Source organism: Vidua macroura, chromosome 3 (assembly GCF_024509145.1).
Source record: "Vidua macroura isolate BioBank_ID:100142 chromosome 3, ASM2450914v1, whole genome shotgun sequence".
Lineage (NCBI taxonomy): Eukaryota > Metazoa > Chordata > Aves > Passeriformes > Viduidae > Vidua > Vidua macroura.
Window position 1 is genome coordinate 49,835,197 of NC_071573.1, and position 72,089 is coordinate 49,907,285.

General features: G+C 38.7%; 1 protein-coding gene across 1 annotated transcript; it reads left to right on the forward strand.

Annotated features, from left to right (window-relative positions):
* Positions 1-10,486: 10,486 nt before the first annotated feature.
* On the forward strand, positions 10,487-47,026 carry EPM2A (EPM2A glucan phosphatase, laforin). Its single transcript, XM_053974441.1, has 4 exons — positions 10,487-11,836; positions 23,498-23,672; positions 44,453-44,694; positions 46,115-47,026. The coding sequence occupies exons 1-4, from the start codon at positions 11,575-11,577 to the stop codon at positions 46,393-46,395; spliced, it is 960 nt and encodes a 319-aa protein (XP_053830416.1). The 5' UTR covers positions 10,487-11,574; the 3' UTR covers positions 46,396-47,026.
* Positions 47,027-72,089: the final 25,063 nt, after the last annotated feature.

The following is a 72,089-nucleotide window of genomic DNA, read 5'->3' on the forward strand; positions in this document are numbered from 1 at the left end:
ACTGCAAAATATAGCAAAGCTAGAATTTCATTAGGGCTAGATTTGTACAGTGGATCAGGAAAATGTGATTTCTGCCTTGAGGCTATTTCAGTATTCTGGTTCTTAGTTTCGTCCTAAACTGGGCTGACATTTAGATATTTATCTAAATCATAAAATGAACAAGCTGCAGGAAAACAGTAGTAGGAAAAGATGAAATGACCTCACAAAATTGTTTCAGTTTCATAGTATCATAATGTTGTATTAACCGAGACTTTTAAAAGATTTTAAAGAAAGGAACAGAAAAAATAGATTGATACATGTTTTCATTTAACATTTGCCTTTTTTTTTCATCCTAATCTATGTTTTCAAGTATGTAATAGCCGAGCTACCTTCAAGTTTATTGTGATTTAAAAAGAGGCAATTGTGCTAGTAAAATGAAAGTTGGGTTGCATTAGCATTCATAGCACAGGGGTAGGCTGCAGGACAAAACTAATCTCATTATGTGACTGGTTAACAAATGAACAATCAACAACCTGGTATGGACCTACATTGGACTTTGTTCAGAAGTGTTAATGTTTGATTGTTATGTGTTGTGTAATCATCTGAATATTGTTTTCTCTTTAGTATTTTAATTATATAGTTGTGTTCCATGTGTGATTCTGGAGGCCTTTGCAGTAAACAGGAAACAGTATGCTGCTTACAGAGATTTGAACCTTGGTTAAGGTAAGGTATTAGTGCTGTGAACTGTGACAGTTGTTTATGAGCATCAGCTGTCCGGAGTTTCACATCATTGTGTATTTGAAGAGAAGGGATGGCCGGATGCTGTGTTGCCTAAGCAAGGTGGCTTTACTTACAAGCAAGATGTTTATAAGGTACAGCACAGGGCATGTGTTTTTTAATATACAGATGGGTAGCATATTCTTGAATTAACAATGCAGTAAGACTACTGAGTAGATGGGATTGCATACAACAAAAATTGCTTCCATATTTTGTGATAAAACAGATAAAACCTGCATCTTTGGCATCAGTTAAATGGAGTTTTAACTTGTAATCATATTTTTCAGCTGATGGCGTTTTGGATACACACAGAAGTCTTTATATTAAAGGTTAGAACCAACCAACCAAGAAGAAGACCCCACACCAAAAAGAAACCTACCCCAACAACTGGAAAAATCCTCAGTGATATATTTTTTTAATGTATAAACAGTGTTGATTAATGGTTGTTAGGAGAACCTGGGAAGTAAATAGAAAATTCACTTTCTATATTTTGTTCAAATAAAATCTCCTGCACACAGATAAGCAAGTGCATCTTTTTAGTGAAAAACAAAGCCAAACCAAAACACATTTACAAAAGCTGTATGATTGGCAATATGACTCTTCTACTGTTCTTTTGATTTTCAGGTGAAACTTCAATGATCCCAAATTTGCTAATTTTACCATCCAGAGGGAGGAAGCTCTTTGAGAAGAGACTGTGAAAAACACTTTGTAGCAGCTGTGAGAGAAGAGTGACAAAAACGTGAGAGAAACAGCCCTGCAGACACAAAGGGTTAGGGGCAGGAGATCCCTGGTGCGGGAACAGAGATTTTCCTGCAACCTTTGGAAAAGACCATGGTAACTCAGGTCATTCCTCTAGCCCATGGAGGACTGCAGAGAAACAGGTATCAGCTCTGCAGCCAGTGACGGACCAGTGGGGTGTAGGTGGATCTACTTTGAGGGGAGCTGCAGTCTGTGGAAAGCTTCCACAGGATATGGCTTCTGGCAGGAGATGTCATCCATGGAAGAGAGTCTATGCAGGAGCAGGTTTTATGGCTACTACATTAACTAGTCCCAGAATAGCACACAGAAACCTGTGTAAATTAGTTACCTTGTGTAGAGGTGTGGTAAATAAGGTTGGCCAGAACATCCATAGATGAAATAAAATGTATGTAAGAAATCATTGAAATAAGTGGAGAATATGGAGTAATTTATGGTTTTGACAGTTAAGGTAAATCATAACTGCTCTTTAATGTTGCTCTGACCACACATATGCTCTCAGCAAAAGTGAATTTAAAAACCACTGCTCTAAAGGTAGGGCACAGCCTGCCTTTGGAACATTCTGTTTGAACTTTAAGCCACTCTTGGTTGACAGCAATTGAACAACTTACTGTTAACTATGGTACTTAGTGAGAACACACAAAGTGAATGAGTATTCCCTGGCAGCTGTGGTGACCTAGCAGAGCTTGGGGAAAGCTTAACAAGTGGCCAACTGATGCATGCCATGTGACATCAGATCTCAAGCAAAGTACCTGATGGTTGTATGAAGATCATATGAGCATGTTTTTATTCCATATTTTGACCAGGTAGAGTGACTACTTGCATCCATAGTGGTAAAGTTTTGAAGTTGTGCTCAAGCTGAAATTATCTGGGGACTCGCCCATAGTAAGGGTTATCAGCCCCCAGACACATGTGACCACACAGCTTGTAATTGCAATTGTTCTCATGAACTTATCCATAATGCAACTTGTAAGGAAAAAAAGTCACTATTTATTGCTATATGGATCATATAGATCTAATCACATTTAAATTAAGTGAGATACTAAAGCTATGACTATAGTAATTCTTCGAAGTCCACGTAGAGTTAATTTTATGCTTAGTTGGATCAATGTGTCAAATGAATTGGTTTCTGTCTCCTTGAATGTATGCAGGTAGTAATGTTTGAACAAATATGTGGTACAGCAAAGCAAATATTAATAAATGCAAAATAAAACCACTCATTCTCTCGTGGTATAGACATAAACCTTACCAGAACTTAGGAAAGACTTACCAGTAACTACCAGATGGATTTACTATATACATGACAACTTCTCATAGATTTTGAGTGGTTTTGGTTTCAGTAGAACAATCTGAATATTGTTAGCTTATGTGTTACACATATTCATGGCATAGACATTTGTACATGTTCACATTCTGTGATATGACAACACTGTTACTAAATTCACGTAAAGAGGTGTTTGTGGGAAAATGAGTGGATTCATTTGACTCCCATGCAATTTTCAGGCTGTTCTAATCTAGGACACATGAGTTGCTGCTTAAAATATATCTCAGTTCTAAACCAAAGTACTAACTCTCCAGGTCTGAAATAACCCCTTCTAGGTAATAGTGTGCCATTCATCCATCACTCTCTGGTCCATTGCTATGAAACAATTCAGTAGCTTTCCCTTTCTTTAGGTCTCTAGTTGATGACTTGTCCCTAAAGAAAAGGCTGTTGTATTTGCAAGCATTTCTGAGTGGCAGAGAATTGCAGTTTTCAAAAAAAATGTATATAGTACCCAAATCAGTTGCTGAAGTTTAATAGTCCCCTTTACATTTTGAGCTGATTGTTTGTGAGCTTTAATGAAATCCACAGAGCTTCGCAAATAACACAGCTGAGGGAAGCAGTAGAAAAAGGATCAGTCTCTCTTGGTGTCTGTGTCGTTCAGACAGGGAAGAGCTTCTTTGCAATATTTCCCTTTTCCTTAATTTCTCTAGTTTTCTTGGCATTGTTCAAAAAAGAATAATATCCCACTGGCTGTTCCTACTGAGACACTTAATCCACAGTCATACCAGTGTAAATTATGTATCTAAAAGACCATTTTGCATAGCTTTATACACAGCAGTTTTATTTTCATAAAGTCTTAAGTTAAAACTTCCACCTATGTTAAATACCCATGGCTTAAAATAGGTGGTCTGAAAGCACAGAAAATGAAATATATGTTTCCAGAGGTATATAATCCTTTATGTGGTAATAAAGTCAAAGGAGGGTGTGGATTTATCTGTTACCTCTCAAAAAGTCTTAGCTTTTGACTTCCAAAAAAAGAATGGTTTTGCTAGAGTCACTTTGAATCTTTCTGCTAGCAAATGAAGGCACTGACAGTCAGTGCTTTTTTTTTCATGCTTTTTAAATACGAAGAGAGGAAAACCTACCTTGTGAGGTTTAGTGTTTAACACAGTTAGAGAACCTAATTTGAGTAAGATTAGTTTAACTTTCCCAACAAAGACATGGAGACCAAAATGATAGGAATACTGGTTTGTCTCTCTCTTTAAAAATATAAAAAGGAAAAGCATTAGAAGGTAGATATAATTGAGTTGCTACAACACATTGTGCCACCTTGGCTCAGTTACTTTTGGAGGCCATTAACGATGGGCTCAGCTCTTGCTGTGTTAGATCTAAAAAAGTCTAAGTCTCATGCTTGTTTGGCATAGGATCCTTCTGGAATCAAATACTGATGTTGCTATGCTGCAGATGGTTGTTTAGTACAGATGTGGATCAGTCTGTGATTGCCACCTCTCCTGCAGTACTTGGCTTTGAGCATGCTGTAGCAAGGATTGTTCCACTGGTCACACATGGCAACAGGCTTGATTTTTTTTTTTCATTGATGCTAATAACTTGCCAGACTGTTAACTTCCAACCCACAGGAGGATGGCTGATAGAGACAAACAAGTATCTGCAGTGACTAAAGGAGCATGGAGATCAACATGCAAATACTCAATGTGTCTTTTGTGTTCATAATCACTCTTCAGAAATAGTGTTGAAGAAAGCGCTGTCAATTAGTTTAGCTTATTATTTTATAGATAGAATTTATGTACTTTGAAAGCAGTGCTGTACTTCCAAGGCTGTTGTAATACTGTTGATTAAGATGATGGATCTGGTTTTGGACTGATCTTCAAAATCCATTATTCTTTCAAACAGGTGAAGGAAAAAAAAAGTGATCAGCTGCTGACTTAGGAATCAGGTACAGCTCAGCTGTTGTTTCTGTGGCATTACCTTGAAGGATGGCTGTGCTAATGAGGAGGCATCTGTGTGAGAAATTGAGCTCAAGTGGAAACAGGTTACTATGGTACACAGCAACATACACATACCAAATTAAGTAGCAGGAGTCCCCTGTCTATGATCTAGTCTGCAAAGTATGTCATACACATCTCCTGGTTCTTGGCTGCAAGCTGTTGCCATGGCCGGTGGAAGGTTGCTAAGTTGCAGGCTGTTTACACTCTCTTTCTAGACTGCAATTCCTATTTCCAAGAGTTTCTTTATATCTGGATGAAAGTAGTGTTTGTTTCTTAGCAAGGATTATTTGTGTGCCAGGTACGTGAATTTAGGGAACCTTGCCAAAACAGCCAAAATAAAGATTCTTTAAAATAAAGAGATGTGCAGTGGAAAATTTGGTAAACACATGAAACCAGAAAGATAAGCAGCAATATGTTGTATTGATGCAATGATACAGCAACAGATTCCTATATGGAAAGAAGATAAGAGAGTAAGATACTCTATGTGCTGTTATATACACTTGAGCATTAAATCTCTGTTTTATTTGATTTACTGGTGATATAACTGCTTCCTTTTATTTGTATGTTATGGAACTGTTGGGTAGGGAGCAGGGTGCTCTTTTTTTTTTTTTTTTTTTTTTATTATTTCTGCTGGCACTTTTCCTAGACCATAAAAATCATGTGTTGATATAAAGATAACTTCTGGATTTGTTTTTTGATCCAGTTTCAGTCTAAGGAAAAGGCTTTGTTTTTACTTTTTAATATAAATGGAAAAATAAATTGATTGGTAGGGTCAGTCACCAGTAAGTTTGATTTGTTGTACTATGTGGAGCATATAATAACCACTGAGAATTGTATACTTAAATGAATAATCATTTCTGTTCCCTTTTGTGATATAGGTCCATGGTCCATGGCTTCAAGGATAATATCCTTCAGTTTGCTTAATTTTTTAAAAAACAAGTAAAGGGAAACCTTTACCGTTCCAAACAGCTTTTGTTCCAAAGCTGTTTAATCATTATGCAGTAAAATGCACAGTAACTTAATTAATAGTAACTGAAGTAATTAGTAACTTACCTAAAATCTAGTCAGACTTGTTAGCAAGACTTCCATTTTTTAGGCTGTTTATTAAATTCCAATCAGTTTTGGAGCTAGATGCCTATTGCTTAAGCACATATGGAGAAGGAAGTTCTCTTGTCAAACTTCCTTTCCCACGGTTGCTTTTCTCACCTTTTACTCCACATCTAATGCTGTGTGTGACTTCCTGAAATGTTGCTGGTCAAACATAAAACAATTGCAATTAAAAGGTCTGCATAATGAAAAGTAAGCAATTAAAGTTTTCTTAAAATGGCCCCAGGAACTTTCTATCAATCAGTAATTTGCTGGGGATCCCAAGAACACCGAAACCCTGCACAGGTACAGAGGGTGCACTAGACTGGAGCGCAGTTATTAGGATCTGTGAGCATTGGCTTTTGAAAGTGGAAGGATTATTTAAGTCTCCCCAGAAAAAAGGCAGGCACATTCTTCTACTTAAAACTTAATGTCATATTTTAGCACATAAGTTTTGGGTCAGATTGCATTCTCCTAACTAATGAAATAAAGTTTTGCTATTCCGTACAGTCAAGTATTTGCTTTTACACTGTCTTGTTTCCAAACAGCCAAAACACTTTTTTCCCTTAAGTAGGCATTTTAATTAGAAACCTGATAGAACATTGGTGGTAACAGGCTGGTATCAAAAATGAAGCTTACAATGAGTTAATATTGTAATGATTACTGCTACATACTGTTTTTCACTCAAGAAGCTCCAGGTACTTTGATCTCCAAGTAAGCACTTGGCCTCTCTCATCCCTTTGTGCCAGGCAGAAAAGCCATGTTCCTGCTAGGGCTACCAGAACTTTGGGCTGGTTTGGGTCACAGCATCCCAGTGCAAATGCACCACAGATGACGTGGAGCATCCCTCCAAAAACTGTGTAGCTCATTCTGGGCAGGAAAAGAGCCATGTGCTGGACTAGTCTGCAATATTCGTTCATTTCTGGACATTGGTGAGGCTGATAGGACATCCTAAAAGGGCCTCATGCTGAAATATGTTGGGACTTTTTCCAGCTCCTAAGGCATATGAGGCTGGGGAGGATGCAGACAGCTTAACTGGATGTTGAAAAAAGAAACCTACCAGATCAGTTATTCCTGTATGTATTTCTGTAGTGTTTCCTGTAATGTTATTGCATATTTATACTGCCAAGTTACTTCTAAAACCAACAAGCGTTTTAAAAAATATGCTACACAAACCCCCATGCAAAAGTGGAAACCATCTCCTTTAGTGTCCTATCTATTGTTGCAGAATAATTTTCCAAAACAATTCCTGAAATGGTCAGTCCTGACAGAACTTCTGTAGCTTAGTCTGCATAAAAGGTTGCTCCTAGCAATAAGCAGCTAAAATGGTTCATGCAGTTATCAGTGCTCTGACACAGCTCAAAACTAAAAATTATGGATAGCAGTGCTTATCTGTTAACAAGTTCTTTAATTCTTAGTCTCTCTTCAGTCTATAAAGGTATTTCTTAGCTGCTGTATCATCAAATTAGAAGTATTGGTGAGAGCAGTAGGTCATAGTTCTATCAGAATTGATATGAGAGGAACAGTTAGAATTCAATTAGAAGGTCTGGGTCTGTAGATTGATTAGTTTAGAATAATCAACTTTTACTTAAACCAGTAGTCTTAAATTATTTGCACTAGAATAGGGTTTCTTTTATATTTAGCTCAATCTCTTTGAAGAAATACAGGCTGTCTAAATTTTTCAGCAATGAACATTTTACCCAAATCATTAATACATCTAAATCAGCTTATCACATAATATAAATGTTTGCCTTTTTACAAGCAAGACTGCGTACCATGTGCTCCCTTTCTCTTTTCTATAATTAGCAGAAATATTTGGGAATTGCAACAACACTTTCTCTGTATCTTTACAAGAAAGAAAATGACCTAAAAAGGGAAGAAAGGCAAGTCTAGGAAGGAGCACTGCTAATCTAAACATCATCCACAACTTGCAATCAGGGACACTCCCTCCCTTCTCCAACCAAATATTTCTGTATTTGTGTTTAGTTTGTTATTCAAACTCTCTCTCTTCACTACAGATTTCCCTACTTGGAAATATTATCATCTTAGATCACTGTACAGCAATAACAGATAAAGCTGTTCCAAGCTGCAACTGGGCTATGGGGTAAAAGTTTGGAATCACTAAAGAACATGTATACTGCAGACACAGGCTACCCCAACGTGGAACTATTAAGTTCAACTGTCATTTTAGTAGTGTTCACATTGATCAGATAACTGTGTGCTGTCCCTATACCTAGTACACACTTTTCAGATAAGAAAATGGTGAAGAAAAATATGACTTTCCACTTGGAAAGCTGAATTTTGAACTGCTGTATACTGTCAAACTTCTTAACTACTGTCTTCACTAAAATTTGAGCCAGCAATACTTTGCACAATTTTCTTGGCATGAAACAAATGGTTTAAAACTCTTGGGTTCACAAAAATACCATGACAATTTTATCTCTGCAAGAGACACCATAAGAAATTAGACTTCTGCAGAATGTTAGAACTGTGATTCTGCAAAAGTTTAGTGCACAGCAAGTGAAAATGCCTTTAAATGTGTTTTACATGTCTGCAAATAAAGTCACATTTCTGGACATTCAGACTTCTCCCTAGAATCCTTTCAGATACAGCCATTAGGCAGAAACCTGAAGGCATAACTAATGTTTGGTTGATGTTAAGTTGTTACATGGCCTCGGTGAGTCCTCCTGTGAGATCCCCACCACCTGCACAAATTTTGGATAATAAACCAGCTAATTAGCTAGAAATTACATAAGGCTACTACGTATCAGTACAATTTAGGTGAAATCCACAAAGCTAGTGATTCTTGCAGAAACTGATCTCTCGAATCCCTTCTTGCACACTAATGCTGTGTAAAAATACAGTCTTTTTTTTCATACAATTCTTCCCTTTTTGCCAGTTAGAAACAACGTTAGCAAATGCCTGGGATGGTAGCAGAAACAATAAACTGAAGGCTTTAAAATAAACTTGGCACTAAGCCTCACTGTGTTGTAAGTTCACTGTTCGATTTGAGGTCAATCGAGGCTTCCAGTCAGCAAGTGGCTGCTGTAAGTTAAGTATGCTGAGAGATCCTAAACAGCTGTGAGGGACACAAATGCACAGCATTTATTATTGCAATGCAGACAGACCACTAAGATGGCAGCTTGTTCCCACAGGAATCAACAATTGACAGTAGTTTTTGTGACAGTTAAAAACAACTTGACTATTAGGGGTTTGCCCCTTTGTGCCAGAGCTTTTTGATGGGAACTGTAAGGCTTGCCAAGTTGGAATGAAGACTTACTATAGTGGAAAAAAAAATAAAGGAAATAGTCATGTTTAATTTGTGGTTGTAAAAGATGACTGGATTATCGTGAAAGCTTTTAGGTTTCAGAATAGTGTTGAGGACTGTAGTGGAAGAGCACTGGCCAGGCAGTACTAGAATAACAGGTCATTTTGGCAAAGGAAACTATTGTTAATTCCTTAAGAGGCTTAGGGTGACACTTGAAACTAAATTTAGGGTTATGGCAGTGGCTCAACTGTGGAAGTACTTCATCAACTCCTTCAATCCCAAATACTAACAATAAGTGGAACTCCTCCCCACCTCCCTTGCCTTTACTCCAGCTGAAATTCCAGTTTGGAAGATGACAAATCAATAGACCATGCAAATCTAACGGGGGAAAAAAACCATACATTTGCCTTTGTTTCTTGACCTTAAAACCAAACCTTACAGTACCTTTAGCCCCTCAGTCTCAGATCTAATGCTAATGAATTTTATCCTGCCTACAGCCCCCATTCAGCCTGCAATTTCACCAATATAAACTGCTCTTCTGTTCCCAGAAGAACAGCCATATACTATGGCCATGGGATAGTATACCCAGCCATGGGATGTCCCAAGCCAATCTATATTTCTAGTTTTTATCTCAGTCTTGCAGGATCCATCAGTAGATCCAGTTTTTCAGCCCTTCCTGTTGATCTCTCAACCTCACCCTTATCTGCACTAGGGCTTTTGAGGAAACCTCAGCAAATCAAGCTGGCCACTTTCTGTCACCTTTAACCTTAATCTAACACACAATATTGAGTGGCACAAAATGGATTAAGTCAGATCCTGGAGAAGAAATGGACTAAATTATTTTTAAAGATACTACTTGGCACATCTACAGAACAATTTTTTGTTGTTCCTCAAGGCTTACAGGTATAAGATGAGATATTTACAGGCATAAAGCAGTTCAGATTTGTCCAAAGATGGATGTTGCTGGTCTCCCTTTACACTGGGGCTTAGAGAACAGCCAGGAACTAAACTGTCAATCAGATGCCCTATTGGATCCTGCAGCCTTTAAGCTGAGACTGTGACTGGAATGAGCAGAAGCATATGGTTTTATGTAGACACAATATGCTGGGGTGGTTTTAGGACTCCTGTCATGCTTGAGCTTTAGGATAAAAATCCCAAAATAGTTACATTCTGTCTTGTCTGTGCTGCTAAAATGAAGGTGTATGGTAAAGAGTTAGATATTTGAAAGACAATTACGAGACAGGGTATGGGTAGCTCGACTGTAAGGTTGAGGAAAAAAAAAGAAAAAAAATATACTGCACTGTAAATATACTGTTAGCAGTGCTACAGTAAAGCCAGCAGAAAGAGGACAGCAAGAATTTAATTTGATTTGGTTATGTCTGGAAAAGTGGTGGAATATCACTTACACAAGTTCAATGAGTATCAGTGAAAACTGACTAAAGCACTCTTAAAAATAAATTTGGCAGCACATACACTTCAGTGTCATCACCCCTGAATAAAGGAAACAAACAGCCATCTCTTGAGGCAGGATTTCTTTTGACTCATTGAAAGGCCTTCAGCCTGTTCCCAGAACTTGACCTAAATAAAGTTACCACTCCTCTGTTTCTGTCCTTAAAAGCTTCTGAAATGGGTGTATTCAAGTAAGGACCGCCCATTAAATGGTCGGATTGCATCCTCTTCCTCAGTCTTTTTAAGTCCTGAGTATTGCTACACGTAGGAGTTGCCAAATTTTCCCCTTCTGGCTGTAAACAGAACTCGTGCAGCAAATTCCAGATTTCTTTTAAAAGCTTTCTAACCTCCCTCAGCATTTCACATTTCTTTTCTCACCACGACTGGCTGGCTGTCAGCGGGGAAGACATAAACATCATGAACACTACAGCGTTATTTGCAGCCAGTCCTTGTTTGTAGCTGCAAGTATGGCAATTTTCAATGATGTTTTTACTGCGCTAAATTAAGCCTGGGCTTTTGGGAGTAATTGCAATGGCTTCCTTTAATGCAGCAATAATCCTTGTTAAACACCATACGTGCCGCGTAGCCTTTGGCAACCAGGACAGCCAGTGTTTAGCTGCGGAGGGGATTTTCCATCCCTACTTTAGGAGGCGATCGAGGGTCGGTGTTGTTTGAACTTCCAGCCGCTACTTTCGGAAGGGAAGTTCCCTCGGCTACGTGCGTGCGGCAGCCGAGCGCCCGAAACAACCGCACCGGGACCAGTCCCCACCGAAGGAGCCACCGCTCGGGATCCGCAAGGGGCAGGGGCGGTGTCCGGCGCAGGGGCAGCGTCGGGGACACGGGCAGTGTCCGGGGCAGGGGCGGTGTCCGACCCCCAACCCCGGCGGAAGGGCGGGCCCGGGCGGCCTCCCAGCGACAGCTCCGCTGCCGGCCGTGCTGCAGCAATAGCAGAGCTCCTCATTAAACCCCATTCTTTGTGCAGCAGTAAAATGCTGTTCCGCTTCGGCGTGGTGCTGCCCGCCCGGGTGACGGAGGGCGGCGCGGAGCTGCTGGTGGCCGGGTCGCGGCCGGAGCTGGGCGAGTGGGACCCGCGGCGCGCCGTGCCCATGAGGCGGGCGCGGCCGAGCGCCCCGCTGCCCGCCCAGGAGCCCGCGCTGTGGCTGGCGGAGGTGGCGCTGCCGGACGAGGACGCCGCCAGCCCCTTCTGGTACAAGTTCCTGCGGCGGGAGGGCGGCCACTTCCTCTGGGAAGGTAACGGAGGGGACCCCCTCGCCGTCCCTCACACGCCTGGCGCTGCCCGGCCGCAAGGACGCGGCCGCCCGCCGGCCCTGGCGGGAGGGGCGGTGCGAGCTCTCCTGAGCAATGGCTCTGGCCGCTGTCCGCCGCGGCAGCCCCGCCCGCTTCCTGCCGCGGCCGGCAGGCTGTCCCGGTCGGCCGGGCCGTGCCTGAGCCGGAGCTGCCGATGCCCCGGCACGGCGGTGGCCGGAGCTGTGCTTGCAGGTAGAGCCGCCCAGGCTGTCGTGGCGTGACGTGAGTTCTCGCAAACAAAAATGTTTTTTGACTCTGTGATAGAGGCGGGTGAATGCAGAAGGAGGTTGTCTTTCTAGGTTGGTAAAAGTTATTTGAAACAGTTTCATTTTTCCCTCCTTACTTTAGGCATCCATTGTCATGATGTTTTGTTTTGTTTCTTTTCTTTCCCCAGAAGTGAAGAATTTAGGATCTCCTAGTATGCATTATGGTTGTTACTTTATTTCGCTAAGGTGAAATGTCATGATGGCATTTTCAGGCTGCCAAATGTTGCTATTTTGATTTCTTAAAGAAAAACACAGGGAGAAGTTCAGTTGCGGCTTTTCCAGTCTTCCTGCTGTTTCAGTAGTACTTCCACCGTGTTTTCCTCCTGCTATGTGTTTTCAAATGTTGAATAACTGGCCAGTTTCCATGTGCTGTTCTAGTATATTGAAATATCTTAAATCCAAGAGAACACTCAGACAATCGTCTGCTGAGTCAAATAAAACTCTAAATATACCTTCTGTAACTGAGGAATGATCTGATCTAGTGAAAGGAAAACAGATCACTTGGTAATTTTTGAGGGTATTTTTTTAAGTCATAGCATAATAATCCATGTACCAAAATAACACATTGTAGAGCAGTTGCTCTTCACCCTGTTTTAAGAATACACACCACACTTCTGAACTGCCTTTCTGTCATGTAGACTAAAACATGCATGTTGTCATAACTGTTGCATTTGTTTTGACTTTGTGTTAATGCTACATTCACAGAAGTTTACATCATAAAGGACTATGTACATCGTACCATAGTAATTGTTTTGTTTAGCAGCTAAAACAAATAGTATATTCTGCCTGTTTTAACCATGTTTTTCTTTTCCAGAATTGCAGGAAAAGTGAATTTATGGAATAAAAATCTTTACATCTGTCCAAGGAAGCAGAATTGGGTCTCTTTGAAGGTGCCAAGTTGTACATAATATGACAGTGATACTGGTATATAAAGCAGTCCTCACTATACAGATTCTAGAAATAACAGTAGAATTAGAAATAATTAGAATTTCATAGAAATAATAGAGAATAATTACAGAGAATCAGCAATTTTAAGGTTGATGGTTTGGAAGTAGTGGTAGCTCAAATTGTTGTCTATTCCAGGGAGCACGTTTAGGAAATGTAGTCAGAGTAATAAACATACTTTGTTTTGGCAGATTTGCAGTTTTAGGATTAACCTGGCTGGCATTTTGTTCTTGTCATTGTGAATGCTCAGGAGTTTGAGCTCAGTGCTTAGCAGGAATGATAGAAAGCAAGTGCGCATATCCTCTAAATGCAGAAGAATTTTTTAATTAGTCATTAATATCAACAGTTTTTTCCTCAATTGATATTTACAGGAAAGCACAAATTTGCTAACACCTTGAAATTTATTGTTCTTGCTGTATTGCATGAAGGGAGCCTAGGGATGTTTTCTTATCCAATAACTGAGCAATCTTGCCGTTCTTTTTAATCTGTTTTAATGTTTTTTGGGTTTTGGGGTTTTTTTCAACTGTTGATCAATGAAAATTTGGCTGTCATCTGTTTATTCTTATAAAAATCACAACTTGAAAAGACAACTCTCTTCTTAAAGAAAAGAACAGGTGTTTTTTTGTGCTAAACAAATGCTGTGCATTGTCTCTTTAGTATCCTGCATGTTTAGAATTAAAATGGGCTTTGGGAAACACTTAGCACTTGCAGAACATCTGCAGTTTTGAAGACATGTTTGTGACGGATAGAGGAAAGTGCAGAATGATACTTGCTCTAAGTTTATGAATTGAGGCATCCATCTGTAACCAGAGAAACTGTAGTCCATGGAGGTCAGTCTAGTTATGGATGTCAGATGTTTACATATATTGGATGTTGAAATCACGTGCTGTTTTTAAGAAAATTACTTCAGCTTTTTTTACTAAGACACGTATGTGTGTGAGAATTCCACTGGCAGTGCATACTGTTTTTATGATAGTATGATACCTACTGTATCATGTATTTTGAGTACAAATTTCAGCCATTCCAATACAGTGGGGAAGACTGAAAGATAAAAGTGAGGGTAGTTATTTATGTGGGCTAGAAGAGTCAAAGTCACAGGCCAGCGTTCTATGGCTTTTGGTAGGAAGCTTTCAGGCAAGGCTTGGCCTGTGCAAGATTCACTGTGTTGTTGCATGTAGCTTGAGGGAACAAGTTCCCCTCCCTAGGAGGATGAAGTGGGAGGTGAGACTCCCCTGTGCCCCTGAAGGATCAGATACTTTCTCCTGCTGTCCCAGGGAGATGTTGCTGGTCTGCACGCAGGACCTGTCACTTAAAGCCATTGAGTGTTTCTGGCTCAGGTCACATGAGCTGTGTGGGGTTTCTTCAGGGTTGGTACTTGCTTACCTACTGTGAAAGCTGCAGCTTGCTATCCAGGAGTGTTTGTGATATGCTAAGGTATCTGTGGAAACAGGTTGCTTATGCTGAGCTTTAGAATCTGGGAATAGGTTCGAAAAAAAGCTAAATTAATTTATGTACCTTTTTCTCCCCCAGCTGCAGCTGTTTCTGTCTGTGTACTTTGTTTTTGACGTTGATTCTTGAAAACTGGACTTAACATCTCTCAGCTTGGAAACTAAAACTATTTTGTGCCTGCTGTCAAAACCAAATAAATACAAGGTGAAACTTATGCTTGAGTTTGTTTTTCTGAGTTTATGATGGAAGAGTCTTCTGTGCCTTTATCCCCTTACTTTCATCTAAATAAACTGTAGGTACTAATAAAGAAACATGCTGCATAAAAGGACAGGGAATTTGCTAGAGGTATGCCCCAAACTGTATTTTGAGATGATGGAATACAATCTGCTGACACTTTGTATTTTTGGGAAGGGGAAAAATAAATTATATAAAAAACCTACGTAAGCTTGTAGTACATACACAAGCTTGTATTGTAAAATATTGGCCCTCTGATGCCCAGAGGAACTGTGGATGCCCCTTCCTTGAAGTGTTGAAGGCCAGGTTGAATGGGGCCCTGAGCAACCTGGTCTACTGAAACGTGTCTCTGCCTGGGGAACTGGATGATCTTTAAGGCCCCTTCCAACCCAAACCATTTTGTTATTCTGTGATTTTCATGTAGCTCTTTATTTAGATGGTGTAGATGAAGCTTGCCAGATACAGTATCACCAGTGAAAGCTCCAAAGTACGGTCAGCCTATATTCTAGTAATTTGTTCAGGTGAGCAGAGCCTTAATCCTTCCAAAAAAACTCCATCTCTAGTTTTGGGGAGGGAGGAAGAGAGAAAAGGAGATGTCTTGTTTACCATACAAAACAAATGATACAATACAGAGCAATTTAGAAAAAATTATGTTACTCCACCTGCGGTATGTTGGCCTTCCAACGTTTCCAGTTCACACTTCCGTGAGCCTATTTGTATAAACCAAAAGATTGGTTCATTTATGGAGTAATAAAGGTTTTCACATCACTGTAATACAACCAGTGAAAATATCAGAAATAAATTCTAGTCATAGGTGTCAAGGGTTGAGCACCTGATTAGTTGAAAACATCGGTGATAGTTAAGCACATTAAAATTTCACTTTTAAAGTGTGTTGAAACTTAAAGCAATCTGACTTTTTGTCTCAGCTCTTTGAATGAAAAAGGTGTAATTTCTTCATTAAAAGGAGGGGATTCTTCTGAGGCTGTATGAGAAGGTAAGATTTAGTTGCCATTTGCAATGGAGAGATTGTAATGGAATGAAAAATACTTGGGGCTAAGCCTTAGCAGGATATGCAAAATAAAAAATAAAAAAATTGAGGTGATTCTGAGAAGTATGGTTGGATACAATGTTAATTTCTGTAACTGAGATCCATGGGTTTTTTCCTTTTTTTTTCCTCCAAAGCTAATCTACAGATCCCCAAAATAGGTAGCAGTCCCATGATTAAAACCAACCAAACAAAACTAAATCAAACAAAAAAAACCCAGCGAACCCTGAAGAGTTACATTTCTTCATGGCTCTTTTAATGCAGATGTTTCATGTAGTGCTCTTCCCACTGGGTGGTGCCATATTCCCTGTGTATAGCCAGCGCCTGCCTAGCGTCTTGCAGCTACTTGCATGTTTCATTAGTATTTAGTGTAATCTGTTATGCTCTTGAAAATAATCCAGAATTTTACTTGTTTTCCCAAATCCCAGTTCTGAAGTAGGTGGTGACTAGAAATGAACATAAAGCACAAGTTGTGTGATAGTTGAATAATTGTGCATCATAGGCATTTTGTTCCTGGAAAGCTGTTGTCTGGACAGCACTAGATACCTTAACACCTTTCAGATGTGACAAAACTTAACGAGTGGATAACTTTGAATTCTTCAACCCAATACTTCTTTAAGGAATGAAAAAAGGCTTTGGTTACAATGTGCAATAATAGCTCATTGTGTTTTGTTCTTCAACCCCCTCAAGTCTTATACATAGCATGCATTTTGGTTCAATTAAATGGCATCAAGATTCTCATTACTTTCTATCTGCTTATCAGCATTAGCCAGCTTATACTGAGCTGACAACCAGACATCAGTAAGACAATGTAGAATGGCCATGTGAAACTGCAAAATTACAAGAATAAAAGTAGACACATATACTTGCATTCCTCTGTGTTTGGCAGACATGGATCTTTTCCTACCCACAGAGATAATCAGAGGCCAGTTCTGATTTCTGTGTGAGCCTAATTAAAGTCTTTGTGGTTATAATGGCAAATTTACAATGAATGCATTGTTTATGCAAATCCTATATTTACCATTTTCCCTGTCCCTCACTTCCAAGTGGTGGTAGCGTTCAATAGGGCTCAACAACTTATTTTGAATGGCAGGAAACACTGAAAAGTGATAAGTAACTGGGATGATACTTTGGTCAAAGTATTGCCATGGTTGCTATTTTGATGTAGCTCATTTCCTGCCTATTCTTCTGGTATGGTAGAAAATAGCCATCAGTAGTAGACAGTACAGTAAACAGTGTCAAAGCAAATGGGAAGATTGATATTAGATTATACATTTTGTTGCTATTAACCATTATTCTCTCATCTGTATTTCCTGTAGTGTTATTTCTACCATCTGTCAGAAAAGAAACTGTCTTATAAATAAGGAAAATTTCCTTTTAGATGCTTTTCTCTGACTTCATCATTAAACCAGGCCTTTGATTAAAATCTCTTCATACAATAGAAGCACCCACTGAAAAACACCTGGGCCTGAGCAGACCTACAGAGAGAAATAAAATACGTTTTTGAAAGTTGCCTTTGAAAATTCTTATTTTCTTATATCTGGTTAAAAAAAGAAAAAGAAAGAAAAAAAGCCGTGGTGATGAACAGCATTAAGAATGGCTCTCTTGTAAACCATTTAGTTTTAATTCAGGCATAATTTCAAAATGTAATTCCATCAAATAATTTTCTTAGGATATATAAGTAGACTAAAATGTCTTAAATTCTGCCTGGATTTTAATAGAATTAGAACTTGTTTCCATGGTTCTGTGTAGCAGCTCTACCAAAAAGGAAGTTGAAACAGTCTGCTTTAAGTCTGGTAGAATACAAACATGTGGTGTATGATGCACATGGTTTTCTTCTTTTTGGGTATCTCTTCTTGGCTTGCAAATGCAAGGAAACATTTCTGAAAATCAGACCAGTTAAGAAGGAGTTACTTAACTAGGTATGGCAAATTAAAAATTTTGTCTTACATTAATACTAGGTATTTAAGTAATACAATAAATTCATCTGCCACTTACAGAATCTAAGGGGAAGATGGTTTGCTGGCAGCAGAAAAAAGTAGCATTAAAAATCAAAGCATGCTTTTCTCAGGCATATGGGTAAGGCTTCATACATGGCATACAGAATTGGAGCTATTTGTCAGAGCTCTTAAAACAAAGGGCTACTACTGAGGACTTTGCTGAGACTTGAGGAAGGTGGGACTCCAGAGCCTGTGGCAGACTCAAACTCTCAAAAACTTGACCTTGCTCAGTTTCAAAGAGAGGAATTCAGCCCCCTCCATCTCTGTTTTTTTAACAATCAGTAGCAATTCAGTCTTGGCAAAATTGAGACAGATCCTATTTCAAAACATCAGAGATTGAATTTTGTTACAGGCAGCAGGGGGACTTTTCTGATAGAATCTGGTGTGAAGGGTAAGTAAATTTGGATATTGTGAGTGTACTGAAGGAAGTTCAGTTAGAGTGATGTGTGATAACAAGACTGTGCAGTAGCACATTCAGATAACTGAAAATTGTATCCAAAATATGACTTGAGACTTTTCTTCATTGTTATTTTGGTATAAAAGGTAAGGAAGCTAGTAAAAAGTTATTCTTTTAAATATTTTTGAGATTTTTTTCGTACGTTTTCTTTACTTTCTGTTCTACTACTATTTTTTTTTTTTTTTTGTAAAATATCTTTTATTCCTTGATGCCTCCCTGTTTATCTACCCCCAGAGTGCTTATAACTCTTCCAGGGGAATTTCTAAGCATGAATTTAAGATACTCATTTGCCTTGTTAAAGGACCTCATTTGATACAAATGGAATGACTTAAAATATTTAGACATAGTTAAAATTTTGAATTGACACTTAAAGTGTGCTGGTTCATGCAAAATTATGACAAAGATTATAGGAGTTAGTCTGTCCTCCTACTGATTTGTGAGTAGGTGATCTGAAAATTGCCTGGTTGCTTGTGGTTTGGGTGGGTTAGTTAGTTAATGTGTTTCAGGTTGTCTAAGTAGCCCTGTGGTTTTTAAAGAGGTAGAAGTGAACTGAGAAACACCCTCACCTTATTGGGGTTTGGAAGTTGCATATCTGTGTTTTAGGGTCAGGCTAAGGCAGGGATGAAATACCCAGCACCTTTATGTTTGCTGTTGTGCCCTGTAGTTCCTGCATACCTTCCCTTATACAACACAGAACAGAAAAAATTAAAACTTGGAGCAAGGTGTGCAACAAGCCGGTAACTGGGAAAGCAGTGGTTGAGCAGAGCCTTTGCTGCAAAGAGCTCTGCAGAGACAGCGGGAGAGGCAATCTTATTTTTTTCATTTATTGATGTGTTTTTTGTTCACCACTCTTAATGGTGATAAGAAATTTCATTGACCCATATTTTGTTTATCTTTTAAGATCAAGCTAGTAATTTCTTCACTTTAACTCTTCTGTGCAATCTGTGTGCAGTTATTTTCTGTGTCAAGATAAGTCTGTGCTGTTGGCAGACTTTGAATTATACTTCTTTCATGCCTGCAGTACAGCTGTAATAAAATAGTAACTGCAGGTTTTTGTGTTTCGTGGTTGTGCCTCATTAGATTGAATTTCAGAATATCCTCTTCTAGTCTCTGCTTACCTTTTTCAGTTCTAGATCTTTGCACATCTTGTATCACTTCATATATCTGCTTCTGGTTTTCACAGAATCACAGAATTAATCAGCTTGCAAGGGACCACAGTGGGTCATCTGGTCCAACTTCTCTGCTCAAGGAGGATCAAAACCAAAGTTTTCCTCTGCTTCATTCTGGTCTCCTTTCATTCTGGTCTCCTCCTTTTACCAGCACCATTTATCAGTTATATGGAGATCTTTGGTTTTATTCTTTTGTTTAGTTATTTGTACAGCCACTTCTTATGCTCCTTTGATCATCCTTCATATGCATTAAAGAAGGAGCCATAAACTGCAGCCGTGCAGATTTTGAAAGAGCCCTCTGTGAGGCTTGAGCTGTAAGTGGGGCTACTTTGTTGCTGTGCTCTCCAGCAATTCCCTAAGTCAGTAGATTCTGCGCAAAACCATCTGCAGTACAGAGCAACCGGTGCAAAAGCAATGAAAAACTTTATAATTTAATGCCTAGAAACTTATTTTAATCTTTCTCTTTCAGATAAGCATTTTGCTGTGAAGACTCACAAAGATGAGTTTTAAATTTAAAAAAAATGGACCTTATTAAAGGAAATAAAATGCTATCCTAGAACCTATATCTAGGACCTGTATATTCTAATAAACTCTTCCTGAATGCTTTTCTTCTTTACTTAGGAAAGCAAATATGACCAATTAATGGGAAGATCAGTACTATTCAAATACTTAATGTATCCCTTTTTATGGTTGGATTTTCAGATGATTGTGTATTTGCTTCCCAATGATAAATAATTAAACCTGTGTTTTGCCACTTGGAATATGAATAAAAACAAGATGAAGAAAAATAATGATATAGAAATGGGTTTAGCTGTAAAACCATGTGTTTGCTGTTGTGTGAGCCCTTTCTCAAAGGACATTTGTGTTTATTTTCCTTTTCTTCAAAGATGAACAGGTGAATGTTGTCTTATGGCATCCAAAATATGGCGTATTTCCTGAGACAGATTGTGCTAGCAGAAGCATGATGTTGACTGAGAAAATAATTTTTTTCTCATTTTGAAACTTCCTAGTTAAATGCATATTGTGAAGCAAACTGTGGTGAGAAGCACTTGTGTAATTGTGTGGATATTACCTGGGTAGTGAAACCTGATCATTTTTGGAAATTGCAGATTTTCATAATTCCCTTAAGAAGTATAGTGAATTCAGCTTTCTGAACACAGTCATAGTGAACACTTTGATCATACTGTTCCCTAAATTAGTATTTATTGAAGACGGTAGCACTCTTTCCTTCCTGTATGAAGCTATATTGTGTGTGAATACATATGTACATGTTGAAAATATGTTGATGTACATTCTGCTGCACAGATGTCTTATTTCAGTAGGAAAGCTGTTAATTCATAGATCAGTATCTAACATAAGGAGTAGTAAAGAACTAGGCAATTCTCATAAAATATGAGTGTAATCTGCTACTGTTTACCTGATTATTAAAGGCAAACCAGAACCATGCCTTTTGAAATTCAGGTCTGACTGTAGGCCACAGTGGGAAGGCTGAGGCTCAGTGGTGCACAAAAATCAACAGCAATAAATATTCATTACAGAAGACAGTGTTTCAGAATGAGATTTGACCAAAACTGTTTGAGGGAACAAATAAAATAAACATCTCATGCCAACTTACTCTTAGCCCCATTTCCATATGTAGTTTTAGGCTATTTAAGGGAATTAATGATGGTGAAGGTGGTAAGGTTACAAGGCATGGAGGTTGCAGGACTTAAGAAGGCAGAGAGAAGGAGGAAGGTCATAGAGAAGGAAGGAAGGAAGGCAAAAAAGGGACAAGAATTAAAGCTGGAGAAGGAGAAGGATGATGAACTGTAAAACTGGCAGGTGGCAGAAATGCACACTCCTCAAGCAGCAGAAATTGGAAATGGAGCAATAGGAAGCACATGGTGGGTACCTGTGTACAAGGAAGCACAGGGCTGGGAGTAGCAAAAAAGCCAGAGATCCTGAGAACATGGTTCAAAACTGCCATGGTACAGTGAGGGCTGGCAACTCCCTGGGGACTGCAGGGACACCCCATGGGACTGGCAGGCAGGAGCAGGCAGCTAGGGGCATGAGGGCAGTCCCAGCCCCAAGCATCAGGCATCTCCCTGGGGACAGGGAGGCTGGGACAGGACATGGGCCTGTGGGCATGTGGTGGTCAGGATCAGACACAGCCTCATGATGGCAGGACATGGCCATGGTGATGTGCATTGCTACAAACTGTTGTTGGACAGTAGAATAGGGAAGTCAAGATGTGGTGTTTGTGGCTGTATTTTGCTGAATGCATGAAGTCATTAATTAAATGTCATAAACATCCAAAGATTTTGTTACATTGTTGTATTTGTTGATGTATGCTGTTGTCTTCTTGTATTGTTTAAAAATGGTAAGAATATGTAAACAATTATAAATGTGAGATAAAAATATAGTGGTGTGATTTGTAGCTTCTGAAACTGCATTGATCTTGTTTACCTTATTTATAATCAAAATAATCAAAACCTGTGTGATGCATAATTGCTCAGCAATGTGAAAAAGAAAATAGTTTTCTGCCTCATATTTTATTTTTCATTTTGATAAATAATAATATTTCAAAATTATGATAAAATGGCCTGCATGTCATCTGGAAATAAGGAGATGGTTTGAGCTTTCCTCTTAAATGTTATTCTTGCTCTCTAATCATTGCATTAATACATCTCCCAAAATGCTCTTGCTCTAGCAAATTTCCCTAACTGTAGTGATTGAACACTGGTCATGCATTTACGTGCAGTGGGAAATTGAAGATATTCCTTTGGGCATAATTTTTCTCAGAAATATTTTAACATCATTAATATGTATAAGTGTAACAGGCTTAAGCAAGCCATAGACTAGGTCACTTCTGATCTGCACGATAATTATTCCTACATGGCAATTAGTATTGCAATAAGTATGTAAAAATGGTGCTGGGGGGAGAATGTACATGTACTGTATTTTTGGAGGCTGGATAACTTTTTGATTGATGATACGACCCATTTCAATTCAAGTTGTTTACTCTGTCATGGTATTAAAATCAGGTTTTCTGACTAAAGCTCACACTATTGCTGTAAGAGAAGAAGAAGGGGTAATAAATATTAGTGGAAAATCGTAAGAAAAAGAATCTTACTTTAAACTAGGCTGTTTAAGGTAGTTGTGGTCATTCACCATTGCAATTGTGACTGTCTCTCTGTGGGTCACTTTGGGCAGCTTCTACTGTGTATGAACAGACTCTCAAAGCGAGACGTGCATTTGAAGACAACAAAGTGAGTGTTTATTGGTCCGCAAACATAAAAGACAGAGATCAATGAACTCCTTGGCTAGATATTCAAATGTGTCTGGTCTGCAACAGGAATCTGATGAGTCTTTGCTGGCCAGGCAGCTGTGAATGAGGTGGAAGAGGGCCACCCTTCTTTCCCCCTTTAAACAAGTCTGCCTTGTTTCTACATTGTTGTCTGCCACCTTCTTTGGGCTTTGATGCCTTTACACATTGATGATTTTCCTCTTGAATCCTTAAGCTGGTAGTTTAAGCTGGTAGCTTTTTTGTGTTTTTACCTTTCTGAGCATGCATGGCTGTCCTCTGAACTTTCTCTGAGGTCTTTTCCATATCTTGGCAACTTCCTTAGAAGTCAGCCTGAGCCAAGGTCAGGCTGCCATGGCATGTCTGAGACACAGCAAGATTGATACCCTAGGGAGAGATCACTGAGCAAGAATCTGAGGTCACATACTATGAGACATAAAATGAGGAACTTAGATGAAATTAATTATTCCTTATATTGTAAGTGATTTAGGAATTTTTAATATTGTGGAGGTTTTAAAATAACCAATATATTAAAATACATTTTAAAAATAATCAACAAAATTTTGTTTTGATGCTGAACATTTGCTTTGTGGCAGTGCTTCTGTTGCCACTATTTCAGTTGTTAATAATGCAGTTTGAAGAAGCAGGAAGAACCACTCCTGGCCTTGAATGCTCAGTTCAAATCTCCCTGCAGTTGGTTTTTTTTTTAAGATTATCCAGATACACAGCCTACAACTGTCCTTTCTTCTGTTCTAGGCAGTGGGCCCCATCATGATCGAAGTTGTGTTTACAACCAGAGCAATATAGTAGATGGAGTTTACTGCCTCCCAATAGCACACTGGATTGAAGTCTCTGGGCATACTGATGAGATGAAACACACAACTGATTTCTATTTTAATATCGCAGGACATCAAGCTATCCATTACTCCAGGTAAAAGAAATGTGCAGAGCTTGGCTGCAAATGTTACAAACAGAAAATCTGAACAGGCATATCTGAAAACTGCATTTGAAGTAAGGAATGTTTGTATGTATGTAACAGTAAACTTTAACAAAGATTCAGCACCTCTTTGCAATTAAATGTCTGTTTAGCAGATCCTAAGTTCAAGGATACCTGTACCCTGTATGGGTCTATTACATTGCATCACATCTGAAAAAGTTTTGTGGCAATTTTTGGGTAGTTATTTTCAAATGCTTGTTTATATACCCTTGTAAAATTGCATGTATGTTATGTGTTTGGTTTGGGATGATTTTACTGAAGAACATGTCCTAGGAAACAAAAGTGATATAATCCAGCACCAGAATTTACTGGTGACATGTTGTCGCTCTTGTGTGGCAGCCACTGCAATTAGTGACAGCTGCTTTTGATGACTTCCACTTTCTGGACATGTATTTAACAAATTACTAAAACTTAGACGAGCCTTAAAATGTTTGTATTTCATAGTGTTCACTTGAGTCCACTGTCCCACTGGTGAAGCATCCTGGCTTGAATAAGGAGACAGTAAAGGTCGAGGAGGGCACCCACCCTTTAGGGCTGCAGGTGAAGCACAGGCTGTATTTAGAGCAACAGGCTGAGCCCTGGAGGTTAACAAAGTGGCACTGAGGAATTTGGGATGCTGTGTACCTTTTTTCCCCATTTCCATTCCATTGATCCAGCAGGAAGTTTGTGGATTGATAATAGTTGTGTGAATGCTGGCAGTCCTGATATGCCACATGCATTACAGAACATTTAGTTATCCCAAAGATGTCACCCTGATCTTTTAAGATTTTCTAAAGCTTTCTGAGTTTACATTCTTGTAGCAAACTTTCTCACACACTTTCTGTACATATTGTTTTTGCATTCCTTTATAGAGGCAGAGAATTTTGATGGACTGGTAGTTTGTCCAGTGTTGTTGGAGAGGTGGCACTTTCACCCTCCAATCCACTGGCACCTTTGGAAAATTATAAATGCTGGAGTCAGCAAATAAACTTGCCTTTTTTACCTTTACAATAGCAGCGGCTCGCATCGTGCTTTCTTGTGTCCTATAGTGACACAAAGTGATATGTATTTTTTTAAGAAATCAAACCACCTTGTACTTTCTTTAGGCCCTAGCACTGTTTTGTGTGAATTTCTCCAGATCACTTTATCAGCTACACCAACCTCACCATCGTGTCTCCTCTTTGTGCTCTTTATCTCCACCCTCTCACAGGGTAGGAAGAAGATTTGTCTTTTCCTCATTAGGCTTGCAGTGTGAGAGGGAAAGCTTTCTTCCCCTTGGTATCTTTTGGAATAGCAGGGATTCATAAACACTTTCAGGTACATTGTAGGTATTTGTGGGACCTTTTCCCTGAGACCCCCCCCCAAGTTATATAGCACGCCTGATAGACTATAGTGTTATGTGGATCTTAAACATCTGTTTCCAATATCCTATCAGAGTAAAGATCTTGTTTATTCCAAAGCACAGGCTTGTCAATTCCAAACAATCTTTGCTTGGCAGAGACATTTTTTTGAAAAAGAACAACAGCTGTCAGAAAGTGAATATCTAAGTACCAAAGGCTAACTTATCTTCCTTTCCAGAGGCAGCAGTGATCCATTTAATGCCACCTTATCTGCATGACTATATGTTTCAAAGATTAGGTAAAAAGCTGCAGATTCTGCCAGAGGATATTTGCAGAAAATTTCCTGGGCTGTGTAGTCTTTTGCAGATGAGGGTCTTCTCCTTCATTCCCTTCTCGCACACACATACCTTCATTGAAAGGCAACCTTATATGTACATCTTAGTAACTCTTATCTCATTTCTTCGAGCTATATTAAGTAAGTGTATGCTGTAACAGTCCTGTCACATAATTATTTCTAATACTTTGAAGATAAGCAGCCTTAAATGTTTTTTAATTACTAACAGTTGGGGGCAGGTTCACCATTCTGCTGGTTATAATAAAGCAGACCAAAAATACTTTAGATTTTTTTGTTGTTGTTGTTTGCAGAGCAGCTGAAGTGAGCTGATGAAAATGCCTTTAATTTGCAATGGATTTATTGATTCAGAAGAGTACTATGAAGATTAATCTAATAATTTTTTTTAATACCCCATATACCCCCCCATATCCCCAAAGCAAAACCAAAACTCAAACAGAAGCAAAAAGCTAGTCCTTCTGCCTGTACAGGTAAATTTCATAGTATGATTAAATCATGGTTTTCCAGCTAACGTTACCTTTTTCCATGCTGTACTAAAGGCAGCAGTGCTGCAGGGAGCTTTATGACCACAAATTCTGAGTCCTGTCACCACTTGTAGGATCTTTACAGTGGTGGAGGCTGGAAAGAAGTGATTTATCAATGAAAACTTTTGATGTGAGCTCATCCACTATGTTACTCCACTTAATAGGGCTGCCATGTGTGAATTAATGAGAAAGGAAGGTTTTCCTCTGTCAAAGGAGGTTCCCGCATGAGCCCTGGGACTGATTTTATTTTTCCCTGTTGAATCACAATTAGACACAGTTGCTCTGAGCTTTGTTGCCATCTTGCTTCTTCATAAAACATGAGCTTCTGCTTTATCTGGGCTGCAGCAGGATGAGAAGAGCCTGCCTCTGGCTGGGACCAAAACCAATTTTGCACTATGCTGAGGCTGACAACAATGCTCTGAGGAATCAGATTTTTCTTATTCGATGTAGATGTATCACTCTTAATTTAGTGAACTTACATTTAAACTTACATTTAGAGAACTCATTTTGTGTTGGCCATTCAGGTGGGAGAGTATATAATGTGGTTTTTAAGCACAGCAGGATTAGAACTAATTTCATGTAAATATGAAGTGGAGCTTTCCCACAGCTAAGAGTCATGACTGATACCTTCATGGCATTAATATTCACTTGGTTTGGAGATGTAATGACACCTTTAACCAAAATCTGATTCAGGAAAAATAATCCAAAACAAAACAATCAGTTTCTTTTTTGTACTAGATAAGATTTTTTTTTTGTACTGCAATAAGATGCCTTCAAATTGCAGGAAAGTTCACTTAGGATGAAGTAATTTTCCAAAGTAAATTTGAGTTATTGTAATATTTTCTGAGAGAAGATGACTTCAGAAAATTTGTGAATCTGGGCCATATTATCTCTGTTTCAGTTCCATGTGTGAAAGGCAGAAGTTCCTAATTTTTAGATGTAGTATACCTTATTATTTATATAAAAACATCTGCATTTCTCAGAAGAAAGGCATTACATAAGAGCAAGAGAGGGAATGATGCCTGAAATTACAAAATACTTAAATAATATGTTGAAGACAATGATGCTTGATGGCAGAATTAGGTGCTATGGAAATGAATATCTCTGATAGAAACAGCCATCTCGTTATTTGTTTCCTATTTCCAGACTGATTTTAGGTGTGTGCTTTTTGTGAGTCATATTTCTTAAATCTGACAAAGAAAAATAATTTTTACATGCCTTGCATGTAGAATGCAGATAAACTAGAATGTGTAAGTGAATTCCTTAGACAACAGCCTCCGTAACAGTGGTATTGTATGGCTGTTAAACATTTTGGAGGAAAATATACAATTAGGAGTCCACAATCAGGGGAGTCACTACATGAGAGTAGCCATGGGTCCTGACAACAGTTTTTTGAGGTACAAGTTTCTTTAGTATCTTTTTTGCATTTTATATATATATATGCCATTAAATACTAATATCTCATGTTCATGTTTTTGGAGTGATTGGGAAGCTGACAAATGTGTTGCTATCATCAGTGGGGTTTTTCCCTAAGACAAAATTAAGGTAATGATAAAATAAAATGTACTCCCATGCTTGGAAATATTATTTTTGTTTCTCAATGGTTGCAAATGAAACACAATTTATGATGTAGTATTTACAAATGTTTTGTGGCTTGTTGGTGAGACAGTTTCCTACAACACTGTCAGTAATATAGGTTATAACCTAAGTTAGGTGTTGAGTGGGAATGATCAGGAGAGTCACATAAGATGTGTGTTCCTGCTTTGTAGTAAATGTTAATGTAGATATGTGGGTGAATGAAGAATGATCCAGGGCAAAATGGAGATGCTTCTTGTTTACCTTGTGGAGGTACTAGAGCAATATTTTGCTCATGGAGCACAGAATTTCTTTCTATGGGAAAAATGAGCATTTGCTTGATTGATATGCATCTTTAATTAGGTGGCAAACAAGAACTTGGTTGAATATATTTGGTTTGGTATGAAATTAGAATTACCTTTGAAAAAGATACAAGAGAGAGCACTTTTTTTTTTAGTCTTTAAATTCTCTTTTTACTGGTTGTAACTCATTCACAAAATAAAATGCCTTTCTGTTTTAAATATAATTCTTACCTACTTTTTTATTACTAAATTGTAAAAAAGGCTTTTAAGAGTAAGCTGTCACAAAAACCCCCTACAGAGTAGTGACATGTGCTACCGTAATAGAAAGCTGCACTGATATTTTATGCCTACATTATGAATTAGGAGAAGAGGTGATGATGTCTACAGAGATTACCATGATTAACATTAAAAGCTGAGAGCTAACTGTCCCCTGTGCCTAAAGAATGCTTGTGATTGTAGAGAAAAGAATAAGAAATAATGAGCTCTGGAACAAAATTCATTGATTGTGTTCTAGTAAAATAGTCCTGATCAAAAAGGACTTAACATCAATAAGAGTTCATCCTTTGATTTCAGTACTTGGGTCTCTAACTGTGAAGTTATCTGGTCATTTTATACATTAAGTAATGAAAATATTCTAAGGCACATTTTTTAATCTGTTTATCCCATAAACTAGGATATCTGACTACTGCTTTGAATTGTTTCATTGTACTGAGCTATAGTCTGAAACTAATATAAATTGGAACCATTGTTTAGTTACCAATGGGAATCACCTTTTATAGAATGGTTCAAAGGTTAATTCTATTTTTTGTCCTTTGTGTATCTTCATTTTTTTCTACGTCACCCCCAGCTGGAGCTGGGAAATGCTTTTACTAGCCTCTGTTGTGAAGAAAATGGGTTTCAAATCAGTGTAAGAAGTGACATTTAAGCAATTTTTTATTTAAGTTCTTGAAAGTGAAGAGGGAGTGTGAGGCAACAGGAGCAAGAGTGAGAAGACAAATTATGAGGCTAGAATTCTATTTGGTTTTAGTCCTTATTTGTTTTCATGTATTTAATTTGGGTGATCTCTGTATTGGGTAACAAATGCATTTTTCTTCCACATTTGTTGTCCATCCAAACAGAAAGCTTCTCCTTTTGTGAACTCCCCACACTGTGCCCTACACATTAATGGCTAAAACCAGGAAAAATTATTCTATTTTTCCAAGTTTTGTCATCTTGCTTAGGCAGGATGGCACTTAGCTGGGGTAGCCCAAGCCAGGCTACTGCTGAGTTAGCTACAGATCTCAGTCTTGTGAACTGTGAACAGAAATAGGGTTAGGATGTGCCAGCAGTGCAGTCACATGCCATGAAGTCGAATACTGTGGATGAACTAGATGGTAGGAACTCTCTTTTCAGTTATTTTGATTTTTTGAGTATTAGCAAATGGCTGCTGCCAGCACAGCTCTGGGTCTCTTGCTGTTACCTACTGCCTGAGCACCCAAAAGGAACTTGACATGGAAACCCTGGACGTCACTCATTTCTAATTGCATTTCTTGTGAGTGCTGGGTAGCAAAGGAAATATACCTTTAGAAAAGGTAATTTTGCCAGAAGAAAAAAAAAAGTCACACAGCTTCTAGATTAAAGATTTTTACATGACTGTCATCAGCATTTGAAGTCCCAGTATTACTTCTACCTACAGTGACTGGTCTGTTAAACCTGATGAATTGCTATTAGCTAGCAGGCTGCCAGATTTGTTACCTCCTGCAGTGGCTGAGGGACACAAATTTTTGGCTAGGCTTTGGGATGTAGTTGAAGTAATGTCTGATGAACAGTACACTACCTATGTGAATAAGCTAAAGGAAATCTTAGCATGGTGTCTGGTTAGTCTTGTGAGTGTTTTATGGAGTTTTTTTTCTGTAGTCTTCTTTACCATCCTGCCATTCATATGTGGTTTTGGCAATGGCTGTTTGAGAATTTTTTATTTAGAAGGATGATTATTCTGGAATGAGTATTTCATTAGTAAAATGGCAGCAAGCAGAGTCTGGCTGTTGATGAGAAGATGAGACCTTTAATCAGTTGGCCAGTAACAGGTAATATTTACTTAAAAACATTGTTGCTCTTTAAAATGGATCTTTTCATAGGTGTGCCTCTGCACAAAAATTATTTCCTTACTTCTTAAGAAAAAGTTACAATTCTGTGTCTTTCTGGGAGAAAAAAACAGAAGGAAGATTGGGAACCCTCCATGGAAAAACCTGGAGGAGTAAACGTAGTTCTGTTTTTCTCTGTGGGATATAACAGAAAAATGTTGCTAGTCCGGTAAGTATGAATTTTATGTGGGGTATCACTGTTAGGGAGCAGAAACTATTGTTGCTTCTAATTTCTCTGTGTGTTTTACTGTGTCTCCCTGCCGCTTGTCCATATTTCTTCTGGGGGTTTTCAGCCCTTTTTCCTGCCTCTTTACTCTTTAACATTCAGGCTGTCAGCGAGGGAGTAGAGTTCTGTCTCCATTGGAAAGCAATTTGCTGGTATTGCCGGCTGTGAATGAAATTGACTGAGATTGTGAAATCCTGGGCAATTTAGCTCACAGCTGGGATGACAAGGAAGGGGCAGCATCACTCTCTCTCTGAAGATGATGTTCCAGTTTTCTTCCAGATATTTATTTCCTCCTAGCTTTTACATGCATTTATTAGGTGCCAGGTAATTGCTGGCATTTCTTAATGCAGTTTATCCAAAGATAGCAGAACTCTTTCTGAAAAGCAGAGATTGTTTACACATCCTAATTGCTATTTAGCCTACCAGGAGGGACTAAACTCAGATTTCTGTTTGTTGTTGGAAAAACTTCACTAACACAACTCCATAAGTTACACCTGGTGAACCTGTTGAACCAGGGATGTGTGTTTGCAGAGTAAACTTACTCTGCCTCCCCTTCCAGTGATTTTTTGCAGGCACAGCTCCCAGGGCAGATTGGCCCAGCCAGCCTGAGGCTGACTCTTACAGAAAAAAAGTCTCAGAGCAAGAGAGTTTTTGCTCCCCAAATGTGAAAAGTGATGCCATCAGGTGTTTTATTACCACCAGCTGGTTTGGTGTTTACTTACTTGCTCAGTGTATACTATATTTCTGAAAGAGGTGATCTGAAAGTAAAAAAAATCTGAAATAAACATCTGCATAGTTATTTTAAATTAAATGGGAAAAACATTAAAGATACTTCATTTGAAACAGTAGCAAGCCATAGCTATTAAGTTATGAATTCTACCTCTATCTTGAATAATTTTTGTAAATGCTGAGATAGAAATGCAAGTTTTCATGCTTAAATGCTCTAGATATTTACAAGATAATTAAAAAAATGAACCTCCATATGAAAATATGGAGAATCCTACTTAAAGGATAAAACATTTTTTATTAGAAAGTAAACTGGAATATAGCTCTAGTTCCTTTGAAGCGTGTCTCACAAACATAAATATTTTATTTCTCAAGACTAAATAGAGATTATCCAGTTGTTGCTGTATTTTCCCATATATAATTTTCTCTGTATAAGGAAAAAAAAAGCAACAAAGAAATGAACTGCATTTGTCTTCCCAGGGAACATATTAAGAGGCTGAACTGAAAATCTCTTGTTCCCTCCTTTAATGCTTGTACTTTGGGAAATTTAATTTCAGGGAGTCAGGTAGATAATCCCTGCTGTTGTTCAGAAGTTTAATGTGTGTCCTCCCATGAACTGTGATAAAAATTGAGACAAATGTCATAGACATTGCCAAGCTTTAAGAAATGTGTATTTCTTCTTTGGTTCAGTAGACAGCATGGTTTATAAGTTTAAATGAAATGTCTTTTTTCTTTGATGTGAAAAACCTAGTAATAGATTTTAAGCATCAAGAAGAGGATAAAGGCAAAATATGCATTTCAGTTTTATACAGACACAAGAAAATGTGGAATATATAAAAAAAATAGTATTTGAATAGGTGGTTGCTTACTTTCTCCCTTTCTTCTCTTTCCTTCCCTCCTCTTCCCTCCCATCCATCAGCTGTGGGTCAGCAATGAGGATCTCTATGACTGTCATTTAGTTCAGGGGCTGGATGCTGGGCAGTAGTACAAGGGGATGGATGTTGATGTGCTTCTAGAGCCTTTTCTTTTTTAATTATTCTTTTTTAGTTTAACTAACTTCTCCAGGACTGCCTTTTAAAAGCACTTCAGAACAGTTCTATCCAGTGCCATCATTTTCCCAAGGTGATGATCTGATAAGGAGGATATGCAGCTTCCCTAACAAGACAATTTCTTTAATTTTCCTTCTTTCTGTGGTCCAGCTGCCAGCTTGAAGGGTTGGCTGTGTGCAGACCAGTCCTAAAGAATGTTAAATACTGCTTTCACTGCAGAAGACTGAATTTCTCAGCTTCCTTGTAGTAATGAGTTGCTTCAATCTGGTGAGATAAAAGGAGGAAAAAGCTTCTCAAATATATCTCTAGTCTTGGTAATAAGGTTTTCCAGTGTGTTTAACAAATGTATAAAGTCAAGCTTCAGCTGATAATGTAAACACATTTAAACAAACTTTAATAACAGTAGGTCACTTTGAAATATTTGTTCAAATGCTTGAAATTCAAATTTCCAATCAGGTTCAATGATACTGCTAGGAAAATAAAGAAATCTGAAAGGAAAAAAAAAGAGACATTTAAAAAAAATAGAGAACCCCTGGTAATTCATGTCAGTCTTTGCTCTCCAATAAAAACTGCAGCATTGATTGTTCATAAATTTAACTGTCATGATTTTTTCCCATTTTGTCATCCAAGACTTCTTCAAGACATTCCACTATACTTTGTAGTTTTGTGTCAAAAAGGTACACATAGGTTCTTCTGGGGCCTCTTAGCAGCTCCATTACCATCCCAGCCTCAACCTTTGATGTTGGCTACTCATCCACCAGGATTATTAATCTTATGTTTAGAATCCAGAAACCAAGTACATTATCTAAAATGAAGTTTTCTGACAATTTTTTTTGTGGTAGCACTATACACATGTTCCTTTGTTTTGACTTTGCTGTGAGGACACCTTATTTTAGATGTTTATGTAACTGATGTGGTGAGGTTAATCCCCTTTTTCTCCATATTTCTAAGGTGTTTCCCTCAGCCTATGCTGTTCTGTCAGCATGTATCTGTCTGTCTTTAAAATTCAAATAAATGAACTGATGTGTGTTTAGAAATTCTGGATAAATTGGAATGAACATGGATACAGAGCTCATCAAGGCTGTTTTCAGATGGTATTACAGGGGATGAATGTACATCTTTCTTTGACTGTTGGAGTTCTGAGAGATTCCATTATTTTGTACATGTGCATATGGTGCCATGTGGATCACAAGGCCACCTAGCAATAATCTGTGCTTTGCAATTATGCAATTTTCATTAATATGTACTTGTTTCTGAACTATTGGAATGTATTTTCATTAGATCTGGAATGCTACATTTTGAAAACTGGATTAATCTTCTATTGTTTTCCCAGTCTAGATTCCTAAGCAGCTGCTAATAGGTAAACTCTCAAAGAAGACTAAATATATTTTTACCAATGATTCCCAAATCTTCTCAGGCACCAACCTAAAGTTCATTTGTAGCAGTTTAAGTCAATTTTGTTGAGATGATTTAATGTATAGGTGCCAGCAGTGGCATCATTCCCATTGCTAAGCATTACTGTTAGAAATTCTCATTTCTAATGCCAAGAGATTCATGGTTTATTGCGGTTTGGCTGAGTTTAGCAGCCTGTTGTTCTTGTGTTTCCGGGTAGTTGTTCTAATTCAAAACAAATGGAAATGTTGGCAATCTAACGGAGACATATGTAGGAAGTAACCATTGGCAACCATGGTTGCATGAGACAAGATTCTTTAATTGGAGCATTTAGGCATTAATGCTCACAAGCCAATGGAGGAGTCCTTTCCAAGTTGTTCAGTACAAGCCTTGGAACCTGATTCTCTTCTCAGGCTGTATTTTTGTAACTGCTTTCAGAGAATGTTTATAAAATGAAAGTGCAAGAAGAGTCATTCCTTACAAAGGCAAATCTTGCTTTCTGCTGCCTACAGTGTGCTCCCTAGGTGTGGCAGCAGCTCTCTGGCTACAGACAGTGGCAGCACAACTTTCCCAGGCATTGTCCTGGGGAAGGCTGTGAGAAGATCAGAGAAAAGCATGAGAAACAATTCTTATCTTCACTTGCTGCACCTGTTGTGAACATGTGGAATGTGTTATGGAGGTTTGTTTTCCAAAGGGTGGTTTCTTAATTGGCCAATGGTGATGGTGTTTTAATTGAAGGACCAATTGGGTAAAACTGTATTGGACTGTCTGTAAGGGGAATGGGTTTCTTAATAAGTATAGTGTAATAAAGTGATTGATTCCTTCTGAGAATCATGGAGTCAATGCTAATTATTACCTCGCCAGGGACACCCTGCTACCACACTTAGGCATCCATTGAAACCTTGTGTGGACTTAGGCATCCATTGAAACCTTGTGTGGACTTAGGCATCCATTGAAACCTTGTGTGGATGTTTGAAAACAAATTCTGGCAAAGTCCTGTAAGGCTAGATCTGGACACCCTGTTCTCCAAGGCATTGGTGTGCTTGTGAATAATTTCTTTCTTATCTTCACAGTAGAAATACATAGAAAAATGTGACATAAAATATTTCACTTTGAATACAGGGAGAATAACACTTAATCTTCCATATTTCAGTTTTGGCTATGTGGGTAAAGTCTTATGTGGCCACATTACTTTAAATCATATCTAGACTAGAGACAAAATAGATTAGAAAAATGTATAAGAGATAAATTAATTTGCTTTAAGCTTTTTAATGGAATGAAGTGAAGAAGAAGGGAGAAGAGTTTATGTTGTGGGTCTTTTCACTGTATAGATTTGAATGTACTGTGAGGTTGATAACAGCAATTCCACTGAACTTACTGGAGTATGTGAGCTTACTTTAGAGACAAAATTAGATAAATTTAATCTATTATTGTGTCTGCAGAACAAATATGCAATGAATGACAGTGGTTTCCACAGGATATGTAAACTTTTATGCCTCTGGAGTTGAAGCAAAATAAATTGGCTTGAAAGGAACTCTGTGCTACCATAGTTTGACTACTTCTGGTGTCTGGGATAAACAGCGTAGTTTAATGAAGACTAAGAAAGAGGATCTATTACTATTTGTAAAAGACATTCAGGAATTACTAAAAAGGGGGAAGAAGAATTATTGAAATTGAACCTTCTTTAAGATCAAATGGATATTAATTGCTTCTGAATGAATTTAGAGTGTAAATTAGAACAAGGTTTCTGTCATCAAAGGAATGATGTCTGAATTCTGGCATGACCTTTCAAATAGGGCAGGAAGGACAAGGAACCTAAATTATTTCAAGATGGAGTTTGATAAATGAATATAGGTAGTGCTTCCAGAAATGGAAATTAAGGTTTATGATTATAGTATCATAGATCATAGGCTCAAAGAGACCTCAGAAAGTATCCAGTCCATTTCCTTGCCCCAACTTAATCTCAATTACATTTAAATCATTTCAGGTTTATCCAGCCTGATCTAAAATATGATCTTATCTTAGTGATGAGACTCTATAGGCCTGTTAGTTGCCCATTCAATTACCTCACTATTCCAACCATTAAAAAGCTTTACTAATCTCAATTTAAGTCTTCCTAATGCAATTCAAGTTAATTTCTTCTTGTTCTCTCCACAGAAGACATGGAGAACAAATTAGTATCCTGCCCCTCTATAGCCCTTTAATATATGCTTGGAAACGATTTTTTTCTCAGAATCAGAGTAGTTGACTTTGGAATATCTCACTGTATTTATATTGATATTAGTCCTTGGATCTTTCTGTCTTTTCTCTGAAAACTTGTCTTCTAGAACTCTGTTTGTTCTGGCACTCTCTGCTGAGCTCTTTGGGTGTTTCTCTTCCTTTGTCCCAATTTTCCTGATGATGGTCTACCAGTACTGAATGCAACAGAAGGATTATTTTGTGACTTTCAAGCATAGTGCTACTGCTTACCCAAGTATTATTGTCATTTTTGCAGTGTGGGATGTGGTTTACTTCCCAGTTGTCTACATGTTTTCATCAAATAAGTGCCCTGCTGTGGCAGGACATAGGATGTTAGGAATGTTCTTGATCTCTGCATCTGTCCTTATGAGGGTTTTTTTTTTTTTTTTTTTTTGTGAGTTTCTTTTAATAAAGCTCTTATGCTTCTTGTAAGGGAATGTTTGGGATTGCTGTGGAAGGGGAAAATGGGCCACAAAAAGAAAATTTTGTGGATCTGTAGACTAAAGTCTTATGTGACTTTAATTCTTCTCATGTGGGTCTTTTTTTCCTGGTGAATTCAAAGCCAGGACAATCCTGAAGCACACACAGAATGCACTGGAAGGTTGTGAAAGAGAAGACAGCAAAACCTGAGGGCAGTGCAACACTGGAACCACTTTGTAGCTGAGTGTCTGGGTAATACTTTATTTCAGTTACAGGTTTGATATTATTCTTACCTGCTTTACTTTTATCACGTTGTCAGCTTGAGGTCAAACCTTAATGGCTTATTTGCCTGGCATATCAGTAAATGAGATGGTTTTATGCCACAGATTTGTGAACATGCAATAAATAAGATACTATTAAGCATAAGACTCAGAATTCAAGGGCTTGAGAAACTCTGCATATTGCTAAGCTGACAAAGCGTTGTTCTAAAGTGATAAAAGCAGGTGTTTCTTTCTACATTCCAAGTCTACTCCCATGTGAGAAGCTAGATAAGTAGTTCAAATTACATCTAAGAAGAAAATTTGCCAGACCTTAATTGCTTTTCATCAGAGTTCCAAATAAGAAGGAGTAAAAAAATCCACCTTGGAGCTACATTGTAGCCTGTTTAATTCTCCTCATTAAAAGCCCTGAGGTAGAAATCTTGACTTCACAATAAACTGCACTCTTTCAGTGGTGAAGCATAACAAATGTGTAACTTGTGCTCCTTCTACATTTGACATTTATGTAAGAGCAATTTTTTGTTCAAGAATAGAAGTAGTTTCTACAAGGTCTGCAGATGTGTCATTTCAGTAGGATATAGTTTTATCATTAATCAGTACTTTTCTCTGGTGGCTTCTGCTAAGGTTATGGCCATTTATTCCATCTCTCTTTATAAGAGTGATCTTATTAAGCCTGTTTATTCTATCTTGGAGTTAGACCATAGCATCATCAAACCTTTCTGTCTTGGTCTGGCCACTAGTACTTGACTCTATGCTGGGAAATCAAGTGCATCCAACTTGTTCCCAGTCAATCCTGCTTAAGTCAGGCCTCTCACCATGAAGGGTCCATCAGTTTGTCTTCTGCAAGGGGACTTTATCAGTAAATCAACAGGAGAAGGGATTAAGACCACAGCAATTTACCCTTGTGCCCTATGCAATATGCAATGAAATGTCAATGTCGTAACCCCCCAGTCCTACATTATTATTTCATTGATAAGGAGACATTTTGCTGAGAGATCTTTCTGTCCTTTTTTAAACAGACTATAGTAAAACCAAAATTTCTGTACAAGACCAAACAAGGGACCCCTCTGTTTTGATATCTGTCCATTCTGTCTATTTTGGAGGAAGACACAAGACTAAAAAATTATTTTTAAAATGTTGCTATTTTTCTCATCTCTTGGTAGTTACTTTATAGGTGAAGCTACGTGGAATTTTATATTCTTTATGTATTTTATTTAGATAAAGCCAGTTGGTTTGCCCTTCTTATGTATATTATGTTTAAACAGTTGTTAAATTCCCTCTAAAAAATGTTAAATCCTTAGTCTGCCCTCCTTTGAAAGTATTTTCACAAAAAATATCTGGAATCTACTGTATTTTGAATATTTTCATTTTTCTGTATCTTTCTTGATACAATAAAATATTAGTAAAAATTTGGAATTTGAGTGCATAGAATAGGATCAATGATTTTTAGACCATTACTGTAAATTTTCTGTTACTTTCAGTTCACTTCTTGGTACAGGCTCATATTTCCACTTTGATCTCTTTATAAAGCAATGCTTTCACCGAGTGTCACTACAAGCAGGTACTGTTTCCCTTTCTATTTGATTATAGTTAGCTTAAAACACAGTGATGTGCATGTGAGATTATTTATTCCAGGACTTATTGCTGAGATGCCATCATCGACTGTGAATCTCATCTGCTCCTTTACTGCATATTCATTTAGTTTAATTTGACACCACTGGCAATTGAAACTAAAAATTGTTTGGGCAAACTTTAGTCTTTCCTTATTGAGTAGGTTCATCTGTTTGGAAAGACCTTAACTTGAAAAAGGAATCCCATGTTGAATATAGGTCAGCAATGACATGCTGTAGAAGAACTGCCAGGGAACTTTAAAGAGGGATAAAAGCCTTTGAAGCACAAGAAGTCAGTAATCTTTGGTTCTTCTCAGAAATGTACTCTTTTCAGTACTGGGCATAATATATTCAAAAAGAGAGAGAGTCCAAAGGCAAACAAGAGTGATCAGATGCTTTGAATATATGACAAGCATGTATGTGTGTATGTGTGAAGAATGGAAAAATGTGCTGGAGTGTGTTAGTAACTCAGAGATAAATAAAAGGGTTTTACAGAGTGGAAGGAAATCATCTGTTCTTTGTGTCCATTGTGGAGACAAGAAGGTGTGTCTATGACCTGTGACTGCACGATTCATATTGGACAAAAGAATTTTTTTTTCTGAGGTGAGGATAGTAATCAGTGTGTTTTCTACATATCGAAGAATATTTGAACATGCTCAGATCTTCCACTGGAGAACAGAATTTGGTCATCTGAAAATTCTTCTCTGTCTGTGAATGCATTTCAGGGCATTAGACAGCAATCTAAGTAACGTTTCCAGATTGGTCTGACAAAAGTACAGGAACCTCATCTGATTTCTAGGAAGTGCTCACTGTCACAGATTCAGAGAAAAGAAAAAGGAAGGCCTGGAAGAGAGATGTCTAATTTGGTACTTCAGGGAAGGCACACACAGACCTATAAATAAGCTGCTATATGTTGTTAGTAGGATGCCACTGGCAAAAGAAGGAGCACGTGCAGGATGATAGGTCTGGGTCATCATAATCCAGTGGTATTGCCATTTGAAGTGATGTGCCTTGTCACAAGGCAGAGAATATAGAAAAGATGAAAGATCATCTCAGCTATAGCTGAGGATTTCCTATATTCTAATTTTGAATATGCCCAAAGCAATACTTCTGGAAATCTTTTTTGTGTCATATGAGACAGGGAACAGACATCTGGTCTTTGAACTAGTTTAAATTTGGCTGAAAGTTGAAAATTTCTATGAAGCTTTTGGTTCAGACAGATCATAATTTTAGATTAAAAATCCACCTTATAAAAAAATTCTGAATGAGTTCCTACTCCAATGCCTTCAGGAGAGGAAATAGGAATGCAGTGTAATTGGAAACAGTCTCTAGCAGTTCAAGTGCTGCAAAAATCATCTGTAACCGAGTTGTACTTCAGGCCTGTATTCCCTTTGGGCTGCTTGCTTGTAGTGGTACCAGGGTAATAGCACTACATTGGTGCAAAAAACCACTCTGTATGCCTAGAAGCAACACAAAATGCTGGGGGTAAATTGACTGAATTATATACGTTGCTCTTCTGGGAATGCAGAGTAAGTTTTACTGCAAATTCCATGTAGCTGTGGTTGCATGCTATACCTTTAGGAAATAAGAATCTTGAGGGAGGACAGAGTCAATTTAATCATTATTTTCTTTGTTGTTTCAGCTAAATGGCTCTTTTTTGTTATATGTGTATTTTAGTACTTATCTCAGTCATCAGATGCTTAATGGGATCTAAGGGAGTCTGGTGTAGAAAAGTGAAGTAGAGTTCAGGCTTTAACACAGGCTACCCCTTCATCTGGCACTGAGGGATGATTCAATCCATCAATTTTCATTTAAAATAATAGACTGGACCTTGTTCAAAAATATCACTGGTATAAACAAATGGCATCGTTGATGGATCATTGTTGCTAATAACCAATGACAAATACCCTGCTTAGTTTGGCAAAGTCCTCTCTTTTGATTAAAGCTGGCAACTATCAGGATAAAAGGACACCTGTCAGTACCTGATAGATATTCTTATGAAATGTGTTCCTAAGTGCCAAATCCTATCCTTTTCTATAAGAACTGTAATTCTTAGAGGGTTGATTAATTTTAAGGTAGATTCTAAGATGCCTTCTTCTAGCACACTGATGATTGGTCAGATCTGGAAGCAGTACCTGAGTCATCCCAGCTTGCAACTCAGTATTTTAAGGAACTTTCAATTTAGGATCTGTTTGTCTCGAAGCATTATTAGCAAAAGTAAAACTGGAGTGCTGAAGAAGCAGAGTAAACATTGGTGTCATGGAGGAAGAGCTGACTGCCTGATGCAGTAACCTGGTGTCTTCCCCTAGGTCAGGTCACCTTCCTTGGAAATCAAATCCCTACAATTCCAGTTGCTGGGCTGCTTTTGTACTGTACTAAGATTGAGAGGTATGGTGTGTCATGCTTTGTGAACCCGCCTGAGAATTAGTCTGCACCATTAAAAAATAAGTTTCACACTGCTAATTTTTCATTGCCTCAGACTCATTTTCTCTGTAGGGATGGGAAGACCATTTGCATACCCATTGATTAAAAGGAATGCATTTGCTATTTTAGATGTATTCACTCTGAATTGTTATATATAATATAACAATGTTATATATAATTCACTCTGAATTGTCATTTTAATCCAGACTGTGCAGGGTCCTGGGGGAAAGCCAACAAACACAATATATGTCTAGATAATTAAAAATAATTTGAGAGTGCCAGAAAAGAAATGTACAAGTGTTTGCAGGGTGTTCCATATTTACTCCATGGTAATGATAAATAATTGTTGGTTTTCTCAGTTTATAAGTCAAAAAGCAGGTTTTAAATATGTCAGCCTTCAGTCTGGGCTCTATAAAAATAAACTGAATAACATTTGCCTAACATTTAGTCCATATTACCACAGCTTCATGCTTCTCACATTAATTCATCCGTTGGACGCCTAAAAGTCCCCTTAAGGTGGGTAAATATTGTATCCATACTACTGGTGGGGAACTGAAGTGTAGGGCAGGCTGAAAGTAGCTGACAGAAAGTACCTATAAAGAAAGGGTTTATAGATAATCTTCAAGTCTTAATCTCAGAAGATCACTAAATATCCTTGATGTTTAAATCACTCTAGGTGTTTTCTTCATTGATAAACTGCCTCTGGCTGAATTGACCATGTCTTCTGGAGCCAAACACAGTTTATTATCCTTGATGCACAGAGTAAAGACGTACATTGACAAAGTGCCATTTTTATATTAAAGCAAAGTTTCAAGTAGAATTTTGCTAAAACACTGTCCTGTTTTGATATTTTGGGAATATCAAAGGGGTTTGGCTGAAAAGATTCAAGGTCTATTGATCACTAATAATTTCCTAATGTTTTTTGATGTGCTTACGGGTCACATAATCTGCTGCTGGAATACACCCGTATGTGAGCTGGAAAGCAGTGGCTGTCAGAGAGCTCAGAGCACTATGACTTGACAGTTTAGAGGGGAATGTAAAAGAACTTTCTTTCCCATGCCAAATAGTCTTGTGGCTAAAATCTAGCTACCTACTGAACTTCAGAGGCAACTTAAGGAAGGGCCACATTGAAAAGGAAAACTAAAGGTTATATCATTAAGGAAAGAGATGTAAAACTTAAATTACCACATTCTTGCTTGGTTCAATATGTATGTTTTCCTGATTCTTAGCATAATGAAGGCCTCAGTAGGGCCATCAGAAAATCTATATATAAAATATAGCTGCTAAACTCTCCATTAGTCTCTGTACTCACACATGCACTAACCCCTTTTATTCCTTCCTTCTGATGTCAGAAAAAGGTAAGGTCTGAACTAGATAAAGCCAAATAGAAATATAGGTACTATGCAGTAGGATTATCCTAGAACTTTTACATAAATTGGCTGATAGGAAAGCTCTGCAGTACTGTTTTCTGCATGGTAAAAGGATGGTAAACTCTTGGCCAGCAAGACCAAGAATTACAGTTATTTGTAGGTGGGTAGATAAGGAGCTTGTAGATGAAGGTCAAGGCTACATCTTGATCCTCTCAAAGGCTAAACTTTAGGAACTAATCATAAAATAATTCACAAGAATTGCCTGTCCTAAAATATATCTCTTAGGTCATTCTCTGAATGCCTCCATTAGTTTAGTCAATTGTGGGGAAAGACAGTGATAAAAATTTGGTAAACTTCAGATTGTTCAGTAAATGCAGCTAGTGTTGTGCAATACAGGAGGTCTTGTCATGTACAAGACCTGTTAGGCTGCAAGAACAAAATAAATAAATGGTCTGTATCCCAGGGGTCTTGCAGATAGCACAGCTGTGATGTTCACCCATTAAAAAATCATTGGGGGAAAAATTATAAAGCATTGGTTTATCAGTAAGAAAGAGAACTACTCAGAATTTTGTTTATCACAGGAATGCTTTAGTCACTTTTAATTTAATCAAATCCTAAAAACCACACATTTTTCCCTCCCATCAAGGTAATTTAATGCATTAAATGTTTCACAAAGTATCAAGTGAATTACATATGTATGAGTCTTCAGGAAAGCCTTTGAAGAAAGGGTACTAATGTTCTTGTTCTTGAAATAATATCCTCATATTGTCACAAGTTATTAGTGATATTGCCATTTCTCTGTCCCGGTAATGGGGTTTTGTAGTCATTGCTCATCTCCAGCCATTTGTCAGCATCTGTTAGGGCTCTGTAGCTTACATTCAGCACCTTGAAATGCTCTAATCATCGTGGCAGGTTCCCGTGGCAGAATCCTGACAGCGGTCACTCGCTCAGGTTAGGATGGGGGCTGCTGTGGAGCTGGCACGTGGGAAGGGGGCAGTGAAGCAGTTGCAGTGGACCTTTGCCCATCCCTCATAAGTGGGAATGCTTGAGCTGGTTATGTTGGATTTTGGGCAATTCCTGAACATGTATGTGAAACAAAAACAAAGTAAATTTTTTTTCAAGTGATCTCACTATTAGAACATGGTTGAAATAGTTTTTTGCTATGTAATATATTTGTTTAAATTGGCCTCAGTTACTATATATTGAGATCAAGTGTTTTGTCCCATTGAAACAGGGGCTGTTAAGGCCAAAGGCTGTGTTTGTTTGGCTAGTATGCAACTCACCATGGAGACAATAAATAATTGTTAAATGATAAACAAAAAATAATTATTGTTTTAAAAATAACAATAATTACAAACAGGAAGCAATAATAATTAGTTCTTCCTGGATCAGAATTTTTATTTTTGATAATATTGCGTACTAATATAACAGGATTTAATAATTACAGTCAATGACAGGTCTTAATTAAATCCTAGTATCTATTACTGTGACAGTAAAATGGAAATAGGTACCTGATGATTTAAGAGTGGTTTATAGGCATCTGAAAAAATATAAAGCATTTCTTTATTTGTTGCTGAGGTTAAAATTGGGAAAGATCATAAGACATGCATGACATACATTTTATTTTTGAGGATCTTGCTTTTGTTGTAGATTTGCATTTAATAGTGTTTGCTAAATTTGCAGTTAGTAGTGCTACAGATTTTTTGCAGTTAATAAGGTTTGTAAAGTTTTATATTAAATGCAGGGATATTTTGTTTAGTTTGTAGATTGCACGTTCAAAATCAAAGTTAATGGAAGCATAAAGAAATTAAAGTAGATCACTAATAATTTGAGCATCTGAATTATCCATTGTAGATAACATCAGTTTAATTGCATGTGCATATTAAAACCCCTCATTTGAAAACCAGCTTCTAAATATTCAGTTTATAATGTTTATAATCTGTTGAAGTATACAATAGTTTTATGATAATTAGCAATGGTAAAATCATAGAAGTCTTGAAGTTTGATTCTATTAAACAACCATATTTCTGGTACTTTCCCATCCTACATAAAGCTCTTGATTTCCTGAAAAATTTCTTGTCCTTCAGGCCTTGAGGGAAGCGATACATGTATTGTGATTCTGTATTTGATTCCCACTAGACTCCAAGAGATCAGAGAAAAATTAGAAGAAAATGACTCATTAATTTTTAAATTTCATCACAGATGGGCTGTTCAAAATGCTTTTTTCCCTGCTTCCCTCTTTAGAGTGGTAGCTGGAGAGTTGGAAGACTTCTTATGACTAAAGTAGTGCAGATTTGGATCATGTGAACTCTTTAGGTCTTTTGTTGGTTTTGAGGGTTTTTTGGGTTTTTTTTTTGTTTGTTTAGGCTTTTTCTTGTTGTTTTGTTTCTTTTCTGCGTGTGTGTGTGTGTGTGTGTGCGTGCACGCAAATTGCATGAATCTTCAGAGTTTTCTTATTTTAACCCCTGATGTTAGTAAGCTTCTACTTCAATCTTAGTGATGAATGATGACTGGAGACCTGTGCTATAACTATGCTCTGAAATTTTTTCTCAGTACATCTGGCTCTTTGGGGTCTAGGAGCTTGATCCCCAGCATCAGATATCACCAACTCAACTGTAACAAAATAAGTTGTAATGAAACAAGAAGTTTCTTACTGCCTGACATGAAAAGTCTGTGCTTAGCAGTGTTTGTGTGATGATGTCAAGCAGGTTTGGAAGTGGAGCACCACTGAACTTGGCAGTTTCCTTAAGATACTGTAATCAATCCCAATGTTTTTTCAATGTTAGGATTCTGCCAAACATCTGGCTGGGAAGTTGCCCTCGGCAGCTGGAGCACGTGACCATCAAGCTGAAGCATGAGCTGGGTGTTACAGCTGTGATGAACTTCCAGACTGAATCTGACATTGTTCAAAATTCCTGGGGCTGCAACCGCTACCCAGAACCCATGAGCCCTGAAATCCTTATGAAACTGTATAAGGAAGAAGGTCTTGCCTATGTCTGGCTGCCAACTGCAGACATGAGCACTGAAGGTAATGCTCATGTCACTCTTGCAGTAAATTAATAGCAACAAACACTTTGAGTTACTAATCTGTCACTTTTGTGACAGTTGTGGGGGGAGGAGTTCTGTGCACATTTTGCATGAAAATATAGCTGGAACACAAGTTATAGTTTCTTTGTGTGCTGTCTGTAACAAATTATTCATATCTTCTTGTAGGCAGAGAGGTCATCTGAAGTACTTTGTGTCTGGCAGTTTTATTTTTATTTGAGTTTAAAGCCATCTGACATCAATAAGTGCTTGACTATTTTTACTTTCAGATTGAGTTCAGCCTATATTATGAAAATATGCTGTATAGGTGGAAGACTGCAAGTTTGCAGAGCAGGGCAGCTTGCCACCTTTGCTGATTAAAAATGGAGAGACAGTGCTGTGTGCCTGCTGTTCCCTTCCCAACAAACACTTTTTCTTTAACTGTAGTATCCCAGTCTGATGGAACTCCATAGCAACATTTATATAATAGTTTGCAATTAATTGAAAATACTCATAGCACCTGAGCTGTAATATCAATTACTAGTACTTTTAAGTCCTTGGTTGGAATGCTTAGTTCAAAGTCTTGTTTCCAACCAGAAGGTTAGAAAGTGAGTATGTTCAAGTAAGCAGCCTGCCAGCAGAAGTGAGTGCTTTCAGCGCAGTGAAATACCACTACCCCAAACAGGTCACTGTCATATCAGCAAAGGGACATCAAAGAAGACAGGAGACCTTAAAACAGGAATTTGAATGGGCTTAATATCAGTGCTCATATGTGCCATGAGGAAAAGTTGGGCTCCACTCTTTGCAACTCTGTTTCCCAGGACAGCCAGAAGAAAAGTGTCAGAAAATATGGTATGGTCATTCCTTTGGGAGTGAGAAAGGCTATTCTGTGTTGTTTGACTCTATGCTTTGTACACAGTGAAATAACAGTTTTAAGTTGTACAGTAAAATGTTCTTCTACTCCTCCCTCACTTACTGAATTGGTGGCCTTCATTAAAATGTTTTGGAAATCAGCAGTATGTAGGTACCTTCACAAACCTCTAGTATTAAAAAAAAAAAATTTCATTTTTGGCTTGCTAACTTTAACGCCATGTAAGTTGTGCTGTTCTCTATAATGTGCTGCCTTGTCTCAGTTCCTTTGAAAATGAATATGCCACATGCATCTGATGTTATCGGAATGTATACTTAGAGAAGACTCGGGGCATTTTACTTAGAAATGTCTTAGAAACTACATCTCTATTTAGGAGCAGTGATCTGATTCTATATTGCAAGAAAAAAAAAAAAAAACAACTTAGCCTAGAAAGTAATTTGAGAAAAGAAAGAAAAAAGTGGAATATATCAGGTCTGCCATTATATCTCACAGTTCATCAGCCATGAACTGACTTTGTTCAGTGCAAATGAATGTGCCTTGTGTTTAACCTTAGGAAGAATCCAGATGTTGCCACAAGCTGTCTGCCTCCTGCACGGGCTGCTGCAGAATGGACACACTGTCTATGTTCATTGCAATGCTGGTGTTGGCAGGTCTACAGCTGCTGTCAGTGGCTGGCTGAGGTACGTGATGGGATGGAGCCTGAGGAAAGTGCAGTACTTTTTGGCTTCCCGGAGACCAGCTGTCTACATAGATGAGGAAGCTCTGAATCGTGCTGAAGAAGATTTCTACCAGAAATTTGGGCATCTTCGTTCTTCATACCAAATAGAAGAGTAGAAAAGCAGAAGAAAAGGAAGGTGAAGAGGAATCCTTACATTTGAACCCCAAGGACTTAGAAATTTCTGTGACTCAGGCACCCACCTCACCTCTTCAGGTTATAAGCTTCTTGTAAAAGTTATGAGAATTTTGTTTAAAAAGTGCCTTAGAGTTTTTTATTTGCTTTCTTTAACCTGAAACGATTCATGTTTTCAAGCCTTTTGGTGCAATTATGAGACCTAGAAACTGCAAATGAGATTTTCTTTTAACTACTTGCCTATAGGAACAGAGGTTTTAGGGCAGACACTAATCAAGATGTGAGGTGAAAGAGTGTTGGCAATAAAAAGTGACAAGAAAAAAATACAAAGATTGACTGGATTAAGATTCAGGTTAGGATGGAGCAGACCATCATCAAAGCTGCTCAGTTATTTTAAGCAGATATAAGATTGTTGCAGTGTTTTGTAGTAATTCTGTAGACAAGTGGTATTGATGAGAAAGACCAGAAGGAAATTGATTCTTCAATTCAGTGTTTAAAAACAAAAAGCTAATGTCTAATGCAGTGAACTAAGATTTGCTCTTTGTCCATCTAGTTAATGTTAAGTATTACGAGCTTCAGCTGTATTCTTTTATGACATTGGGCTTATGCTGGGCTGTGGCAGCCTTGCTTTGTTACATTATCCTAGGCTGTGAGTTGAAGCTGCATTTTGCTCCTCTGGTTCATGCAGTGCTGTACAGGAGTTCCCTTAGGTGCCAAGTCTGTCTGAGCAGTAACCACTGGGGTAAGACAGGACCTATAGGAATTGTGTGGTGCATGACTGGCACCACAGCCTCTCGGCTGTTGACCTAGCTTAATATCTTCAATACAGCAAAAACCTCTCCTTGTGCAAGCAGTGGATGTGTGCTAGGTTTAGCTGATTGAAGCTAATGCTGAACTATCTCCAGGCTGAATGAAGTCAATACATTCCTCTATAGGAAAAAAGAGCAACTCTGCAGAGGATGGTTTCTCAGGAGCTTAGCCTCAGTGTTAGCTTTCTGGATAAGCCCTAATGTTTTCCATTGCTGCTTGGTCCCTTAGCTAAACTAAGCACCTACAGCTTCCAGTGCCATTCAGATGAAACCAATTTGATGTAGATTGAGTTCAAGAGAGAAGAGAGAATTAAGGAAGCATAAACATTAAGAAACATAATTTCTATAGGTTTATTCTTCAGTGAAATCTCATTTTTTCCAGCCAACTTGTTCCTCTAAAGATGCAGTCAGTGACAGAGTAGTTTAAGTAATAAATATTGATTTTTTAATACTTAATGGAGAAACTATTGGATATGAACTGTTTATGGAGAATGCCCAAAATAATATATTTTATTTATCCTATACTTCAATCATCTTGAAAAGAAAAATGTTTATTTAAGTTATTCTATGTGAGGTTTTCACCATGACTTCATTTCAGATTTTTTTGAAATAACACTGCCTGTTTAGAAAATGGATGAGAAAATAAAGACAAAATTACTATTCCAGCAGCCCATTTTGTCATGTGTCTTTGCCTTCCAATTTCACAAATAGCAAAAAGGGTCATAACTGATATTTCTATATAGGAGTGGAACCACCTCTGGTACCTTCAAAGACAAAAACAGGTGTTTCTTCTCCTAGCCCAGAGCAGAGAGAAGAGGGAGTGCTCCTCTCTTGAAGAAGAGTGTGTGAGTGCTCCTGTCTGTCTATTGGGCTTACATGCAAATGTGAAGAGCTACAGCTGCCTGCCCAGGAGTTACCTCAATTTGACTGAGTTTAAAGTAAAATTGGTGAGGTTTTGCTACCATATTCTCCTTTAAATCAAGCACTGAGAGAAGGAGAATGGCATGAGAAGCAGAGAGTACATCTTGCTTAAGTTTTACATTTCTGCAGAGATTTATTTGAAACTGCAAGCTTAAAATGTGTTTCCAAGCATCCCTGACAGAAGCCCTTTCCTCCAGATTCAACTTGTAATAAATGCTGGGGCAAATACTTGTAGAATTGATTCTTGTTCCACAGGTAATGTATACACATATGGATATATATAGTTTTAGGGCTCTTGGGACTGAGCAGTGCGTAACATGGTACAAACAAGGAAGTATATTACTAAGTACAGCCACTCTGTATTGGCTACTTCCTAATTCTGATTAGATTGCCAATGGAAGAAGATTGATGTTTCATTTGTAGGGCTGGAATCCATATGACACAGGAGTCACAGATTCAAGGATGCCCTAGCAGGCTGTTAATTCATTGTTTACTGTCATTTATTCAAGGGGTTGTTGATTCATTGCTTATTTCCACTTCAGTTTGATTTTCTGCTAAACTGCTTGGGAGCACATATCATAGAGATTGCATTAGCTCTTGAGCTGCATGAAAGCAACTTGCCAACATCATGTTAAAAAAGAATGCAAAGAAATCCCAGGAGGATCCCAGGAGCTTGCAGTCCCTTTGTACCTATTTGTAGCATCCTTTTTTTCCCTCATTGCTACCTTCCTGCCTCTGTCAACGAAGACCTCTCCGTCAAGCAACATTCATTCAAAACGTTTTCTGTGGAATGCAACTAGACACTTAAATGCTAAAAGGGTCATTGCAAGAGACTACAGCGACAGAAAAATCAATCATATAAAAATATTAATTTTCTTCAAATGTATAATTACATAATAAATCTGCATCTAGAGTTAATGTATTAGATTTCAAATTTGTAATGTGTTTTTATGCTGATTGGATCATTAGCTCTTTCCACAGGCTAGCCTCTTGATGTAATTTGGATGGAAGGATCAAGAAAGGCTCTTGTTTATGCACTTGTATATTTCCTTGCTACTTTAGTCCTAAAACACTACAAAATTTAGAGAAAAAGAGCTCTGATAAAAAGAATTAGAATCAGATAGACAGTAATTGTTATTTTGGAGGGGGCTTAAGAAGCCAATAATAATGGGAACCAGGTAAAAATGTTTTGAGAACTTATCACAGAAGAGCATCAGTTGGGGAAAACAACTGTGATGCTATTAGCATCAGTAATAGATGTTAGAGCCATGTTTTTACCTCCATGAAATTAAAGAATTTGCTGCTTGAAATGGGAACATTTATAACTCCAGGTAGTTAGAGTATCTCAATGTCATTATAAGGCCAAACAATAGTATATATTCTTTCCCAGGGCTATGCACATGAAGGAGCTAAGCAATTCTCTTACAAGTGATTTTGTAACAAGCACAGCCCCTTGAGGAATGGGTTGGGCTCTGAGGGGTATAGTTTTGTGAATATTGTTCCTTTGGACATCACAAAAGTACTAGTGAGAATCTTCTGCAGGACATTTTTAGATTGATGATGCAAGCTAATGATAGATGACTAGTGTGTCTGGCGTGACTATTGAAAACCTTCCTTTCTCCCTTACTCCTTACTTGCTATTTTGCACTTTGAGCTTTGATCCCTTTGCTTATGTTGTAAGTTTATGATTTTCCATCTCAGTACAGCAGCAAGCATAACAAAGCTCTGGCTGCAGGTTTGATACCAGGATGTTCTCCATGGCTGAAAAGTCTCAAACCTGGCAGCTGAGTTGTATGTGCTGCACAAAATCATGTGCAAAACAGTCTCTCTGCTCTGGAATTAAATTAAAATTTGAGACTGCCAGTCAAGCCCACTTGGGCAAAGGAAAGGAAAAAGGTTGTAGATTGTGCTGGAGTAGGTATTAAAAATCCCTATTTAAAACAAGAATGCAAAAAGTCAGATTTATTCCATTACCTACGGTGATGGCCTTTTTTGAGCTCTAATCTATAAAACCCACTGAAATTACTGGTCTGTAATTGAGGAAAAAGAAGTCTAAAGACCAAAGCCAAAGACATTTGCTTTAAGTGTATTAGCCTGTTACTCCATTTATTCTTCATAATTAAATTACAGTGAGATGTTTCAAACCAATGATGAATTCACAAAAAAATTATTCCTCAAAAAAATACACTGTGCAGCAGAAAACAATGAGAAAATACTTAGAAGCATAATAACTACTGGAAAAGCATATATTTGGCAAGCAAGAATTACCTTCTGGAAGGATAATGAACGTCAGACTGCTGTTAGCTAAAAGGGAATTGGATTAATGCAGCAAAGGATAGCTGACTATCTCCAACTTTGTTTACATTCTCAGTAGTAAATCACCTCTGCAGATGTTTCTTAAAAAGTATTCTGCTGGAAAAAAAATGTGGTTTATTTTCCACATGAATATAATGTAAAGGGTAATGGGCTGCTCTGATGGAGTAGACTGGGAATGGTAGAAGTGGAAAGGAATTAATAATTTTTATGTTTTTCAGCAAGAGAGTGACATCACCAACAGCAAGACTAAACCACATGACTTCATAATTGATCTCCTTCTTAAATTATTAGAGGAAAGCAGTATTTTCAAGGGCAATGACATTACCATATATTAGGATAATTGCAGGATTTTGATACAAGTAACCAAAATACATATTGCTGGCACTTCGGTAGTGCTAACAGTGAACCTACGGGATGTTCATTATTAATTATACATATTTTGCTCTTGCCCTTCCTTTCACCTCAAGGTCTTTCATTAGAGTCCTAAATGGTTTATTTTTAATTTTGTGGCTAAAAATTTCCATACTTGTAAGAATGAGTATTTTATCAAACCCTTTTTAACACTGAGACTTGTCTTATGAAGCAGGAACTGTTATACCCTGTAAACTAAAGATGGTAACTAACTTAACCCAACAGGATTCAATCTTTTTGTGCTTAAATGTGTTGTCTTATTTGGGAGATTGAATTTATAAAGATTGCAGGATAATGTCAGTGATTTGATAATTACTTCAATGCTAATGTTGTTATATTTACAGCAAGGAAAATAAAAGGCCTGTTTATTCATAAGCTGGTAAAATAGTAAATGATATCTCTTTCTTGATTTAGATAATGTGAAGAAAAAGCATAAAAAAACTTCCAAGAAGAAATTTCTAATGCTGGACAGGTTTCTGTGGCCTTTACTTAATGTCATTATGACAAAATTTATTTTGTGGTAATGCAGTTTCAGCAGGGAAATAATTAATGGTAAGGCCATCATCCAAGAGTAGCAGCCATGGTTAAGTTGGGCAGCCAGCCCAAAGTCACTGCAACAAATCAAATGCTGAAAATTAATCCACTCTTCAAAAATTCAATAAAATGCACAAACACACAGGTTAAGAATGAAAGACTGTGTTTAGGCTTAAAATGCAGTTTGCAATATTTAGCTGTATTAAAAAAATGAAATGTGGAAGGGTAAGCTTTCAAGAACACAGATCAGATGGATACCTTCTCCTGGGCAATTAACTCATGCAGTGCACTCAAGCTGGTGAAGCTTCATGAGCACAAAAATGGTTGCTGGTACCCTGTGGTTTGGCAACCACATAAATCCTTTGTGTGGTTCAGAAATAGGATCGATGTGGCTGTGCTTTAGAAGAGCTAATGGGAAGGGCACCACTTAAAGCATGCTTAAATTATAGCTCCACGTGGAAGTCTAAACAAAACCACATCTTGAAGGAGTCTTTCTCTTCACATGTATCTTGCTGAAACAGGCAAGCCTCTCCGATGTCCCCCATCCTGCAACACCTGTGCTTATAGCCAGAGAGCCAGAGTGGGAAATCCTCACGTAGTAGCAGTGGCCCTGACACCAGCTGGACTCTACAGGTGAAATGGATTATTCAATCTCTCTACTCGAATTATTCTGTTTCTTAACATATAGCAAAATGGGAGAACTGCTGTTCCCAGTGCCTCCAGTCACAGTGGCTATGGGAGTGCTCTGAGCACTTGATCAGACGGTATTTCAAGTACTTTCGGAACTCTACGTTAACATGGTCTAAATAACCACCTTAAATTTCATTGAGAGTTTGTCTGGGTTTGAAAAGACAGGTGTCTGCTAAGGAAGGCAGGAGCCTCTTCTGAAATGGAAAATGTAAACCCCTCCCTCCAAATTGCTATAATTTTGAAGGGGCTAGTGCAGATGTTTTCCAGGAGAAGAGGTCTCAGACTAATCAGGAGGGCTCATGTTCAGGCGCCATTTGTAGCAGCCTGAACTGCTACAAGTAAAGTCCAGGGTAAAGAAGCAGAAAGGGCCTTTGCATGGTATTCAAGGATGTTTAATTCAGCCACACAGTGAGCTGTTCAGAGTTCCCCCAGCACACACACATGGAGAGTCCCATTTACCCACTCCCCAGGGGCCCGGGGTCACCCTGGTCTCAAGGCAGTACAAAGATGAGGGCCAATCAGGGAATAGGGAAGGAGTGGCCCAGGGGCATAGGAACAGACATAGGAGCAGGGGAAGGAGCCAATGGGTTGTTAACAGCTTTGAGGGAAGCTTCTTGTGTCTCCTTAACTTTGGGGATGCCCCCCAGGGTCCTCACAGATATGGGAGCAGGAATAACAGCTCTTTATTAGGGAAGAAAAACAAAACAAAACAAAACAACAACAACAACAACAACAACAACAAAAAAAAAAAAAAAAAAAAAAAAAAAAAAAAAAACCACAAAAACCACCAACAAACACAACAAATCCCCCAAAAAACCCCCAATGCAGTAATACAAAACAACACTGTCAGAGTCAGAATACGACCTGACACCCTGTGGGTCAGGGTGTTGATAGGAGTCCAATTGAAATGGTGGCTGCAGTCCTCCTGGAGTGACAAATGCGGTTCTGTTGGAGCAGTGATCCTGTAGAAGGGTGTAGTCTTCCTCTGAAGGTCCAGTGGTGGTGTACATGGGCATGGTCTTCTTCTGGGAATACAGTGGGAAAGGGCTGTTCCTCTGGGAATCGAGTGGAGAAGGCTGTTGTGGTGTTCCAAAAATCTCAGATTATATCCAGGTAGGAATGCTTGGCTCCTCCCCCTGGACCGAGCATCTCACAATGGGATGATGTAATTCTATCAGTCATGCAGTGACATTCAATAGGCCATTAACAGAAGATATTTCCCAGAAGGAGGATTGGTTTGTGGAAGAGATAAAGAAAACACCCCAATTAACAGAAGATAACTGCCACACCTCTAACAGATGGCAAATAGAATACACACTTATTTTACAATCCAGGACAGTTACTTGTCCATGACCCCCACATACTTTCCTGCTGCCACATGTGTGAGTATTGCAGCTTGATGGCACTCACAGGCAGCTCAGGGTCTAGCAATGAGAACCAGGACTCTGCTCAGGCCTTCTTTCAACCTGAGGTGTCCTAATCATCTGGAACAAGGATTCATGAACAGATGCTGTCATCTTTAGCCAGACCTGGTGTAGTTTTTTCATCTTCTGGCACTTTCCATCCAAGTGCCCTTTTCAAAGAATAATGCAAGCTATCATGATAGGTTATTCTCAGCACCACTGAAAATCTCATTTGTGGGGTGGTTTTAGTTTTTTTGGGTTTTGTTTTTTAAATTAAGCTTAATTTAGCTATTCAGCTATGGGCAATTAAAGCAGAAAGTGCTGGTCTTAATTTCTGAAATCTTCCTATATGGAAAAATAAATGCATTGTTTTGCAGCAATTTTCATGCAAAGAACTGCAAAATGTCTTGTAAGGCAATAACTAGATATACTAGGCCAGTAGAGGAAGATGAAGAAACAGGAGTAGGAAAACATATGAACTGAAGAAATGAGCAGTTTACTGAGATAAGGCAGAGGAAATAGCCAGGTGGCCTTCCTTCCTGAGCTCTCATGTCACCTGAGAAGAAGCAGGGGAAAAAGTGAGACTGGCAACAGAGGCTGGGGGCAGGGAGGGGAGGCAGGGAGAGCTGAGTGAACCCAGAGTGGCTGGGAAGCAGCCGAGCTTCAGGGCAGAGGCTCAGGGCTGAGGTGCGAGCAGAGCCTGTTCCCTGGAGGCAGCAGAGCCACAGCCTCCCATCTTCACTCGGGCTTCAGAGAACTTGGAAATACCTCCTTCAGCTGTTAGCAGACACAGGCACTGGGGCTGAGGAAATGCAGCAGTGAGGCACAAATACATCTGAGCACCCAGCAATCACCATAAGCACACAATACCCTTGAGAACAACAAAACCTGGCAAGCTATTTAAAAAAATCTGCCAAGATCATTATTTTTGAGGGGAAAAAGTCTGATTAGGTCTCTCTTGATTGCTGGGAACATGACTTGAGTATACTTTAGAAAATGCTGAGCTCTCCATTTGTGTATTTTTGCTTATGGAGCTAAAATCAGTAACTTAATTTTAGCTATAAACATGGTTTTATTTTGCTTTCCTGAATAGCTGTAATTTCAAGGTATCCTTCGGTGCCACTCTGATTTAAAAAGAAAAAAATACAACCCCCCAAAGAATTGTATCAGAAATTGATGGAAATTATATCAATAGGATAATTTCTGTGCTTCTGGGTCTGGTTTATTGGGGCATTACTAAACATAGAACAGGTATCTTTTTTTTACGCAAATGTCTATATGATATAACTGTCTTGTATACCTGGTTGAAATATATTCTTGGATAGCACAGATAATATAAAACTATATTTGAAACTGTTATGTTTTTGTGCTGCTATGAAAATCCAAGGTTCATTGTGTTAAAATTTTTGTTAAAACCCCCACCCACATCTGTAAAACATACATTGATGAGAAATGCAATAGTTTCCAGAATCTGCTGTTATCCTGCTGAACTTGCTTTTCATTTGGCAAGGCAGGAGAGAAAATGATTTAGAAAAACTTGTTAAAGTCAAAGAGAAAACATACCTATACTCATCAACGTACCTTTCCTCCCTTTTTTCAGCAGTGGACTTGGGTAGGTGATTGGCTGATTCTGCTCCTGTACTTTGAAAGGCTCTGCTTAGGTCACACATCCTTTAGATACAAATTGATCTAACAAAATACACACAACTTGTGGAAATTTAAGTACCAGAACAATCATGGGGATTTCAAGTTGAATACTTTACACTTGGTGCCCAAGTGCTTGGTTGCATTTTCCACTGTGATCTTTGATAAAACAAATTAAAAATTAGTTCCTTGCTGCAACTAAAATACCCCCAGAAAATGCCATGAGTTTGAGGATAAGGACACTCTCGTTTCATGACTGTGACTCAAATTAGCTGTTTAAGGTGGCAAAGTGAAATCACTTAATTTTTCAAGATATTGGGTAATAATAAGTGTTGGGACTTCTTTATGCAAACAATATCTGACAATATCTGTTGTGCACACCAACAGACTTTTCTAGCATCTGTGTTCACGTGCCACATGGAACACAAATAAAATGAAGAGCAAGCCTACCCAAGATCAGGGTTTTCAAGACTGCAAATTAAAAGGATGTAGATGTACATGTAAGATAAATACTGGCTGGAAATGCAACTAAGCTCTGCAGTATCTTGGTGAGAGTCTGCATTTTTCAGCAATATTGCTGTTGTATTTTGCATGAGCATCATTTTTCTCTAGTCTGTACCCATTTACTCATGTGCTTTTCTGCTTAATTTCTTCCCCTGCTACTCCTCCCATTTGAAATGACTCATACTACAGAAGTTTTGAGGAAAATTCTTTGACTTGTAGATTTTTTTTTTCTCCATGGGCTTCTGTAATCTATATTGGTAAGTATTCATTCCAGACTTGCCAAAAACCAGAGCAATATTATACATACTTCCATGCCACAGCTGCTTCTTTTCACCTGTGTTTCTTCATAGTGCTTTTATTCAGTGGAGAGAAACACAAAACTATGTAGGGATTCTGCATGTCTCTGAATCACTTCCAAGAGATGTGCAGAAATCATAGCAATTAGATAGAAATCTCCCTGCTGGAGAATCTGGATCCTACACCTGAGCAGGATTTATCCATCAGTCCTTCTAAAGTGAGGCTAACGAAGTTGTTCTCCCACAGGCCACAGCTGCACAGAGAAGTGACATGAGGTCACACTGAGGGTTGTCCCAGCCCAGCACCCCACTCAGATGGTGGATGAAAGCACAAGCCAAGGGCAGGGTGAGACCAGGGCAAACATCAAATGTACTTTGTTGCCCCCAGGCTCTGAGCATTTATAGCTCAAGATATTTCCAGAGCTGATGTAATTTCTCTGTTCAGTAATCTAGAATATATCTCTATTCAAGTCCTTGTGCTCTCTTCAGTGTGCATCAGCTTCAAGTATTCACAGTGGCCTCTGGCAAGAAACTCCATGAGTCTGCTACATGCTGGAAGAATAACCACATTATTTTGTTTGTTTTGCAGTACATTTCCTATCCCTAAGTTTTCATACTGGAAGAGTCAGAGTGTAATTAATCTGTTCTCCACCTTTTCCATCTGAGAACATGTGCTCTGTTCTCAGAGCACATAACAGAATACTAAGAACTTGAGGAACTGGGAATTAACAAAACCTTAGCCCAAACCTAAACATATCTCATCTGCAAATGCTTTGCTGAGCTTCAGAGCTCCAACAGCATTGCTGTGAACTAATTCTGTTCTGCTTTTAAGCAGAATTCCCTGCTCCAAACCTTCATTTAGGTATAGAGGTTTAAAATGTCCCTTCTAAACCTCTGCCTTCCTTGAGACAAACCTTTTCCCCCTATCCCTATTATCTGCTACCTCAAAAACCCTCTGGTTTTATTAAGTTATTAAATGAAGTGTGCATGCCATTCCCACATAACTTTCATTCTCTTAACTCTTCCTTACCTTTGATTTCCATTTGTTCTCTGCTGTGGTCAGAGGCCACCAGCACAAAGAAGGAAATGAGTCCCTACACTCATCTGACCATCTCACTGAGCCTGATGATGAAAAAGTCCTGTGAGCACCAAATTCTGTTTCTAGGTACTTAAACAACCAAGTAGAAGCAGTCATTACATTAGCATTGCTTGTGTGGTTCTACTGGTCTTGTGCTAATGTAATTCTGGTGATTTATTTTATTTGTAAAAATTCTGATGCATATATGCACAGATAGAAGACCTAGAAGTAATGGAGGATAACTTAAAGGAAAAAGGGTCCTCATGTTTATGACTAATGCCTCATAAAGTCCTTTTCCCCATCCCTTTCCCCAAAGGTTTATTTCTGAGCATGTGACCTGCAGTTGTAATAGCCCAGCTACAGAGCAGACAACAAGAATAATAAATAAATTCTTTTAATTACCAGATAAAAACTTCATGAAACCACATAAGTTTTAGGGCTTTTATGGACCAGATGAAGCTATATTGTTTGGTGTCCCAGCCTCTATATGCCACCTGCATGCTGACAGAGGAGTCACCTGGAGATACTGAATAGAAAATCAGAGGTCAGAGGCAAATTTGATGCCTGTCCCTAGCTTGGAGGAACTTCTGATAAACACCTCAGCCTGCCTGGGATATGGGGAATAGCATCATCCCTGGAGGAGACACCTCTTATTTGTAATGAATTTGCTGACTCCTGCTTGTTTTTTGGGGTGGTGAGACAGGGGTGATAACTGTAGTGCTCATTACAATTATTCAGGGCTTAAAATACTAGCCTGGAAAATGGGACTGTAGGCTTAATCAACTTTAATCCATCTACCCAAAATGTTTTGCAACTGTGTCTCTCAGGATGTGGCCCTAGATGCTGATCTGTATAGTATGTGAATGAAATTTATGTTGAAGGGCCTTAACAAGCCAAAAACGTCCTGCAAAGCAGGAAAGACACTACCGGACTCCTTGTCAACCATGGTTCTCCAGATCCCACCACCAGCATCTCCATTGTGCTTTCCCTCTCTGGCCCAATGAAACGTGAATTCTGTTCTGCATTCTGGCATGATGCTGGGGGGAATTGGGTGACTTGATCCCACCATGCTACAGCCTGGCCTAGAACATGTTGGTAAAGGAATTTGCAGATTTTATGCTCACTTCCAAAGCAAGCATTCTTACAAGAAAGCTATTATGCCAAAAATATCATCATAATCTCAGGTGTTTCAGAAGAAATGCGAGAAGTGGTAGCATATGTTCACATCAGCATCAAGAGACTAACAGCCAGTAAATGATATTTGTTCTCTGAAGCCTCAACTCACTAAGGAATCTGCAATGTTGTAAATCCCAGCCCTGGCAGCTGATGTATACAAGGTCTGGAAATGCTCTATGCTGGCAACACCCCAGAATCTAGGGGGGTTTTTTGGATGTCAGCTCCTTCTTCGGCTGTCATCCATTGTAAATGATAAAAAAAGTGTGTATGTGCAATCACTGTTTTATTCAACAACTTCCAACATTTTCTAGTGAAAAAAAAGGACAGTTTGTGTGCTGCCTCACCAAAGGAGAAATGTTTACTTTCTTCCTATTCTTAGCCCATATAAAACACCTTTATACTGCCAGCAAAAGCTGTACTTGGAATGCAGAAATACTATAGGTTTATAATGTAAATAATTTGATTTTCCTGATGTCTTTTTCTTCTTTTCCCCAAATGGCGAAATCATTCAAAAAATAATTTAAAGGGAAAAACTATCTGCTAAGTTGGAGAGCAGTCATAGAAAACACCAGTTTACTGGTAGTTTTCTAACAAGGGTAGTTGTGTAGGGGAAAAAGAAAGGGAAAGGGAAAGGACATGTGTCTTTGCAGCCATTCCAACAGCCTTCACCTGCCACTCTCAAACAATTTGTGCCACAGTGGAGGAATTCTGAACTAGGCTGAATTCCCTCAGGAAATGCATTAGTGAAAAATGGGACATACAAAATCATGACCTGAAAGTGGGTGTCAAGGTGAGGGATAACTTTTTGGTTGCTGTGGGAGTGCAGTGCAATCTGGGAGAGCTCTGCTGTGCACAGACAGGTTGTGCCCTCCTGCAGGGACATGCCCGTTTGCCAAAGGATGGGGTTTGAGGGCAGCCTTACAGCAGAGACTGGCCTCTACCTCTGAAATATGGACAATTTTTAGGTACTTTGGGCCCAGGCTGGTGAGTGCCCATTGCAGTGGTGGTGTGGACTCTAGCAGTCCAGACTCCTGGCCGGGGGCACCTCAGGGGTAATGGAAGGGAGGAAAGCAGAGCAAAGCCATGGTAGGGAGCCCCTGGCTCAGCGCAGCATGGCATGTGGGGATTAGCCTTCAGCAGAGTTTGTAGCAATGCCAGCTCTTGCAGCTGGACACAAAAACAGGGACAGACTCATGCTTAAAAAAACCCCACACAACAGCCTCCTTATATGAGCAAGGTTTGGAGAGTCATCACAAAATGTGTTTGGGACATTTTGCTGAAATCCTGCTCAGCCATCTGCCAGCATGTTTCAGAGGGCAGAGGAGAATCCAGGCCTCCTGCCTGCCACACTGCTCCACCACCTATCTGGGCAGGCAGGCAGAGCAAACCACAAAGATAAACTGCTATTTAATTGTATAAAAACAGGGTATCTGGAGAAACCAGGTTGGAAAGGAAATGAGTGACCTGGAAAGTGAGACAAAATACACCAGGAGAAGAAACAATGAGAGAACACCCAGGTGTGTGTGTGTGTGTGGTTTAGCAATTCTGACAAGATATTTCCATCATCCCCAAAAAAGTAAGAGGAAAAAAAAGGGTCTAGATTTACAGCCCCTGATGTTTATAGAATCCTAATAAAAAGTCCCTCACATACTCATCAAAATCTACTGTCCACACATGGACTCAGAGATTGCAGTTTCTTGGAGTTTTATTTTCTTCTGTATCTTGCTGACTGGAAGACATACATGAAATATGTATGGAAATATCAGAATCCACAGAAGATCCTTTAATTCTACCTTCTCTGGTGATTAATTTGCCTTTGCCATGGGCCTGTTCTTCTATCCTGTATTTGAATGCTTTTGCAATTGGTTAAAAGCAGGCATTTACCCTGCATGTAGCCATATTGTAACAGGAAAATTTTCTTAAACTGTATTTTCTTCTACTTCCCCACAAGATTCTCCAAGGGAAAAGCGCATTCTCTTATCCTAGTATTTTACATTATAATATCTGTAAGTTTCTGTGAAATGGAGGAAGGACAAACCTCCCCTACAGTTTTCCTCATATATCCCATAATTTCTGTGATTAACCCTCTAATGGGGACATCTTGACAAGAGACCTCAGACAGCTCCAATAACACTTTGCAGGGAAAACCTTTTGCTGTGGAGGATGCAAGATCCTGAGAGAGCCACCTAGAAGTGCCTTTGTCTTGATCACACTTGACAGTGCAGCAGACTGTGCCAGTGCTCCATGTCCTCGGGGCACCTTGTGGTGTGAAAACCAGCTTCCTCCATCCTTGCTCATCCTCTCTCCTGGGAGATTTCAGGTCACTGACCTCAGCAATGCAGGATTTATTTCCATTGTTTCTTTTACTTCCCTGTAACTGGGTAAAAACATGTACCTGTAGAAACATTTTTTTAAAAAATAATTTTGGACAAGTTCAATTTTTTATGTTCTCTATTTACAGAGCAGACAGTGTGATGAGACCCTCTTGCTGATGGGTGTGGACGATGGCTGTAAAGCAGATGGAAATTTTGAGAATGCAAATGCTGAATCTGTTTGAGATGCTTATGGAAAAATCCAAGCAAGCCCCTCATACTCTGAAATATTTTGTTTCAGTCAACATTTGCCATGCTTGAATTGGTCATTCCTTGGCATACTGCCCTTTAGCTGTATCATTTCATAGTCAATTAATAGAAAAATGTCAAGCTGGCTGGCTGGAAATCTTTGCTGTACTAAAAACACAAAGGGCAGATCAGTAAACGACAGGGGAGCGGATATCAAATTCATTGCTTCTGGCTGGGCTAGACTGGCGAGGTGAAAAGTAACTTCCATTGGGTTTGGGAAATTCATACCCTGCCACAGGAGATTGCTTTGTTTGTGATCACAAAGATTAACACATGGAAACACTGATATCCTGCTTTCTGGTTAAGGTTAAAAGTTTAATTGATCTCATGGGACTTGGCACTGCTTCAGATGTGCATCATCTAGCCTATAAGAAATTGGGACAAGTGCATGTGAAAAACAATAATACAGAATAAAGCTAAAAACAGAACTTTGTCCAAAGTATTATGGGTTTAAATTTTGATCCACACATCAGCACCTTCTTTTGTTACTGACTATTGTGCAGAACTGGGAGTTCTAGAACAGTGTTCATATCCTTTTCTGAAAGTGCTTTCTAAATTAACTTGAATTCAGCTCTGTCTTCCCTCTCTCCTTCCTTTCTCAAGTCTTCCCTTGCTATGTATTAATTGAATTTTTAAGTCACTGCAGATTCTATTGGTCTTTGAGGGAAAAAAAATGCAGCACCCACATATGGGTTTGAACATTCTGTTTTGTAGGGCTTCATTTTTTAGGGATGTGAGTGACAGTTTTAAAGTTTTTCTTGTGGGGCTGTTGAAGTTTTTTCTACCTTCATGAGAATATTCCTCTTTTCATGTTTTTGAAATGGAATTTTCATTCTCATTTCTATTGCTTGAGGAAAATTAAATGGAGCACCAGGGAAGGTGACTTTCTTCATTCAGATTAGATTGGTCTGGTTTCTCATTAAAAAAAAAAAAAAAAGATAAAAAAGGATAAAAAGATGAAGCACTTGACAGTGTAGACATGTTAATCTTAGCTGATCTTAACTTTTGGGGGAATGAGGGATTCTGAGTTAGTCTTTCATCAGACTGTCAGGACATTTATTTTCTTTTATAAATTATAGGTCCTGTTTACATTTTTGTGGCATCTTTAGTCCCAGCAGACTGACAGCACTCACCTTCTATCCATCTGCTCTGTCTTCACCCTCTGTTGAGGTACAGCTGCCACAGTCTCTGGAGCACAAATTAGATATGTGTTTAATTGTGTATAACAACCCTGTCCTGGAGTGAAGGACAGAAGCAAAGCAGAATCCAGCAGAAACAGCAAGGGACCTTCAGATAAAAGTGTAGCTAAAAAATGAATATTCAACTGAAATAATTTTCTGACAATAAATTTCACTTCATCTCATCCCTTACCTGGTTCAAACCTGTTTGTATTACAGGTATCATGTGGAAGGTATCTGATCTGCCTGTCATACCCTATAGCTAGTATTTTGATCAAAACCCACAAATTTCTAGTTTATTTTGAATTTGTTTAGGTAGTACATGCTTTCTGACTGTCAGAGGTGCTCAATGTCCTTGTAAAAAATCAGTGGCTATTGATGGAGCCCCATTCACATACTCGTCCTACTGAAACACAGGCTCCCTAGACAGCCCAAGTCAGGAGTGTTGAATGAATTCCTGCTCCAGGAAAGTTTGATCATAACAGTAATACCCTGCTAGTGCACAATGAACACAAAGTCAGAAAATTGGTCAGGATCATAACAGCCTCTTCTCTCTAGTAAGGCAGTTTAGCACCTGGGATAAGGACAGGCATTCAGGGTTTACAGCTGCTATATATGGTGGCAATTTTAATGGCAGAGTAGCAACAGTGCTCTGGGACTTTAATTCAGCAACTGGATGGTCAGTGATATAATTTTATGTGGCTTCCACATTGTTGTCTGCAAGAAAACAGGACAGCCAGCACAGCAGCCCAGAAGCATTGCTTCAATGTACCTACTTTTGCTGGGAGGAGGCTATTTTGGTGGTGAAGGGAAGAAAACAGAGCAGCAGCATGCTGGCAAGCATGGGCAGGGGTCCTTGGTGAACAACTCCAGAGGAAATACCTTGTTACATGGAAAGTTTTCAGTTCCAGTTAGCTGACATTGTAGGGAAGGATATTTAGCTAGTGAAAACGAGTTTGAAGACAGAAATTTGTTGAAGTCAGTGAAATGCTGTTTAAGGCAGATGAAAGTAGTGAGGTCATTCTTGTACACAGCTTTTCAAGAGTCCTGATTTTACCAAAGTTTTTCTGATTTAATGATATGCTGCATCTCTAAGCTGAGGCCATGTGTATGGCAAAGCATGCTCTAGAGTTATCTTTAGCATGGGTCATTTTCCTAATTGTACCTGAGCATCATTTATAGGTGAGTCAGTCTGCCAAGAAGATTCGGTATTCACGATAGCAATCCCCCTCCCTATCTTCCAGTAATCTCAAAGGACTCGTTTGGGCATATCTATCACTTACAAGTATGTAGGAACCCTGTTAATTAATTAATATTAACTTCTAATGGTTATGCAATTAATTGCATTTGGAAGAATATAAAAAATTAGTAAATAACCTCAAAGTGTTGAGTCCTATTTGGCAAGATAATACAGCTCATCCTGCCCAATTACAATGATGAGATTTTAAACTAATTGAACTCACACTGTGCCTCCATTACCTGACATTCAGCAGCACAGAGAGAAGATTAAAAGGATTCAGGGGATGGTGTGTTTATAAAACCAGGAATAGTCACTCCTGATTCTTATTTAAGCATAAATACATTTTAACTCACAACTGAACATTACTTTTAATAGAGTTTGCCACAGAAATTAGCATGTTGAGAAGTTTGGGGCTTTTACTGGTGTTTCAGGTTAAAAATAGTGACCTGGGATGCTCAGGACCTCATTACACAATGGCAGGTGCAAATCCTGCAGTCAGCTGCTCACCGTGGCAGCGCAGGAGCAGAGGGCTTGCCAGACTGTATTAAATCCTTTGTTCATCTGACTTGACATTTTGCCTTCTGCACTGATATTGTTGCGGAAGGTGGAAGGCTCCCATAATGCCAATTACCTATCCAATAATGCTATGTGGTGTACAGGGATGAAACATCCTTCCAGAGCCCTGCAGGCAATTAGCATACACCCATAAGAGTGATATTCAATTACCCTTATTATTTCAGCATACCAAGCAGCAAGAGGTGGTTAATGATTGCACAAAATTATCTAGCCTTTTAGGAAACTATACTCAAAGTTACTGGAACCTTACACTGCATATCAGCAAGACCCATATGAGGCCCACTAACAGCAGTAAGGCTGATGAAAGGCCAGTGACAGATTATTCACTTGCATGGTAAAATTTGTATTTTTAAGCCTCTTATTCACACCCACAGTCCTGGGGGACATTTTGCAGGATGAAAATTTTCACCCAGAAGCAAATCTATTACTCTCCCCAGCTGAAGCTCAAAGCTTTTTGTTCACTATACAGAACTGGTTATTTTTCAGGGAAAGTTTTGGGCTGCTGAGCTCTCAGATTCTATTGCAGCACTTCGGACTCGGAAGTTGAAAGTGACCATACCCATGGTACCCTGACATCTTCTGCCACTCACAGCAAAACAAACAAAAGATTGAAAACTCAGTTGTCTTTCAACCACTAATTCTAAAATCTTTGCAGTAGAGTTTGCACTTGAATGGGTATTTCTATTGTCATGGAAAAATGGGGTCAAAGACGCCAAGGTCTACTTAAGTTGTGCAGCAAGACAGTATAAACCCATTCCCTACCATATCAGACCATGCAAGAAGAGATGTGGTAAATAACAGCTGCTGTGAGAAATTATACATTTGATACCTATTTTTACGGAAAGGTCTGGGCTGATAATTTTATGTCCTTCAGAAAAAGCATAAGGAAGATGATGATGAAATGCTTCTGCATTTTTTATAGTACCAAACAATTGCTGAACTTTGTCAAACTGGTGTTATAAGTGGGCTGTAGGTGAAATTTCCCAAGACCTTCAGTCTCTGAGGGACATGTACTGATTAAGATGTATTGAATCATTACTTATTCAGTAAGAGGCAGTTAAGTTCTTCCTGCTAAAAATTCAAGCAAAAAGCATTGTCTTTAAGGCTTAAAGAAATTATCTTCCTTTTAAGTGAAAAGCTGTCTGCTAAAACCAAAGATGGTATGATGGGTGCCCTCTTGCAGCTTCAAACCATCATCCAAGTTCATAGAGAGTCAGGATCCCACTTAAAATGCAGTCTCATACCTTTCACCAGTACTGATTGGATCAAATATATATTCTATAAATATATATCTGTCCACTGATCTTTATAGCTTTGCCTCAGTGAATACCAGGACTGATTCTGACCTGTTTCACACTTAACTAAGAAACAATTTCATTCCAAAGCCCTTATAGAAAAAGACTATTTGTCTAAATGGGCTATTAAAATGGACTAGTTAGAAACTGGTAATTTTAGTCTCTGTTTTGGGCATAGTCTTGGGATTCACAAAGAGGACATCAGGATTTATATTCCCCAATGACAGACCTACTGCTTATAACAGATAAAAATCAGCTGCCTCCTCATGGGTTACAGTGAGCACATGGAAACAAAATACTGCTTTGCCAAGCTTATTTGACTATTGCAAAATTTGTTTCCCTAATATCTCTGTTTCCTGTAGCAGATGATAGAGAAAAGTGAGACTAATCAGCTAAAATATTTTCTTTTCCACATGAGGATTAAAATTTCATGGTGTGCTTTCAATTCAAATATTCTTGAATACCTACAACAATAGCTTATTGAATAAAATGGGTGTAAACTAGAAAAACATATGGGTTTACTCCTTTCATTAATCAGAAGAATAAATTGCATTAAGATGTTGATGTTTTCCTGGAACAGAAAACAAATGATTCTGTGGATGACAAATAGGAAGTAACACCGAACTGCTGCAAGTTTGTAGCAGTGGCCGCCACGAGCTGCAAACATCAGAGGTAAATGAATAATCACCAACAGAGCAGAACAGCCATCAGACATAATGATGGAAAACCTCCTTTCACACTCACAGACGTCAAGTTTTCTGTGCAATTAAAAGTTGGCAGAAGCAAACAATTGGCTTTAAAACAAGAGAAAGAAAAGAACTAGGCTTTTTGCTTCAGTGAGTGGACTGTGAATGAATTCAGTTGCTCTGCTTGGAGAGGGGAGCAAACAAAAGCCTATGCTTTTGCACCATTCAAAAAAAAAACCCAGTATAAGTAAATAATCAAAGTATTTAATAAATCAAACAAGAACTATCCAAAACATTAATTTCCCTCATTTCTTTTGAAGCGGAGCTAGTAAGGCCTCTCAAAAGTGTCTTTAGATTTGTGTCCCTCTTGAAAAGAGTGCAGAGATGTGGGGCCCAGGGGTTGTATCCCTAACTGATGAACAGCAAGAGCAGGATAAAGGGGGATCACTAAGTGTCTTCTTCAGTGGTACCTATTTTGTTCTGGTGGAGTGCTGTTGATTTCTTAAGCATCACTCACACAAGTGAGATGAGAATTGGTTTGTGTCCTTTGTGGCTCAAAATTCTTTAAGCACTATTTGACTTAGTATTTTATTTTGAGCTACTTCTATTTCCAGAAGGAAGTTGCCAAAGAAGATGGAGGGTGTTATTTGGGTAGCACCTAGTAGGAGATACTGACTGAAGAAGGGACAATGTAGAAAGAGAGGAAGTGTTCTGAAAACAGAGAGCAATTGATCTTCTCAGTGTCACAGAGTAAAACCAAGACAATGGGACTTTACATGGTGATGTCCTTGTGAATACTTTTCTTTCTGTCTGGGCTTGTAAATTTGAGATAAAAACTTGGAATTTGTCTGGTTTCGTTTTTGTTCTCATTCTAAATTTCTGGTAAATTCTAATTTCCACATACTAATTCCTTCCAACACCAAGTGGAGAGCAGTATTTCATTGATCACCATCTTTAAATGACATCAGCCATTCATGCTGAGAATGTTAGGCAAATAAAAGTCATCTATCTCACCACTGAGCAAGAGGGTTCGGGGCTGCATTTTTCTGTGCTCCTGATGGCTTTATTTTTATTATTAGGGAAGAAGATAAACTTTTAATTGAAGTCCTTTCCATGGAAATGAGAATACATGGAATTTTAGAATATAAGAAAATAAATTAAATAGTACCTTTCAGAAACATTTTCTGATTTTGACCATTCCAAGTGAAAAGATGGTACTGACAGTCTTCTAACCTTTAATGAAAAATTTTAGGCAACTTGATATTTCAGAGTTAAAATTTATCAGCATAAATCTCCTGAAATACTATGGAAAATGCAATTTTATTACCATTCTTCACCACTGCTTTTTAGCTGTATTTTAATAGCAAGGTGGAAAGCAATTTATTGCCTTAGCAAAAATTATTTTCTGGGTTGCTTGGTTTGGCTACTAGTGTTCACTGAAGGAAGTCCTAACATGAGTGGCTGGCTATTAGCACATTAAGGTATTGCTGTGTGGGAAAGCATTTCAACACTTTAGTGTTTCATTGAGCTGAAACCACAATTTAAAATGGTATTGCAAGTTGACCTAGGTAAGTACACAATGCTGGAGCAGATAGGAACACTTAGAAAGAAGGAAACTTCTCAGGAATGTGAAAAGATTAGATGATATTCTTTGCACCAGAAAATTATGAAAGTGAAAAAAAAAGAAAATAGAACACAAAATAAAATCTTGTCCCCTTACCTCAAGAGAGAGTCATTTTGATCAATGCAAGATCAGATCCAAAGGTTCTCATGGATCTGGGCATCCTGTCACAGGGACATCAACCACCTTCCACCCTCCTTGCCAGAGACCTATATAAATACTGGTGGAAGTAAACCAGACAAATTAAAAAAGTAAAATTTCTTTGGAAAAAGTTTTCTCTCTAGTTTCAGATTCTGTGAAATTTTTCAAAAGATAGGCTATTAATTCATCACACATTTTCTATTAATCTTTTGGATTAATCAGGTATCATGAATAATTGGCCTGTCTTTGTTAAGTTTGAAATAGGAAAAAGAAAAACACAAAAGGAAAAGGCTAAGAAAGACAGAAAAACCCCCTTAAATTCAATAGAAATGAAATACAAGAGGGGATGATGGTGAACCTGAGATTTTAAAAACTACCTGAATGTTAATAATTTGGGCATCCTTGCAGTCAGATTGCTTTGTGGGTGCATTGAGGGATGATGCCAGGACCCATGAGAAGGACAGCTAATTGTCCAAGCTCCCTGTCTCCCAGTACTTGTCCTACAAATGCTCACCCTGACTTTTGCCAGTGCAATGAGACAGAAGGATGTGGTCCTTCATCACTTCCAGCTCACTAGAGTGACAGCTCTGTCCATCACCCAGGTATCAAGACAACATTTTAGGTGCTTCAAATACAATTTGAAGTTCAAATATTTTCTCTTGCTGCTTCTGTGCTAAATTAGGACCCCAAGTAAATACCTGGAGTTCAGTTTCACTGTTGAATTCTCCATGGATTGTCTAAACCAGGCAGAAACATTTTTCTTCAGCTTTTTTTTTTTTTTTTTTTTTTCAGATAAATGCTGAAAATTACTTTTATCAACAAGTTTATGGGAAACATTTGCAGGTTGAGCTTGATTTTCTGTAGCTTTTTTCATTTTCATTCAGAAAGGCATTTAAAACTCTAGCAAATTTTTATAGCATTTGCATGCTGTAAAACTAGACTTCGGTGGTGTAAACACACAACCAACCTGCTGGCTTGGACCCCTCCTGTGGAATGTGATTATTCTTCTATTCTCACAGTATATTTAACAGTATGAAAACTCTATACAAAATAAACTTCTTGTAGACTCTGAGCTTGGTTCTCTTACTGGAAAAATAGTAGTGTAATTTCCCTGCTACATGTATAACACTTTCCTTGTTAAATATAAATATATATATATATTCAAAACCATATTTTCTATATATTTACATCCAATTTTTTACTTGTTGCTAGTGGATGATGTAATTCCTTACTCTATGCAATAATTCTCTTAGTAAAAGTACCTTGCAACTACTTTAAGTTTTTCTCTCTTCATTTGTTCAATGCAACACAATAACTTGTCCTGCCTCAGTAAGTTACTAAACTACACTCACTAAAACCATAGGTGCCAGGGCATAGGAGATATGGTTCCTCTGCTCACCTAAAACAGGGAAATCTGAGAAGACTAAAAACAAGGAGGAGCTTCCTACTGTTATTTGCTTTTTTTGTCAGTGATCTCTGGCATTCTAAAAACAAACAAACAAACAAAAAAAATACAAGACAAAAATCCCCCAACCCTACAATGTCTTTAAACATATATTGGAACAGATCCTTCCTTATGGCTGAGGCAAATCTTTTCCCTAGCGGGATCTCAAGAGAGAACAAACTTTGCACAAATAGTGTTTAAAATTTTAGATCTCTTAGAAATTTTAATCTTGTACAAGGCAATTCCTAGAATTAAAGAGAAATTTGCCTGTGTCAGGGCTATCTCTGGGTGTCCCAGGAAAGAAAGCAAAAATGCTGGGGCCAGAAACAAGGCTTGTGTGCTTCAAAACTGAAAGCTACATTTCTCATTTTCATATGTGTTCTTACTTTCATGTATGCTTATTCTTATTCTTTTCTTAATCTCAGCCTCAGGTTCTCAGAGCTGTAGCAGCACCTTGGCTCACCTGTATTACCTGGTGCTCTCTCTCTCTGTGTCAGGCTTTTGAATAATCCAGAAATCAATCAATAGAAAAGTAGTTTGGTATTTGAAGTTAAAATTGTTATTCATATCAATGGCTCGGAGACATTTGCTAATGAGACATTGGTGCAGAAGATTTAAAAATTTTAGCCACTGGCTTTTAACTTCAGAGGAACTGAGCAGCAGGTGATTTGGTGTTGTATTTTTTTCTCCTCTTGCTTTTATGCATGTTGAAGTTTTTTAAACAAAGATCTCTTTAGCATTAATACACTCAACAACTATGATGGCAGTCAGTTTGTCTCAGTAGTTGCTGGTTCACCACTGTTGCATCCCAGGTTTGGGTTCAGATTAGGGGTTCTAATCTGTGCTAGCTAGCCGAGTTCTGTGTATCCCCATGCACCCCCCATGTTTCCCCCCCCGCGGTGGTCGGCTCCGAGTCTCTTACCATTGGAGCTCACTCTGCCAGTCCTGTAACCACTCCCCTGTCCACTCCTGAGGATTCTGTGTCTGTCACCCCATTCCTGTGACCCCATTCGCCCCAGAGCCCCGGGTCCACCCCTGTTGTGTCCCCATTGGTTACCCCCATCCACGTCACTCCCCCTTAGCCTGCCCCCATTGGGCGAGGGCGGCTTCTGCTCTCCTCATCCCGCCCCTGATAAAACCCGCGCCTCCGAGGTCCCATTGCCATTTTCGCCCACGCGGAGTTGGGAGCGGTCCGCAGCTTCTTCATCGTGGCTCCCGCAGCCATTAAAGCCTTCCAGCCTCCACGTGGATGAATTTGGACAATTCCTTCACCTCCTTATTTCGCCCCTCGTGCCAACGGCAAAGCACAGCCAGCCCGCCCTGGTGCGCGGCAACAGAAGCGCCCGGGAATCGCGACAAGCACCAGCCCCGCCAAGAAGCAGAGATGCCCAAGCCGGGCACTCAGGAGCTGACCAGGGCTGAGAAAAATAGCGCATTGTCGCACACCACCATGAAGAACTCATGTCTAATCCAAGCACCATCAAGTGTCAGCACCATCAGTTTCCCATGTTAAAGCCATCTTGCCCTCATCATCTCTAATTTCTGCATGATTTAAATGTGCACTTGGCACTGTTGACTCGGTGGACTATGCTGGCAACCTGGGAGCCAGTCTGTGCAAAGGGCGACAGTTTGTTCCTGTCCTGGTTACAGGGGTAGGGTGCCAGTTAGCACTATGTGGGTATAACCAAACTGTGTATTCTACTCCCCTCTACACCATTTCTGAGGAACTGGAAATGATGGGTCATTTTCAGGAGCTGCCCAGAGCACACCCAACACCTCAGGCTACAAGCTGGATGTTAAATGAGAGAAAGAGGCAAACCCTGCATGGCAGGCTAATGTTTCTTTTTCTTCACAAATAACTCAGCTGTGATAACTCCCCCCTGAGGAAGCACCAGCATGTGGTAAGCACATTTCTCTCTCTCTCAGGATTTTTTATTGAGGTGCACAGAGAGAAATGAAAGAGAAAACAATTTCTATTTCTGCTCCTTGTTTTTCTCTTGTGGAATGTGTTTGGAGAATTGTTTACCCAGAGTGAGCGCTTGGTTGGATCATGGTGGATTGTTTGGGCCTGATGGCCAATCGGATCCACCTGTGTCTGGACTCTGGAGAACAGGGTCACGAGTTGTGAGTGAGATATGATAGTTAGAGAAAGTAGCATGTAGTATTTAGTATCCTCTTTTATATAGCATATTAATGTATTATAACATAATTATAATAAAGAAATCATTCAGCCTTCTGAAATAGAGTTAAACATCATCATTCTTCCCATTGGGTTCACTGACATCTACAACACCAGCACACTTACACCCAGCCTCAAGGGTCATCTCTGCTAATGGGCCGTGGTAGACTCAATGGCACCAGCAGAATAGGCAGCTGCAATGACTTAGACTGTCAAGGACTCCTGAAATACCTCATGAATCACAGTGTTACATCATCCTTTGTGAAATTCCCCATCCTGGGGGAGGTACTGAACATTCCTACCTGAACATTAGTATGCATAAATCTTTGGCTTGGGGACTGGGGACAGCATTGTTTGATAGATCCAGAGGAGGATCAGAATTTCCCCAGGACTGTACCATGAGTGACCAACAGGTGCCAGGTTGTATTCTGATGTTGGGGATTAGAACCAGTTTTCTCTGTGTTTTTGTATTTGTTGTAATCTCTTCAGTAAATTGTAAGTCCATCCAGTACTCTCTCTTGGGTGGTTGAGTGGGGTTCAGTTCTCTGACCAGTTTACTTTTAGACCAGCCTAGTTCTCAAGCTCTGAGCAGTCCTCAGCTGTCATTTTTAGATGTTTTCTGACAGCCATGGTGTGATGGTTCCTGTGAAGATCTGTTTCCCTGAGGCATACACAACATTTTCCTGAATCCCTGTTTCTGATGCCATTTCCCAAAGGAAAGGTCTTAATGTTTTTCTGTTTTTTCCTTTACCCCACTTAAGTGCTGGGCTAAAGGCAGAAATGTTGTTTTCCTCATGGACATCTTGGGTTGCTCATCTTATTATTTGAATGCATTTTCATTAGATGTCATGACAACCAGGCAAAATGGACTGCTGTTGTCATGCTTGATTTACAGCCTGGATACTGAAGCAAAAC

Bases quoted from the DNA above. Each gene is read 5' to 3' on its own strand.
- EPM2A (XM_053974441.1), top strand. From the start codon at position 11,575: ATGCTGTTCCGCTTCGGCGTGGTGCTGCCCGCCCGGGTGACGGAGGGC. The intron at 11,837-23,497 runs GTAACGGAGGGG...CTTCTGTTCTAG, and splicing joins CGGCCACTTCCTCTGGGAAG to GCAGTGGGCCCCATCATGAT. The intron at 44,695-46,114 runs GTAATGCTCATG...GTTTAACCTTAG, and splicing joins TGCAGACATGAGCACTGAAG to GAAGAATCCAGATGTTGCCA.